This window comes from Zea mays, chromosome 5, assembly GCF_902167145.1.
Source record: "Zea mays cultivar B73 chromosome 5, Zm-B73-REFERENCE-NAM-5.0, whole genome shotgun sequence".
Taxonomy (NCBI): domain Eukaryota; kingdom Viridiplantae; phylum Streptophyta; class Magnoliopsida; order Poales; family Poaceae; genus Zea; species Zea mays.
In genome coordinates, this window is record NC_050100.1 from 214,041,514 (window position 1) to 214,112,445 (window position 70,932).

At 51.0% G+C, this 70,932-nt stretch overlaps 2 protein-coding genes across 4 annotated transcripts; both read right to left on the reverse strand.

Moving 5' to 3' along the window:
* Positions 1-10,231: 10,231 nt before the first annotated feature.
* Positions 10,232-17,722, reverse strand: LOC100216753 (katanin p60 ATPase-containing subunit A1). Of its 3 annotated transcripts, none has more exons than XR_002269402.1 (13): positions 17,246-17,722; positions 16,984-17,133; positions 16,425-16,555; positions 15,619-15,733; positions 15,260-15,534; positions 14,755-14,879; positions 14,402-14,445; positions 14,099-14,230; positions 13,923-14,000; positions 13,276-13,358; positions 11,824-11,911; positions 10,717-10,777; positions 10,232-10,640 (listed from the first exon to the last, which is right to left on the reverse strand). XR_002269402.1 is itself a non-coding variant. In XM_035967750.1 (13 exons), exons 1-13 carry the CDS (start codon positions 17,543-17,545, stop codon positions 10,491-10,493), a joined length of 1,761 nt encoding a protein of 586 aa, XP_035823643.1. In that variant the 5' UTR covers positions 17,546-17,722; the 3' UTR covers positions 10,232-10,490. The 3 variants fall into 3 exon arrangements, 2 of the variants coding, with proteins under 2 accessions (XP_035823643.1, NP_001296832.1); XM_035967750.1 differs by having other exon boundaries at positions 11,824-11,946; positions 14,402-14,439; NM_001309903.1 differs by having other exon boundaries at positions 10,286-10,640; positions 11,824-11,946; positions 17,246-17,716.
* Positions 17,723-17,936: 214 nt separating this feature from the next.
* Positions 17,937-19,769, reverse strand: LOC103627703 (GDSL esterase/lipase At5g55050). The gene is made up of 3 exons (XM_008648012.4): positions 19,199-19,769; positions 18,969-19,099; positions 17,937-18,888 (listed from the first exon to the last, which is right to left on the reverse strand). The coding sequence occupies exons 1-3, from the start codon at positions 19,476-19,478 to the stop codon at positions 18,172-18,174; spliced, it is 1,128 nt and encodes a 375-aa protein (XP_008646234.1). The 5' UTR covers positions 19,479-19,769; the 3' UTR covers positions 17,937-18,171.
* Positions 19,770-70,932: the final 51,163 nt, after the last annotated feature.

The following is a 70,932-nucleotide window of genomic DNA, read 5'->3' on the forward strand; positions in this document are numbered from 1 at the left end:
GCTGCTGATCCAGTTACAGGAATAGGACCAGCAAACATTACAACATGCATAGGACCTCAAACAAGTTTCTCTTCGCAAAAGATCATTTTGCTCATTAGAACACATATATGCAGTAATGTGCCGTTCTCTTCGTGTAGCTAATGTCTCTATACAGGTGTAGTGTCGCCGGTAGAAGAAACGACCCTCCTGATCCGGAATCCAAACAATGTTGCGCGTCCAGGTCCGCATCCATGGCCATCACACACAGCTGTGTGCATGCGATCGATCCGTGGGGCAATTGCCTGCGTTCTCTGCATCCGGATGGATAGATGGATGGATGAGATGTGCGGCGCGCGAGACCAGGACAAGGAGACGTTGCGCTGGTGACATGTGCCGTTGTTGCCGCTCCCGCTGCACACTCCCATGCGACGTGTGATGGCGCCGCGCGCACCTCGCAGAGCATGTGACCGAGACGGCATTTTTTTTGTTTTCCATTTTGCTTTTGCTTGTGGACTCTCGGGGATGTTCCATGAATGCGAGCATGCATGCATTGCATATTCTGCGTCAGTATCAGCCGGCACTGCTCACCACGACCTCGCATTGACATTTCGTGCATCAGTCAATTTCAGCGCGTTGCTATCAAAAAATATAAAAAAAACAGCGCGTTATTACATACAGTAAGATAGTCGATAGAAAGATATGCGTGCACACAAGGTGTGCTTTTTTTCCTTTTAAAAATAGCTGTTATTTATAGTTTCGTCAACTTCAAGGAGTTGGCGGTGTTCATGTTCCCAGAAAGGGATCGCCACAAAAGATCGACGATCATTGCCCAGTGCCATTTGGTTCGGTAGCAGCAACTGGCAAGCGCCAGGATCAGTGGATCGTATTGAATTGCGAGGGATCCACACCCACGCCGGCCTGTTTTTGATAGGTGAATCTAGACAGACGCCCCAAGTGGGATGTCACTTGGATGTTGGCCTCCAAAGAGACATCTTCGAGTGCGGCCAGGAGATCGATGAGTGAACGGTTTCTCAATTTAACACGCATTGCATCAAAATTTTAGGTGTCCATAGCTAGTAAGGGCATGTACAATGCAACACTGGTTCGATTTTCCAAGGTCAAGAGACACTTAAGAGACGACATGATACAACCTCAATACTCTAGATATTAAATACAGTTAATCGACAATATATATGAAGAGTCGTGTAGAGACGGTTTCTTCGCGAAGAATCTGTCTTTTATATTTTTTTAACTAACCCTAAAGACCCAAGACTCCATATATTTAATTAAATATGGTACATGACCTAAGCTAGCGTTAGTTTGGGTACAAAAAAAAAATACACCAGAAAACCCTTAAGATCTTTATGTTTCTTTTCCAAACCGCAGTATGGATGCGACACTTTAGTGAACAAACACTCAACTTATATAAACTCATAGGCTACAGGCTATACGTTTGAAAGTCTATGTGAGACTAAACCAGGAGCTTTTGAGATAGACGGTCATAGCATACATGGCATGGTCGACGTATTATCTTCCTAAATATTACTTAATACAATACTCTCTGTTCCAAAATATAATTGTTTCTAGTTTTTTTAATGTTCCAATGAATGATAATGAATATAGACATACATGCAAACTATGCATCCACAAGTTAATTAATGAAGGCATGTTTAGTCTAAAACAAATTATGGGACGGATGGAGTATCTTCTAAAATTCTAGTCGGTGCGAGAGCACGGATTGATGAACAAGTGATTCTCCAACATCAATGCATTAGCTACACGATTGGTTCAAAGATGCCGCTGCAGTACGTACGTCTCCGGTTGTTAGCACACCTCATTAAAAAAAGGCAGTGTTAGCACCGCAGGATAATAAAGAGGTTAAGTACTGTAAAGCGCATGGTACGTCACGTGAGAGGGTACTGAAAGGAACGAATGCCGCTTTATGTATCTTGGCATCAACACGTACGAGGACCACAATTCCTTGGCTTTAGATGCTCACAACCTACAGCTTTGTGGCTTGAATCGTTGCATGCGGAGGCGGCAAGCTCATGAATGAATAATCTTGGCGACAAGCTTCACCATATATATATATATATATATATATATATATATATATATATATATATATATATATATATATATATATATATATATATATATATATATATATATATGTTAGGATTTATGGGCTTGCCCAATTAAGAAATTCTGATAAATCCCAGGAAAATCTCAAAAGCCCATACAAGTGGATGACTAGGGAATTGGTGGAACCAATAGCACCATATTGCTAGTTCTAGTGGAGTAGAGCTAGCTTAAATATAGAAGCCACACTCACTCACCAAGTCATGGATGAGAGGAGAGAGTGTGGAGAGCCACACGCGCGCGCTCGCTCGCCGGGCCGGGGCGAAGGGCGCGAGCGCACGACATGTGCGTGAATGGTCCGCCGAAATCCGGCCCCCTCGCCTTGATTTTCGTGGGCGGATAAGCTCGGGGGTCGCGGACTCGGCCCTATAAAAGAGCCCGGCAGTCAGCCTCCATATCATCCCAGTTTAGCTTTCGCCTCTCTTCATAGCTGAGACGCCTTTTAGTTCTCTTCGTCCCGACCGCAGAGGTGCATCTGCGATTAGGAGAGCGGGTCTCCGGAACCCTTCGTCTTCTAGATCCTGCACCGGGAGAGGGCGAATAAGGTTTTTGGGAAGCGTCTTCACGCGACTGCTCGTGATCTGCTGACCTCGTCGACCCTGCTGATTTCGCTACTTCGACATCGTCGACCCTACTGATTCCGGCGCGCGCTATCTATCAGTAAGCATCATCTGATTTGACTTGTTATTTCAGTTCTTCTGATTTGGTTATGATTTATATTCGGAATTTAATTTGGAATTTGTCTAATTATTCAACTATATATATAATCTGGAAAAAGGAAGTGAAACGAAACAAAAGGAAGTGTAGGAGTAAAGGCTCGGTGCCTGAATTTAGTTAGGCACGGGAGACACGGCAGCGAGCGAAAGTGGTGCCGGGTCAGTGATCAGGTGATGGGTTCTGAGTTCTGACCGCGGACGCTTGTTTGGTGCCGATCGCTAGCATTCCCACAGTCTTCCTGCTCCTCGCGCGCAGAGTCTCTCTCTCAGCGCAGTGCAGCAGCCCCGAGGCAGGCCGGTGGCATGTTGGCCGGTGGCATGGTGTCCCCTGACATCGGAAGCGGAATGCCACGCCATGTCGCAGGCGAGTGAGGGGGGGGGGGGGGGGGGGGGGGGGGGGGGGGGGGCGTTGAGAGCGGAAGGACGCAGGGAGAAAAAGGCAGCGTTGCGTTGGCCATTGAGTACTTTACTTGGGCCCCTCCTCCCCGTTTTGTTACTAAGTAGCTAGCTACTAGTGTAGTTTCACCACATGGGCGGCACCGCGGCACTATCATTTGCCTGCTGCTTCCCGTCCGCCACGCCGGCGCGCCGGCCATGGCCATGTCCCCGCCTTCCTTTCTTGGACCCCGGGAAGAAAAGAAAAAAAAATCCCTAGCGATCATCACCCCCCCTGCCACAGCGTCCCCACCAATGCGCTACGCCTGCTACACGCCTACACGTACACCGAGGTTTGCTGGGGGCACTGCGATTGATGTGACGGCCTTTTTGTTTTTGCTGTACACTTCAAGAGAGAAAAAAACGCATCTCAAGAGATCATCGAATTTCTGCGGATGCTCGATCGGCGACGAGGCGCAGCAGGTTGGTCCGGGAATTAATAAATTCTCGTTTTGTCGCTGTTCTCGTGGACGGCGTCGATACTGCTACTGCTGCTAGCACTAGCATCCACAGTGCACGCTGGAGCGTTGGAAACATCCATTCACCGACGTCCGTGATCCCGTAGCACTGTGTGCTCAGCAGCTCAGGTGTTGTTGGCGTCATCTGTACACCAATCACTAGGGTTACTGACCTCTATTGCGGCGCGAACGGTCCATGATCTAGACGCAGGAGCGGCGTGTTTAATGTGTCGCACTAGACGTTCCACACTCGGTGTCGGACGATCCGCGATGGCGCAGGGTTATCTTCCACCTCGTTGGAATATAGATCTCGTGCCCTAGGGAGAGATCTTAGCGTGCTCCAGGTCGACAGGTCACCTAGGCCGTTCCCAAACGATGTGGAGTCGTCTGGAAATTAAGAGGCAATGTATCTTGAAGATAGACAACTAGATCTTGCTCCCCAAGAGGGGTAAGAGGGGTAAGATCTTAGGGTCGTATTGGGGTCGGCAGACCATCTAAGATGGATCTAGACGATGTAAAGTCGAATATGGATGGATGTGGATATGCGGAAAGATACAACTAATGATAGACTACATCTACTCCTAGAGCATGAATGATAAAGGAACGGTAAATAAAGTAACTGGTTCGACTGAAATATGTTCTGGAGTTTTCAATCGGTTATACACTTATACCCCTTCATATACAGGGGAGGTCTAGATCCGTTCCTAGGCGATAGCTAATAAATCTCACGTGATTAAATAGATAACCACGCACGTGATAAAGATAATCGTCCGAATTAATCTGATCGCCGGGGCGCGCTCCGTCACTTTTAGTGTTCAACATGTGTCCCTGCTATTAGATTTTTTTTTGTTAGTCAAAAGCAGCCATGTTAGTCATGGCTGTCGCGCTCGCGCATAGTACGAGTAGGGTTCTAAGTTGTAACCACCTTCCCTAGTCGACACGCTTAGGAAGCAAGCAACGCCTGTTTTGCTTTTTCTGCTTCATCGTCGCCGGCCGGCCGGCCGGCCGTAGTGTTAAAGGCTGAGCGATCCTGGCTAAGTGCTACCCTACACGACGATGCGTGCACATTCCTAAAGCTCTGGGCACTGGAAACATCGTACTCGTGACAGCCGGCCGTCTCCGAACCGAAGCTGCTGGACTGGGCTCATCACGTATCCATGTAGCTAGCGTTGATGAACAAATTAAGGCACATTTTTTTCGACAATGCAACGAGAGCCGTTAGTGACGACTGTTGTTGACCTCACCTTCGATCTTAGGTGAGCTAATGAGAGATTACAGAGAGGTCGACAGGTCCTTGGGTGCAGTAGGTGGGTTGATGCGTGCTGCTCACCTACGAATAGAGATAATTAAGGCCTGTTGTCTAATTTGTCCCACTTTATCTAATTTTTTATGACTAATATTAGTTTTTCAATTTAAACGATTAATCTTATATAAAGTATGGCACAGTTAGTCGTGAACCAAATAGGCCCGTCGAAATCTTTTTTGGTAGGACGAAATATGAGAGCGTTCCCTAAACGATCGATTACACTTGGCTTGCGTAGGAAAAGCTAATTGACTGCGTATCCCATAGTGCTGATTCAAGCGTGCGACCTTTGCTTGCTCTCTACTCATTAGAGTGGTACCTTTTTACTACTTCTTACTACGAGTACACGACTCGCACCGATATATTATTGTGTGTTTGGTTGGATGTATAAGAAATGAAAAAGGACAGCCACAATTTTTATAGTGTTTGGATAAGAGCCATGTATGAGCGAGATAAACACCGGAGTAATTTTTTGTGACCGCGTGATCCAAAAAATCGAGGGGTCGATGTCGCTCCTAGCTCATACTATTTTGACCTCAAACCAAACACATCATTAGTGAAGTACCTCGTCCTCTCTATCTTAAAATAAACCAACTCTAGGAATAATCACCTTATGTTGAAGTGTTGAACAATCTTAAGTTTGGCCAATTTTATAATGAAAATATTATGAAATACAATAACTTTATAAAATAATATGAAATACAATAACTTTTTAAGAAGTTAGATTTATTTTGCTATCGAAGGAGTACACACGAAACGTAATTACTTCTAGTATATTACACTAGTTTGTGTAGCACTGGCTCATGTGGATGATGTCTCTTTTTGTGCTTGTATGATTGTGCATTACACATCTAATTAAGGGCCTAGCAGGGCATAAAGTGTCCCAAGAAAAATCAAGCAAGGAAGTCCTTGGAAAGAGGCAAAAGTTTGTAGTTTAAAGCCTCTTGGGCACCTCGTGCCACGATGTAAACAATATCAATTGCTCTGTCATCATTCTACGCTATAGACATGATGGTGTTTTGAAGATGCTAGTTAATCCATATATATTAATTTATACCCCCCCCCCCCAAAAAAAAGTCTCGTGCAGACTTTTCTCCTCAATCGCCTCGTTGCCTTCGTGCAATTGCAAATAGACAAATAGTTATATTGATCATAAAACACCAAAAACTTTAATCAAATGAGTCTCACTCTATTTTCCTTACCATCTCTTTAATTTGATGATTAACGGCAACATAACCAAAGCAAGAAAAAAAAAACAAAAACGAGATGCACTCTACTTGATAGGATGCATATGCATAGATATAAATAAGATTGTTGGAAGAGAATGTTAGCACTGTTCCTCTTTCCACATCGTCACCCGCTGAAGACAATACTAGTACCCTACTAGTACCGACGCTGTGGCGCCAAGGGCCCAAGGCCCATTAACCAGCGCTGACCCAACTCATTCATGACAGAACTAAGAGTAGCTGTAACAGGAACAGGATAGTACTACTTGAGAGAGCTCACAAACGTTGCAAACGAATCGCTAGTTTTTATAATCCTGTTCCTGACAATTCGTTCTTGTCCTCCTCTATCTTCTTCTTCCCCGCGCGCCGAGCTACCAGCCTACCACCACCAGACGAGGAGTAAATTCGAATTGAATGCGTGCATGAACCAGGACAGGACAGGAAGCGCTTGAATGCATACGTGCGCTCGGCTCTTTCACCACGCCTCGCTCGCTCTGTTGTCACGGCTCTTTCACCAGGACAGGACAGGAAGCGCTTGAATGCATACTACGTGACAAAAGCACGGCGGATTGAAGGCTCTGTTGTCACGGCTGGCTCGTGACCCTTGGTCGCAAGCCATGAATGACGCGGGATCCATAGGGCTAGCCGGGCAGTCCCTCCCTCCCTCCTTGTCCGGCCAGCCGGGACGCGCCGGGCTCAGGCTCACACCTCGGCCGTGGGCGGAGGATGGGCTGTTCCTTTCGGTGGCGCGTGTCAGCGTGTGTGGCACTGGCAGGGACGGCACGGCGGTCTTTGGCCGATGGGGGTCGGTGGGCGCGAGTATCATTGGGACTTTGTCATGCCAGTGCCGCCGATCGTCATGCGTCGTCGGTGGGCGCGAGTATCATTGGGATTTGTCACGCTAGTGCCGCCGATCATGCGCCTGGCTGGGGGGGACCTGCGTCGGAGCCCGGAGGCTAGCTCCAGCGGACAGAGCCATCGCCGTCGCTGCTCATAGCGCGTAGCAGAAGGGCTGATGTCGTCTTCGTCTGTTCCGGCCGGTGGTCCCTCTGTCATTTCCAAACATATTGCTACCTAGCACTAGCAGTAGCGAGTACCGTGCGTACCAGCTGCCGGTGCAGGTAATAACACTTGCAACCATAGTTTGTAGGAGGATATTATATTAGACGGTTGCCGGGGAAGCAGTAACAATACTTCAAGATAGGGTCATACTTATATTAATTATGCCATGTTCTAAACCTCGCCCAAAACACTTCTTTTTAGCAGCTCTAACCCCAGCTAACTACTAATTTGCGGATCTGAAACATGACATTAGACGGTTGGGTAAAACGAGAAATGCATGATCATTCCGTTTGCATGTCGGTCGGCTACCTAATGTGGTGTTAAGTCACTGACCGGTAAGCAATTGCTTTCCCATGATTAGTGTGGGACACTCCATTCGTGTGTCTTGACTCATGGGCCATCCCCCCCCCCCCCCGGTCATCAAATCCATGCGATATATTTTGTTTGTCTTCTTTTATACACACAAGAAACGTTTCTGCCCTAAAATCTGTGATTGTAACGCCTCCGGTGTTAGTCACAAACCGAACAACGGGTTTAAACTTTTAAACACGAGTTGTCGAGTGATAATCAGAGCTTTGGTTCAAAAAAATTATTTCAAAATAGTGACAATCGGTTATCTGAAAAATAGGCCATAATTTAAACTTTTTAAAGATAAAAAACCACACTCTTTTGCTTACATATTGACCTTTTGAAAAAATGTGCATGAGTATTAATCATGTTTACTTCATATTGCATCACATAAGGGTGAGCACAACCTCAAGTTGATGTATTTGTTTGATCATAAGATGTTTGTTCTTCTGTGAGACGATCCTTGTGTTTGTAAGTACGTAGTAATGTAACCAAATGTTGTTTGATCATCCAAACAGCCTAGAACAACTTAGGATAAAAAATGAGATAGAGTTCACCCAATGTGGAGACACGGTATGTTCGTCATCCCCTTCACGACTCGTCTAGGGATAATGAATTTGTGGGGGGTGGGCTTGGAGTATATCAGGAGGAAATGCAACAGATTTAGGTAATTGGAGTTATGAAGGTGTGGTAGGTGCGTAAACTGCGTTGTCTTGTGTTTTTTGGTAGCTATCTGGCATTGGGTATATTGGGACCTAGAAAAAAAATGTGCTAAGTGATCAGCAAAATCTTCTTTGTTTTTGCCCATGATCTTTAAAAATCCATCTATTTCTTGCAGGGTTAGCTTGTTTTGGCTTTAGTGCATTTCATGTAACAGGTTTTATATGCCCCTAAGGTATGGGTGTCCGATCCTTAACGATTAACCGGAAAAGTACAAGGTGTAAATCTTGCATGGGATACAGATGATTTTGATTGCTTTGTTCCGAGAGGAATAACTTTACTTTACATGATATTGTTTTGGATACTTTTAGCATATTAGCAGACCTATTCCATCTAAGGGCTTGTTCGGTTAGCTCTCAATCCATGTGGATTGAGTATGATTGGATGAGTTTAAATCCCAAGCAAGTCAAAGTTCTTCTAAATTTTTTTCAATCTCATTCAATTCATGTATACTGAGAATAACCGAACAAGGCTTAAGTGTTCGTCCGCCTCAAGGTCTACACAAAGGGTTACTTGTGGGAAATAATAAAATTGTATTTTTCTTCAACAGGATGGCTGCTATTTTTCTGCTCTCATAGTTGCTGGAACTATGTGGTATGAATCAACAACTGTCTTAATTGAATTATTTGGGACTACTTGTTACCAGTGCGATCAAGAATACTTTCAGCAAGAAACATATCAAATAGTTAGCAACGTGTTGACAAAAAATCTTATCTTAGTTTGTTAGAAACTTGGTCTATAATTCCTGAAAACTGAACTAGCCTAAAACGCTTCTAAATGTTTGGTCAATAGTTAACACCTATTTTATTATGCTATTTTGATCAAAGCAAACTGTAGTTTATGTTCTAGATACGAACTTCAGCCTTTAATAGACATTGTAGCTTATTTTATGTGCTATAAACTTTATTTTTGTACCAAGTTCTAAATCAGCCTCTAACCTAGTCAACATGTGGCACTTGGTCTGAACTTTCTGAAACTTGCTTCAGTTTGTCTCGCCCAACATTAGAGACCTGGTTCACCCAAACCAAGCCGACCTGGACCTTAAACCTTTAAGCAATGTTGTTTTAGCCGTAAAGCTCTACCAACTTTCGTAAGGCACCTTGATCTTTTGATGTCTGTTTTAGCAAGTTTTGGAAACAGAACATAATTGGTTCCGGGCGTTTTTGTACAGTTACGTTTTTGTACGGAGTAACTGAGACCCTCGTCCCAAACAATATTGTTTTGCAATATTGTTTTGTACTAATAGATTATACTGTTCTTAGATTAGAGTTTAAAATTGAAGATTAAATATGAGATAGAATAGGTAAACTGCTGAAGATAGTCTAAGACTGACGATGCCTCTTCGTAAGAGGATGAGACCGGGACTAGTTTTTCATTATCCTATTCGATGAAAAAACAAGTTGTTTTCATAGTCATTGAATCCAGAATAGTCAGCATTTGAAACTATAATCACTAGTCCTCAACAAAGAAATTTGATGCCACAAGAAATAATGATAGATTTATCATTAAAGGGACACGTTGGGAGTTTCCCCTTTTTTTGTCAGTAAAGTATATATGCATTGCCCTATAACATTAATACCTTTTGCAACTCACAAGTCTCCAAATTAAGATGATCACCAGGAATTACTTCTCGAGACATGTCCATAGCTATCATCTTTATATCCAATCTAATATGTACAAAACTATAAATAAAGACATATGAGCGATGACTACAAAATTTGACCAGAAAAACACAGTATGTCAAAATTACTAGCTTCAGAGTTGCTTGGGCAATACAAATTTGTACCAAATGTTCATCTTAAGAGATGAAACTGGCACTCAAACATGATATTCACTTGTACGTTGATAATCTCTGTACGTTAGTTTAGAAAAAACAACACAAGAAATCCATGTATCTGTCACTTAAGCTTTCCTCTCCAAAAATTTTAGGTGTGCTGACGTCAAAATTTGGATAGATCATAGATGTCACATTTCCTAAGTATTAGCATATGTCGCATAACAAAAACTGTTTAGAACCGCCTACATACTTCCATCTGAACTACATTCGGTAATACTATATGTGATATATGAACATGTAAAGGTAAACTGGTAGGTACATTCCTCATGCTAACTTAAGGGCAGGGGACCTGGATGTCTGGCTCGTTCTACCAGGCAAGGACTTACGTCTCTGTTCAGCACAGGAAAGGTATTCGTCAATTGGAGGAAGACTCGGCTCCCCCTTCTCATCTTTTGGAACCTGCCCCCTTATTAACTACAATAAAAATATTTACAAAATGAAAAGGAGAAACGCTAAAAGAAAAGCAACTTTTGCGAACCAATTTCCAAACCTTTGACGCCCAGTGTCTTTCAGCTTGTTGGCACACATCCCTGATATCTCTTCCTGACATCCTGCAATCAATGTTCAGAACTAGTCACAACTCAACGACTGCATAATGCACACGGACCAGTTGTCTCAAATGATTATTAAACAGTTGGAGTAGCAGTCTGAATTCAGAAAAGTGCATCAATTCCCAATTTCCAATAAATAAAGTTGATATGCTAAATTTTGAAACAGGAGATATGCTAAATTGGCGATACTATATGCAATTAATTTATTAATTTAATGATGCATATGAGTCGTTTAAAATAATTCTTGCGCCAAGCTACGCGCCACGTAGGCGCTAATGTATCACTCGGTGCCCCACATTGGTCCATAAGTCACAGCACGAACCGTGTTACCCTGGTGCCGTGGGTTGTGGTGCCCAGAAAAGGGTCCAAAAATAAGATTATGTCGTCCAGGGGGGCTAAACATAAAATTTTTACGAAAAAGGGTAAAAATGAAAAAAAAATCACTTGAGTAGTCATGCATAATATAATTCCCATGGTTAAAATGCTAAATGACTAAGAACATAAAAGGTAAAAAATAATAATGAATCAAGACAACTACTACACTGAACCATCAAAAATTATACAAACATCTGAATCTTACATTCAAGTTGCCAACAAATCCCCATTTTATTTTGACTGTCGCTTAATTAGATCTTTCTAGTAACACATAATTTCACCAGTTAAACAAGACTAGGAAAGCTTCATAACCAGACGTACTGGAAATTTAGAAATTGACTAACTACCAGATGTGAAGGTTGAATTCAAGAGATTAGGCTCCGCATTCCATACTGGCTGATCACAAGCCAGAAGTAGCTGGAAACTAGTACTGGTTTTCTGCACATCTCTAGTCACAGGTTGCACCGGATATGGATTATGGATAGAGACGAATCTGTGAAACTAGAACTGTATCTATGCATCCTCACTGGCTAACCAAGAATATGGGTAGACCAATCTGTAAAAACTGTAATCAACCATCAAGACTTTTATGTGTCCATTCAATTTTATGGTATAGGCTTGCAAATGCAACATAAACATGTTTAATACTATGTTCAAATTGTAGTACTTACTCTTGAGTGGCCAATGAAAATTGAACCAATTCTGATCTAGTCAAATGCTTGGCATACTGTGCAGCTATTTCCACACGAGTTTGCTGATCTGGTAAGCCAAAACAGATGATTGAATCAAAACGGCTGCAATGGTGCACCAGAAAAAGAAATAAGTTAGTGGTACCTTTTACATGAATAATGTGTACAGGAAATATGAACAAATTGGTCGGAACTCAAATTGTAGAAATGCCACAAGGTTATAAGTAACCATCCTCTATGCAATACAAGAAGCCTTCCATTCTCTTACATGGTATCAAAGAGCTAGGTTTCCTACCCTCCCTCCCGCCTCCAGCCGCCGGCTTGTACCAGAACCGGCCGCTTTACACCTACTTCCGTGTGTCGTCCCCGGGAGGCTCATCCTTCCCTCCCGAGGGCGGCTCCCTTCCCAGCCGCCGGCCTTCTCCCTTCGATGGACACACAGGAGGTGGCGGCATAACCAGCGCCCGCATGCCAGCTTGCGGCGGCGGCGTGGCCTAGGCCCGCACGCTTGCTCTGTGCCCGCGAGCTCGTCGGCGGGCCCCACATGCTCGCATGCCTGCCAATGGCGGCGGCGGTGTGGCCCTTCTCCCCTTCGCCAGCGCAGCCGCCCCCTCCTTCCCGACGAGCCGCTCCTCTCCTCCGAGCAGTCGGCAGCGGGTCATCTCCCCGTGCCGCTCCCCTTCGTCGTCCATCCCCAGCCCGGCACGGCTGGCGAGGCGGCCCCTCCTCCGGCGGGCCACCTCCCCTCCGCCGACTACCCCCAGGCCCTCCTCCCCCACTCCATCTGTGGGTCTCCTCCACCCGCAACGCCCGTCGGACCTCCTCGCCACCTGCGCAACGCCCAGCTCCGGTGAGCAGCAGCCCCTGCCGGTGTGCTCTCCCCTTGCACGGGTGTCCTCAACCGCGGCGAACTCCCCTGCCGCGACCGACGCACCTCTACGCTCGTTGTGTTTCCTTTTCCAGCGTACAGGCCGCTGGCATCTCTCGCCTGAGCCGCCCTGCAACGCCTCTCTCTCCTTCAACCTTCTTCCGTTACCAGTGTCGTTCCCCCTGCCCGGCTGGAACTGCCCTGCCGCCCTCCCCCTTCTTTGTCGTGACGACTCCTACCTTCGGCTTCTGCTCCAGTTTCATCGTTTGCAGTACTCCCGTTGCGACTGCGGGGGGTGTTAGAGTGTGTGTTCCTATATATATGTGTAGGTGGGCTGGCGCCACTATTCGGCTGCCGGCCCATTAGGGTTAGGGTTTCCGTTCTCTTACACAATGTTGAATTATTGGCTTCCCAACAGCTTAAACATTTGAGATATATGCCTCCTAGGAAATAAGCAAACAGGAAAAAACGACAGAACTTTTGAAAGAGAACAATAATCAGCTGGCCATGCCAAAAACTATTTGGGAATGCTTGCAAGGAAAAAGCACACCAATAGAAAAGTGCACCTGATGAGAGCTGGATCAAGGTCCTCCTTTCTATTTGTTGCAGCAATGACTACCACCCGTCTATCCTGCTCAAACCCATCGATCTACAAAACGTACATTGATACATATTTATTATCATAGAAAGATGTTCTACGAACTAACAACAATAAGCATTATGTTAAGAGACCAAGTGCATGTATGCCCACAGCAGTAACCATCAATGTAGACCATGTTCAATTGTATGTTAGGAACCTGTGGGGTATCAAATTTAACAACACAGCACTATTTAGATTAAGGAATATGAAATATTCTGGCTTCCCACATTCACTAGTGAATGAGCATAGCCGTTGCAACACATTAGCAAAGAACAGTGATACTGATATTACTGTCCAGTAGAACGTGATACAGAAACACAATAAGGGCTGCTGATGAGCCACAGATGGAGGTGTCCCCTAAAATGGCATCGCATCACAGTTGGAGTTGGTCATTAATGAACAAAATGCCTTGCGGAGTGACAGCAACTGACAAACATTGTGACTTTATTGGATTGTTCTTCACAAAAACAACTAATTTTACTTTTTGGTTTCTTCTTGACCAATGACTACACAAAAGATGCAAATCAGGAGGTAGTTATTTTCCCCTACAAGGAAAATAAACAAGGACCCTACCTGTCGCAGAATTACTGACAAGATTCTTCGTGTAGCTTCATGAATTTCACTGTCTCGAGCAATAGCAAAAGAATCCACCTATAACAGCACGCATGCACGCACATACACACAGGAAGTATGTTCAATAAATTTTGCAATTGCTTGAGTGTGTATGCTACAAGGATCATCATATGTACCTCATCTAGGAATATAATACCTCCTTCAGGAAGATCATTTGCAAGTGAAAAAACAGATCCCAATAGACGCTCACTTTCGCCATAATATTTTGACATAACAACTTCAAGTGGCACATATAGTAGTGGAATTCCCTAATATAAGAAATGAGCAAATAACAAATTAATTCTACTAAAAAGTTAATTGGCATCAGCTACAAATTTGCAGAAAAGAAATCAAAGATTAACTGAATAAAATATTCATCATTTTCAAGAAATTCTTATCCAAACATTACTTTGGAACAATACAAAAAATATAATACTCACTGCTTGTTTGGCAATAACTCGAGCTGAAGATGTCTTGCCTGTCCCTAAAAATAATGAGTGGTAGCTGGTAAGTGTGTCAACACAGCAAACTGAGAGTATAAGCAATCAAGCTAGCGTGTGCATAAAAAGGAACATATGGATTTTCCAGCATCAGGTTTTGCTTGCAAGGTGCTCTAGTCGTTTCTTCGTATAAATATAAAATATCCAGTGGGTTATCAACAAAATTTGTAAGATTTATTTCGAAAATAAACTCAATGAAGCAATCTTCTACTGCAGCTCTCAGCACAGTAAACAAAAATAACTGCAACAACCTGCTTTTAGGCATTAATCAAGGTGAGATTCAGGCAACTCACCAGGTGGGCCCTCAAAAAGAACAGCGCGAGGTCTATTTGTCTCAAATTTGCAGCGCGTGCCGCGAGCAATATCATCATACACTTCAGGACTCTGTAAAGCTAAGAGTACAGTATCCTCTATTTCCCTATATTAGAAGAAAAACTTTTCAAGCTTAAAGACAATGATTTCAGAATAGAGTACACAAAATCATTTGTCTAGTAAGTAATAAGACTAACAGGAAGCCAAAATATAACAACAATGAATTTGAGGCTTCATCTCTAAAAATTAGCAAAAAAAACATAAATGTGTCAATAAATTGTTCCTTCTGATTAGACACAGATGTATATACACATTAAATTGGCAATTGGGTAATATTTGAACTTTACTGTTCTCAAAAATATGTTATATATTTTTTGTGTGTAAACCACAGCGGTTTTTGGTTATTGGAAATTTGTCAGTTATCCTAATGGTACATTAAACAACTGGTTAAGAAAAGGGAAGGAATAGCAAACTGGTGGCACGTGCCTTTTCTGAGGTTCATATCCTGCAAGGTTCTCCCAGATTACAGTGCCATCCATTGGAACACTTGATGTTTCATCAAATCCATAGACTCTAACACCCATAGCCTCTAAATCAGATACAACTTTCTCCAAAGAGGGCAAATGCTTGGATCTTTGACCATTTCCTTTTCTTGGTGTGTTTTTCCCTGATGACCCCTTTTCAGAGGCTATTTTTAAAGCACTTATCAAAGCCTCAAGTTCTTTCAAACTAAAACTCCCAGGCTTGATGAATTCAATTTCCTGAAAAAAGGATCATGATATAAAGGGAAATAACAGAATAAACTTCTTTTCAGAGTCATCAATGAAGGGTCGAAAATAACTAACAGAATAATCTGATCCAATAAGTGGTTCAAATATCAGAACACAGAGACCATCTTCATTGTGATCTCCAGTGCTAGTCTTCTTGGGAGGGTTCAGTGTGATTTGACGTGCAGCTGGACTGGAAAAGAAGCAGTGGAGTAAATAAAATATATTGGTATACCTTATACATCTATAAGACTTGGGACACCCTATATATATGCAATGGACCAAAATCGCAAAGGCCATTTGTGGGAAAAGATTCTGCTAAAGAAGCTTGACAATGATTTGCTATTCTATTAGCATGATCAAACATTATCAAGGGGGAAAGGAAACAGAAAAGTGCAGGGATTATGGATTCCTATGGATGGGAGAATTCATCACAGAAATGAATCACACCGTTTAATAGAACACTCCTCAGTCACCCAATTAACAATATGCTCATAATAACAGAAGGCCTAGAGATGTGATTTATCAGAAGCTGAAAACCAGTAAACATACATCCAAAGGACAGGAAAGAGAGAATTGTGGAGATAAGGATTTGTATGGGTGGGCGAATTCATCAACAAAAATGAATCACATCGTTTAATAGAACCCTCTGGAGCCACCCAATTAACAATATGCTCAGCTCATATAAACAGAAGGCATAGAGATGTGGTTTATCAGAAGCTAAAAACCAGTATACATAGAGCATATACACCCACAGGAGTACAGGATGATACACGAAGATTAAAGCTGAAATTGTTCTGTTGTGATTTATGCTTGCCATGAATGGCGAAAGGTAATTGCATATGCATAATGCATTTGTAATGAAATAGACTTTCTTTGCTAACCTGTCCCAAGCACGCACTAAAACCTCTGAGCCACCACCATGTTGTTCTGCCTCAAGTCCAATATGTGTTACAAGATCAACGATAAGGTGTGATACATTGCAATTAGATGGCATGTTGAATTTAACAACCACCTGTTTGAGAAACAAACCAATTCTGAGAAATATAGTCATTATCATTAAGTGCCGATGAAACATGGTTGCTACTGATAGTGGTAGCAGAAAAGATAAGATATGCTTCTAACTTGCTATGGTATTGATAGTCAGATTGCATATCATTTCTAGAGAACAGCACTGCTGTGTTCTGATAGTTTTAAAGCTTCCTACTCGGCTACTCCACAGCTTTCGTGTACTAATACTCACACTCAAATAAGGACACATGTTTCTATATTTGCAGCATAGTCATGCCCCACCGTCCTACAATTCGTCTTTCTACCATATAATGAATGCATACAGTGTGCTTAATTTCACGAAAACAGGAGCATGGGATAATTTTTTAATGCTAATAAACATGAGACAGTAAACACATGTATATCGCCAGAAAATTTGGGAGAAATAACAACCTTCTGGCCCTTCACTGCAACATCAAACTTCGGGTATGACCCGCGCTGCATCCCTCGGCTCTGGACAAGCTCCAATATCCTCTTCCTCTCCTTGCGGGCCAAATCCTCCCCAACCGCGGGATCGGCACTCGCTACTGTGTCGACCGCTCCCTGCAAACGCAAACGAAGCTCAAGTGCTCAACCCATGCAAACCTCACTCCCGGAATTACAAAAACAAAAACAAAAAAATTCGAGCAATGGTAGAAAAGCCAATTGACAAAACCTGCTCATTGCTGTCTGCGTAGGCCACCGGCAGTGACGCGAGGGCGGCGGCCGCGCCCATAGCGAGATAGGCGGCAGCGGGAGATGATTTCCCAGCCCCCCGCCCCGACTCAACGGGCGCGGCATTGGGGAACCGCAGGCGGCGTGATCTTGGCCCCACGAAGGCGGCGTGAGGTTTCTGAAGAGGAGGGGGAGGGGGAGGGGGAGGTGTGGAGGACGAAGAGATCGAAGCCATCGATCCAGTATGCAGCGGCCGGAGGAGGCGGAGCAGCGGGAGTCGGCGGCGGAGTAGCATGGCCATGCCGGGCTCACTGCGACGCCGCCGGAGAAGGGCGGCTCGTGGTCGCGTGGTGCTGGGCTTCGAGTTCGAGACCGTGGAACGTGGATGGCTCGAGGCCGGGACGGCGATGCCAGAGAGTTCGCGGCCAGAGTTTCGCAGCTGGGCTTTCCCCCCGCCCACGAAAGAACGAAGCGTCAAATGCTGATCTACGTCTTCGTGTGACGTTCACGTGTACTGAGTATTTCGTAGCCAGCATTGGGTTTTCTGGGCCGAGCGGAATATTTTTTTTAAGTTCGCGGGGATAGAATAGAAGGTAGCTTATCTTGAGCCGCATTTTTGTTAATGGGCCGAAAACTTTTTCCACTTTGAAATCAATGCAATTGCAGCGGACGGGAGTCGTTGAGTCAGCACAGCGTCCAAATAGTGCAACCTGCTAGTTTATTCGCGAGCGTACATGGCGAGAAATTTGTCTCGCTGGACTCAATCTGTGTACATGCTGCTCCCTCCCTCTATGGCTCTACATTACATGGTTTATTAGTTTGTATTCTCTACTGATTTGTGTAATAATCAAAAGCTGTTTTGGTAGTGCTAGGCTGCTAGGTGTAGTGATTTGTGTCACACCGGTGGAAAGCTCCGGATTCCAAGCATCAAGAAGACACCAGCTGCTTGAAGTTGATGGGCGCGGCGAAGCCCATCTGCGGCGGCGCGGAGAAGATGGCCAGGGCGCCCTTCTTGGACGTGGCCTGCGTGCCGTGCACCCCGTCCCAGAACAGGTACTCGCCGCGGTTGGAGCAGTAGGTGGCGTTGGGCGCGCACGGGGCCTGCGCGTTGAGCCGCCCCCCGCCGCAGCACGCGCTGGCCACATCCCTGAACCCGGCCGCTCCCGGGTGCGCCGTGAAGTAGGACACCACGCTGTAGGAGCTGCCGACGGAGTAGCGCGCCCCCGGGAGCGCGCCCGAGGCCGTGAGGTTGGCGAGCGCCGCCCTGAGCGCGTCGTTGAAGCCCCTCGCCAGCGCGTTGGCGCCGTCGACGCACCTGGACGCGCCGTCGGGGGAGGCGGCCCGCACCGACGGCACGCAGCCGAGGGGCGGCACGTCCACGATCCCGAACCGCCGCGCCCCGAGGCCGTGGAGCGCCCGCACGTGCCGCGTGTAGCTGGACAGCATGTCCGCGTACAGGGACGGCGCCTCGGTCGCCGTCCCGTTCCGCCGCAGGAACGCGAACACGTCGTTGCCGCCGTCGCTGATGAGGAAGAGGGACCTGGACAGCAGCTCGTCCACGGCCGACGTGCCGCTGTTCGCCACCATCTTGGACTTGGTGGCCGCGAAGTACTCGATTTGCTTCGTCAACGTGATCGTGTTCCCCTGGTCCGTCGACAGACACGTGTACGTACAAATGATCAAGAATGAGTCACGACCAAATCTGGTGTGCTAGTAGTGCTTACCGTGGTGTCGAGGATGCCGGACCCTCCGGACGCGTAGTTGACGCCGCGGAGGCCTCTCAAGATCTGACGGCTCGTTCTTGGCGTCAGGGACAGGTAAGCCGGCGGGCTCCTCTTGAAACCCAACAGTTTCGCTGAAATTTTCGTTTGCAAATCTAATCTGTCAGTCCCCTGCATGGTGTTGCGATGAAAACAGTGGCAGCCAGCGTGAGCTGAAACGCGCGTTCACTGACCGACGAAGTCGGCGACGTTGTAGCCGTTGCTGAAGCGCCCGGTGGGCCGAGAGTGCGGGAAATCGATGCCGTAGGGGAGCTGCGGCGCGGAGTTCCCCGGCAGGTACTGGTTGTTGCCCACGTCCACGGTGGAGTCGCCGAACACGTACAACGCGGGCACCAGGTGCGCCTCCTCCGCCCGGCCGGCCGCGGCCGTCGCCGGCGAGACAACGCAGACGAGGAGCACCAGCAGTAGCACCATGATCAGAGACTTATAACTGACAATGCGCACCCCAATCATGGCGCCTCTGCAGCTAAATGAGCATCTAGCTAGGTACTAATCTATATATATCTGTGCGTGCCGCGATAAGATGAATTGAAGTGCAAGGTAGTTGGTGAGCTGCCGGGCCGGGAATATGTGCTTGGAATGGAGGTGAGGCAAACTCCCTGTTGCTCCTGGGGCGAAGACCATGCGCCTAGCTTTTTATACAGAGGAAGCAATGCTGCGCACGCATATGAACCCGGTATGGACCTGCAAGGCTGCAACTAACTGCATACGCCGTGTGATTCAAAAAAAAACTGCATACGCCGTGTCCAACAAGCGGTCCATCGTTCAATAGATGCTAGCTAGCCAGAACCATGATCTTCTGTTTTGCACCTACTACTCTTCTCTGAATAGAGAATAGAGTTCTATCGCTACCGAAATGGTCGCACAAACTTAAAATGTTTTCTATGGATGCATGGGTGAACTTAAAAGCCACTTTGCATGACAGTACGTAGTCTGACCTATTCTTTTTGTATGGTTGTTGATCGATCCATGAAATATATGGGGCTGTTTAGTTCAAGAAGTGTAATGTAGATGACAACTGTAATAATTTACACCTGACTAACAGCGCTAATAAGTTTGAATAGGTCATCCTTAAACATAATTTAACATTATCTGTTCGAGCAACTCCAAAAGACTAGGTATATGGTTTTGTAAAGGTAAATTTAGCTAATATTAAAAGAAAATTGTATCCAATAGACTCTGTAAACGACTCTTCAAATTTAGTGGCTCTCTATTTCTCCATCTTAGCTCTCCAATTTTAGATAGCCTGCTTCACTCTCTATTCAGTCTGTAGGTTTAGCGAGTCTGTTGGATTAGCCAACATTTTTTCTCTAAAATCTATTTTAGAGAGTAGCTAAATCAGTAAATTTTGCTAGTCTTTTTAGCTAATCTCTTGGAGTTGCTCTTAGCCGTCACGCAGCGCCGGCCCTGGCGGGGGTCGAGCAGTGCCCCCGACCAGGGCCCCTAGATTAGTGGGGCCTCACCCCATGTATTAAATAACAGTATATATATATATATTGTATAGATTTGTCTGTTAGCTCTATAAATTTTTAAAGATCTAATTATAAGTCAACAACACGACAGCAATAAGCAAGAATAATTAGGCATAGCATATAAATCTTGATTTCTATATTCTAGTAGTAGTACTTCATAGTCTCAGGCCTAACCACTTAGGCTCTCAGCGTACAACGAGACAACGATGTTTGACGTTTCATCTCTATTTCTCGCACAGTTGTAGACAATATATACATATACTATATTTATGTGTAATAATTTATTATTATAAAGGGCCTTCTTTATAAGTCTTGCCTTGGGCCTCTAAAATGTCAGGACCGGCACTGCCGTCACGATACAATTGTGTGAACCAAACAGCGTCATACTGATTGGCATGCGCCCGTGCGCTCTTGACTGATCATGGTTATTCCAAGGCAGTGCATATATATTTTGTAGCTGCCCTGTCATCTAGATAGAATAATTAATACATGCCACGCCTCCTTTTTTTGACTTTGATAATCGCATTCGATTTCTTATCCGGTCAGAAGTCAGAGCTATGGATTATAATCCCCTATGGTCTTTAACTAATGCATACAATAATCCTCCCTTATCACGTACTCATTCGAATCAGCAGTTTAAAGTGCGATTTGTCATTCCAAACGTTTTTATACCAAACCAACCTCAACGAATATGTACTTTTGAATTGCTTATTGCTCCAACCACATGTGTGAGACACGTATAACTGATGGAACGCGATCGCACACAGCAATGATAGCGAGTAGTGCCATATGCCCACACAATTGCTATTGGCATAGCACTGGAAGGATCGAGGCAAACCAGCGCAACAGGGCAAAACGGCTGCCTGCCTTTTCGTTGCGTAGTGGCCGAGTGGGCGTCCCATGAGTTGTTGTTTGCCCATTCCCGTTGGTTTCAATTGGAGCACGTCACTGGAATGGTTGGCGATGTGGTGCTTCAGTTCTGGGTAAAAGTTGCCCGGCCGGCCACCCGGTCCGGCGCGGCCATAGCACCTGGCCAGCACTGACGATGGCCGCACTTGTCTCGTTGTCCAGGGCGCTCGTAAGACCTGTGCAGTCTGCTTATAGACGGAGAGTCATACTCTCCAACGACCCCACTCCACTACTCTAATTATTTTCTATTGACCAATTATCCTTCTACCAGGGGTGAAGCCAGCATTTGAGATTGAGAGGGACAAATTAGATTGAGGGGGGCTGTTAAGAGGTATTTTACATTATTTATATGGTGATTAGCTAAAAAAATTAGTAGCTTCTATGGAATTTGTAGAAGATTAGGGGGGACATTGCCCCCTGTGCCCCTCCCTAGAATCGCCCCTGCCTTCTACTTTATTTGTTTGGGTACTCTAGTATTCACTCTAATCCACGTGTCACTAAAAAAACAAGGCAAAGAGTGTCGGCCAACCGACACTGTCGGCGTTTCGGACCCGGGGTCGCTAGACCGACTAGTAAATTTGTCGCTGCGTGTCCCTGATCAGATGGGTTGGTGCGAGATGGAACACAAGGAGAAAATGAGCCTTGTATTATCCTGCACCAGGGTGCTCGTAGTAGGGGTTACAAGCGTTGCGAGAGAGCGAGTAGGAGAGAGCGAGAGAGAGAGGGTCTGGCCCTACCCGTCTTCTCCCGTCCCTTTGTTGTGCGTCTCCCCGTCTCCCCCTTCTTCCTCCCTCCTGGACATCCCCTTTTATAGACATAAGGAGATTGCCCAGCTGTACAATGAGGGTGTAGCTATGTGCTACGTGGCCAGCGGGGAAGTGCCTGGTCGCTATGCACGTGTTAACGTGTCCGTTGGAGAAGTGCATGAGCCCTATAGAAGCACAGTTGTTGGCGCTGCATGGATCCTGCTGACGTCTCCTTGCTTTCGTAGGGGGTTTGAGAACCACCGACGTCATGGACGCATGCGGAGAACCATCATTGCTTGTTACCGGGGTAAGCTAGATGGGACGCCGGTCTTGTTCCTTCGTAGCCTGAGCTAGCTAGGAGTAGGGTAATGATGTATCCCTTGTGGAGCGGTCGACCTAAGCCTGAGGTCGGGCGAGGCGGCGGCTCCTCCGAGGCCGAGCCCCGGGGTCGAACGAGGCGGAGATCTCCTCCCGAGGCCGAGGCCTAAGGTCGGGCGAGGCGGAGCTTCCTGTTGCGCTCGAGGCTGAACTTGGCTGTTGTCGGTTTCACCCGGGTGGTTGGCACAGCAGCTGGAGCGGGGCGGGCGGCGCTGTTTTCTTGTCAGATCGGTCAGTGAAAGGGCGAAGTGACTACGGTCACTTCGACCTTGTCGACTGAGGCACGCGTGTTAGGATAAGGTGTCAGACGATCCTAGCATTAAATGCGCATGCAATACGGTCGGCTTGTAAGGCGATTTGGCCAAGGTCGCTTGCACGACAAGGCTTGCCTTTGGCTGAGCCGAGGGTGTGCTCACTGCCTGAGGAGACCCTCGGGCGAGACGTGAATTCGTCCGAGACTACTGTTCCCGCTCGAGGCCGGGCTCGGCCGAGGTGAGATCGCGTCCCTTGATAGATGAAGCTTTGACTTAGACCCGAACTGTCAGTCTTTATGGTTTGTTCTAAAGGTGTTTATCAGCCGTGTTTAGGAGTGTTGGGGGTACCCCTAATTATGGTACCTGACAGTAGCCCCCGAGCCTCGAAGGGAGTGTAGGCACTCACTTGGAGGTTCTGCCGGATATTTGCGAGGAGATCAGCCTTTCTCGGTTATGTTTTGTTCCAGTGGGTGCGCGCGAGCGCACCCGTCGGGTGTAGCCCCCGAGGCCTCAGAGGAGTGGTTTGACTCCTCTGAGGTCTTAATTCTTGTTGTGATGCCTCGGTCAGTCTGGTTGTTCCCTCATGCGGCCTGGCCGCAGCCGGGTGCATGGTCAGGCTCCGAGTTTTTGAGCTGGTTTGTTGATGCTGTCAACAGTTTTGGTCGCAGCCGGGTGCGAGCGCAGCCCCTGAGCCTCTGCACGGAGCGAGAGGACCATCAAGGACTGTCTCGACTTTTATTATATGCCCCTTCGTCGCCTTTTCGCAAGGAGGAAGGGGGGGGGGAGTGCCACGTTACCCTCGGAGGGTACCGATCATGGTGTTTCCAGTGAGTTGCTAACGAGTGATCCGAGTGGACGCTCGTGCCCCGTTCGTTAAGGGTCGGCTAGTGGCCCAGAGGCGCGCTCCAAAAGTACCTGCAGGGGATTTGCTGGACCCGGACCCATTTCGATAGGGTCCGAGGGCTCGGTGCCTCCCTCTGGTGGGATTCCATTACAAATCGTTCCCGCTGGTCTCGGAAATGTCCTAGGGTATCTCGGGAGCGTAGCCCGAGCCTCGGCCATGTAACGGACGTACCCAGGGTCATCCCTCACTCTGCGTGCTCTGGGGCGGCTGTCGAACCCTTCCGAGGGGCCAGCCTTCGAACCCCTGATCAGTAATGGGCGCGGAGCTTGATTGCTCTGGGGCGGCTGTCGAGCCCTTCCGAGGGGCCAGCCTTCGAACCCCTGATCAGTAATGGGCGCGGAGCCCGAGTGCTCTAGGGCGGTTGCTGGACCCCGCAGGGCGCAACCTTCGAACTCCTGATCAGTAGGAGGGCTTAGGGCCCGAGTGCTCTGGGGCGGCTGCTGGACCCCGCAGGGCGCAGCCTTCGAACCCCTGATCAGTAGGAGGGCTCGGGGGCCTATGTGCTCTGGGGCGGCTGCTGGACCCCGGAGGACGCAGCCTTCGAACCCCTGATCAGTAGGAGGGCTCGGGGGCCCGAGTGCTCTAGGGCGGCTGCTGGACCCCACAGGGCGCAGCCTTCGAACCCCTGATCAGTAGGAGGGCTCGGGGGCCCATTTCCTTCGCGGAGAAGGATCCTTTTTGAAATATCCCCTTTCCCGGTCCCTGTGACAAGAGAGAGAGGGGAAACGGAAAAGGATATGAATTTAAATAACGTGGCACACCTTTTTTTGGCACGGTCATCATGACGGAGGTGAAACGTCGCCCGCTTCGCCTGCCAAAGGTGTCACTTGCTCTGCCAAGGAGTTAATGCGACGGGACAGGCGATTCGCGAGGCGTCTATTGCGCATGCGTGAGCCGTTCGAGGAACGGAGCACGGGTGCGTTGTCTTTACGCCGTGGGCGAGGGCTCTCCTGCCGCTTCAGGAAAGGACGCGAGCCTGGGGGTGATTTTACCGCTGCTCCCGCTCGTCTGTTGCAGCAGTTATTGTCGGTCCGCTTTTGGCCATATCAACTGCCGCGTCTACCCCCGCGGCTGACTGACCCGTGATCGCTGCACTTAATTGGCACTGTTGGGTCACATGCGGGGCTGCCTTGAGTCGTGGCACTGGTTCCACAGTCGAGAAGACGCAACATTGGCGCAGGTGGCGGTGCGGTTTCCTTGCACGTAGTGACCGTCGCGCCAGTTACATGATATGTGGGACCGGGCCTCCGTGCTGGTCCACCGGATGTGACGAAGCCGAAAGGGTGCATAACCGCGGTGCGGTTGCATGCTCCCTACGTGGCAGCTCGCCCTTTCGTCCGTTGGTTTCGGCGAGGATGAGGGAACGCTTATAACCGCAGGGCGGTTACATGCGTGTGGCAGTTTGCCTCCTTCGCGTTTTGGGTCAGCTTCTCATGACGTGTGGGACCTAGCCCCCGTGTCGCAAGGTGGGAACCCTGGAGCACGTCGGGTGAGACTTTGCCCGTGACGCTTGGGGGTGCGAGTAAGGAGATCTGCCTATAAAAGGGGATCGATCCCCCGGGCAGTAGCCATGCCCTCGCACTCCTCTCTTGTATCGTTCCCTTCCACCTTCCGAGCCCCCAAATGGGGCGTAGCTGTGTGGCTCTCTTCTTGCTACTGTTTGAGAAGCGCAACCTCATGGGGGTTGGCGCTCTCCAGTCGTCGCTCGGCTTCAAGGATTTTCATCATGCAGCCTGGCTGCAGTCCCTCACCAATGGTCATTCGTAGGGATGATCACCAGCCTTGTGGTGGGGACAAGCAAGCCGGGCTGCGGCCTCTGCCCCGTCCTCAGCTCCAAGGATGTTCATCATCCGGGATGAGGAGGAGGAGCGCGCCGAGCTGGGTTCTGCCTCTCGCGTGGGCCGGTGACCCGCTTCTCCCTCCAGCATTCGGGGGGAAGGGCATCCTCCAGCCCTGTGGAGGTGACGTCCTCCAGCCATGCGGGGGAAGGCGAACTGCTGCTACCTGGCCAGGGTGTAGCTGTCCGTCCTCCACCCGGGCGACAGTCGTGCCGCGCGCGGGCCGGCTACGTCCAGGTCTTCCTTGCGCCGTCGGCTGCACCAGGGGGTCGCACAACACGTTGTATGCCGCGAGGGCGGTACTCGTGTTCTGGGACAGCCTCGGTGAGGACGGGAGTGAGGACCTGCCGGTGCGCTTTGGGGCGACCGCCGTTCGCCGGCGTGGTGTTGGTGGGCAGGTGGCCGCTGTCGTCGGTGCTGAGGTGGTCATCGCCATAGGTGAGGCTTCCTCTTGCACAAGCGGTTGTCTCCACCGACGAGACCGTCGGCGCCACCTGCTCTCCAGACCTCCGGCTCTTTGGCTTTAATGACTAGTTCTCGTCCTCCGTGAGGGACATGAACGAAGGCCTTTCAACAGTAGCGTTTGCCCTGAGGCCATCACTGCTGCTGTCTAGCCGCCCGAGGCGGAGGTCGTTGTCGCGCTGTTGGTGTGGAGGTAGTTCATTCCCGTGGGAATGGAGCTGGAGTCCCGTTTGTAAGGGAATGTAAGAGCAAAATGTGATTGCTCCAAGTTCTGAGATATCTGTTGTAGGTCGGGAAAGCTGCCGACATCTACGTAGCGTAGTTATCCCGAGTACGTGTGTTTGATGTTTGTAGTTGCTAAGGCCTGAACATTTGGGTATTTGAACATAAAGCCATGCTTCTTCCTCGTCTCGAGCATTAAGACTTGCATGTCGGTAGCCGAACCACTTAACTGAGCACAAGTTACTTTTCGCAGAAGATGACGAGTGAGGTATCCGTATCCCGGAGGCGTAGGATTCCCTTGGCTCGATCGGCCTTGTCGTTCAAGGTCTCTCTCGCCCGGTTTTAGAACCTTCGACCGCTCTGCGATGAGCTGAAGCTGGAGGCAGCGGTGGCGTGGACAGAGGTGGTGTCGGCTCGGACAGAGGCTTTCTCGGCGCGGGAGCAGGTGGCTTCCCAGGCCGAGGAGATGTAGCAGTGGCAACTGGAGTTTGGCCGGATCATCCGTGAGCGGGACCAATACAGAGCCAGGCTGCCGAAGCCGTGAGCCAGGCTGAGATCCTCAGGGGACAGCTGGCTGAGGCTACGGAGCGGCTAGCCGAGGCGTCTGCTCGTGTTGCCGTCTGAGGCTGGGCCAGATTCTGCCGAGGGTGGAAACGACGCCGAGGGTGATGCTCCTCCCCCTGCCGATGTCTGAGCCTGCAGGAACAGTTCGTCTAAAGTATGCGTATGTTTTTTGCGGCCGCTGAGGCCTAAACATATTTAGCGTTTAGATTATCAAGCTGCGTTTTCTTTCCTCTCGTTTCGAGCATTAGGACTTGTTTGTTGGTAGCAGAATCGCTTTTATCCGAGCAAGAGTTACTTTTCGCGGAAGGTGATGAGTGAGGTATCCGTATCCCGGAGGCGTAGGAGTCCCTCGGCTCGGTCGACCTTGTCGTTTACCTGCTCTCTCGCTCATTTTAGGATCCTGTTATTGATATAGTCGAAAATGCATGAAAGTCGTTTTCTACCCGAGCGTTAGGACTTGTCCGGTAGCAGGATCGCTTATCCGAGCGTGAGTTACTTTTCGCGGAAGGTGACGAGTGAGGTATCCGTATCCCGGAGGCATAGGAGTCCCTCGGCTCGGTCGGCCTTGCCGTTTACGTGCTCTCTCACTCGTTTGTAGGATCCTGCTATCGATATAGTCGAAAGCACGGAAGTCGTTTTCTACTCGAGCATTAGGACTTGTTCGATAGCAGAACCACTTATCCGAGCGTGATTTACTTTTCGCGGAAGGTGACGAGTGAGGTATCCGTATCCCGGAGGCGTAGGAGTCCCTCGGCTCGGTCGGCCTTGCCGTTCAAGGTCTCTCCCACTCGTTTTCAGGGTTCCGTTATCGATGTAGTCGAAAAGCACGAGAGTTATTTTGGTAGAAAACTTTTCTTGGTAGAAAACTTTTCCGAAGAAAATTTTGACGTAGAGGGGGTTCCCCCCTTCTAGCCCCCGAGGGAGGGTCGAGCTTTGCTGAGGCAAGGCCGATCCTTCCTTGATGGTTAGACTTTATTTGTGTATGTAAAGAAAGCGAGATACATGAACGACTTGAAACATTTTAAGGGTAAAAGCGACGTAGCTGTTTGATGTTCCAAGCGTTGTTGTAGACCTTGCCTTGATCGTTGGCCAGCTTGTATGTCCCGGGCTTCAGAACTTTGGCGATGATGAACGGCCCCTCCCAGGGAGGAGTAAGCTTGTGGCGCCCTCGGGCGTCTTGTCGCAGCCAAAGTACCAAGTCCCCCACTTGGAAGTCTCGGGGCCGAACCCTTCGGGCGTGGTAGCGTCGCAGAGACTGCTGATACCGCGCTGAGTGTAGTAAGGCCACGTCCCGAGCCTCTTCCAGCTGGTCCAAGGAATCTTCTCGGCTGGTCTGGTTGCCTTGGTCGTCGTACGCCTTTGTCCTCGGGGAACCGTATTCTAAGTCCGTGGGCAGGACAGCCTCGGTCCCATAGACTAGAAAGAACGGTGACAATCCCGTGGCCCGACTCGGCGTTGTCCTCAAACTCCAGACCACCGAGGGTAGCTGTTTCATCCACCGCTTGCCAAACTTGTTGAGGTCGTTGTTGGGGCGAAGGCAAAGGCGCCACCCTTCGCTCGAAGTCTTCGCTGCAGCAGCTGAGCTAACAGAGACAAAACAAGCGGGGACACCCTTCGCATGTACCACACCAGACGAAGACTGGCGACGAAGGGCATCCCACAGCGCAGCCTCGTCCAGCTCAGAGGCCCACGTGTAATCCGGCCCATCGTTACGGGCCCCGCGTGGCCGCCATGCGTTACGGGCCTAATTTGTAAAGACATCCCTGTAATTACGGTCTGTAACCCCGCTTTATGGGAATATTCTGAGGATAATCTAGGTAGCTGAGGGCACATGCGTCCTTAGCTCAAGGCGCTGCACGCTCAGGTACCTATAAATACCCCTGTACAGTTCCCGTGAGAGGCCAGATGAACAGTGCTTTTGCCATCACGTGCTAAAACCCTGTTTGTGCTATCATACCTCCACTGTTGGATCGACTTGTGCCCGTGTGCAAGTTCCAACATTTGGCACCCACCGTTCGTGCTACGAGACAACCACCCGCGATGGCACCCAAGAGAACTAACCCGAAGGCTGACGAGGCTGCGAAGGCAGCACTACTCGCCGCAAGAAAGGGCAAGGCCCTCGCCCTCACCCACTCCACCCACCAAGAGGCCACTGAAGACAACGTCCCTCGCGCCTGCGAAGACGACACCCTCCGCACCTGCGACCCTGAAGGACCACCGCAACTGCCCTCAGGCTTCGCACCACCGGAGGGCGCAGACCTCACCGAGGACGGTGAAGTCCTCGGCGTCTCAGCAGAAGAACAGCTACAACTCCGCGCCCTGCGCCTCAAGAACCGCAATCTCCAGAGGCAGAAGGAGATACTGGAGGCCAAGCGCCAGCGTGTGTCCGCACTAGCCAAAGTGCGGCAAATGATACGCGACGAAGAGCAGAAGGCCCAAGAACTCGAGCGGGAGATTGCGCTGATGCAACGCGAAGGCCATTCCGGCCTGCAGCACCAGGCACCCCCCAGCAGCGCGCACAACTCGAAGACACGCGCGAAGGCCACTTCGGCCTGCAGCACGGACCCTCCCTGCAACACCACGCCCAACCGGAGGACCTGCGTTTCCCCCAGCGCGACTTCACCTTCCCGCACGCCGCGTCGTTCCAAGGGGTCAACTATCTCGATGAGCGAAGTCCCCTGGCGCCACACCTGCAAGTGACGCCTTGGCCAGCTAACTTCCGGGCAGGGACTTATCCCAAGTACAACGGCAGCACCGACCCGGCTCAATACATAATGAGTTATCAGGTCGCCGTTGCATCTTCTGGAGGAGATGACGCCACAATGGCGAAGTCTTTCATCATCGCCCTCGAGGGCCCGGCACTCACCTGGTTCACCAGGTTGCCTCCGCTGTCCATTGATTCCTGGAGGAGTCTCCGGGACAAGTTCCTGCTCAACTTCCAAGGGTACCGCCCAGACACCGACGCCCTGGCCGAACTCTCGCTATGCAAGCAGCTGGAAAAGGAGACTCTGAGGGAGTATTACCGCAAATTTTTAACACTCAAATCACAGCTGCCCTCAGTCGATGACCAGATTGCCATCCACTACGCTATCAGTGGCCTTCGCGCCGGTGTCCTATACAGCCACTGCATCAGAGATCCGCCAAAGAGCCTCCAGGAGTTATATCAGTTGTTTGAAAAGTACGCCAGATCCGAAGAACTCCACCAGCGCAAGATTGAGTCCCAAAGGAAGCCGAAAGATGCCCCACAGTCCAGCCGCACGTGGACACGGACTCCGCAGCCAGACTCCGGTCGAGACGGCCGCAACCAGCAGCAAGTGCACAACATCGCCAACCAGCATCCCACTGCTGACCCCCTCGCCGCCAGGAATATCCGCCCCAGGGCCGCGGAAATGGCACTCGTGGTAGGGGCCGAGGGCGTGCGCAGCCGCCGCGCCGATTCTACTGCCTCTTCCATGGCGAAGACTGCGCCCACCAAACCAAAGATTGCCCCGAAACGAAGGCTACCAGAGAGAGAATGGCACGGGCGCAGCCAGCCGACAACCCTAGAATTGTCGCGCACAATTACCAGCAACCTCCTCCACCATATATCCACGCTCCCGCCCCGCATCCACCGCACCACGCTTACCAACACCATCAGGAAGTACAAATCGTACCTCCTCCACCCCCACCACCACACCAGCATCATCAAAACATCCCCAATGCCCCAAAGCAGGAAGACTTCGCCGATCAACCATATCGCGGAGTCATCCACATGATAACTGGGGGGTCCAGCACTGACTTCGACACCAAGCGGCAGAAGCGGGACCATTACCGCAGCATCAACCATGTCGCCGTCACGGGTCCAGTCGTGCAGACAAAGTGGTCCCACATACCGCTAACCTTCGACGCACGGGACGTCGACCTGCGCAGTGCCCCCCACTGCGACGCCATGGTGATCAATTGCAGCGTGGCAGGCTGGGACCTGCACAAAGTCCTAGTTGACAACGGCAGTCAGGCGGACATCATCTTCCTCCACGCCTTCGATCGCATGGGCATAAGCCACAGCCTGCTTATGCCTTCGGACAACCCGCTGTATGGCTTCGGTGGCAAGGGCACCTTCCCCGTCGGCAAAATAGAGCTGCCCCTCTCCTTCGGTGTAGCACCCAATGCTCGAAGCGAGCAAATAACCTTCGACATTGTGGACATGGTATATCCTTACAATGCCATCATGGGCTGGGGCTCCATTAATAAGTTCGAAGCAGCCATTCACGGACTGTACCTATGCATGAAGATACCAGGTCCGTTAGGCGTCATTACAGTCTTCGGCAATCAACAGACTGCGCGCAACATAGAGCGGGACTTCGTGCCCGGTCAAAGAAACGTGCACTGCCTCACGGCCCAACGCGAGGTCTCCGCGCCTGCCAGCCCAACCAATAAGCAGCACGACAAGGCCCAGCTGCAGAGCAACGACGGGACCAAGATTGTCCCCCTCGACCAGGCCACGCCCAGGCAGACAGTCATTATCAGCGAAGACCTTACTTCGCACGAAGAAGAGAAGCTCCTCTGCTGCCTGGCCAAGAACAAAGATGTCTTCGCCTGGTCGGCCCTCGACCTGGTCGGGGTTAGCCGTTCAATAATTGAGCACAGTTTGGGAGTCGACCCTTCGGTACGGCCGAAAAAGCAGCGTCTTCGCAAGATGTCCGACGAGAAGACGGAGGCCGCCAAGGCAGAAGTGCACCGCCTCCTGGAAGCCAAATTCATCGAGCCGGTGGCTTACCCCACATGGCTCTCCAATGTCGTGATGGTGCAGAAAAAGAGCGGGAAGGGCGAATGTGTATCGACTTTACCAGTCTCAATAAAGCCTGCCCAAAGGACAATTTCCCGCTGCCGCGGATCGACAAAATAGTCGATAGCGCGGCCGGAAGCGAGGTCATGTCCCTCCTTGACTGTTTCTCCGGTTACCACCAGATATACATGAAGGAAGAAGACAAGGCTAGCACCAGCTTTATAACACCCTTCGGCACATATTGCTTCATCCGAATGCCAGAGGGACTCAAGAATGCCGGATCCACCTTCTCCCGGCTCACCAAAACTGTGCTCGAGGGGCAAATTGGCAGAAACATATTTACATATGTGGACGACATCGTCGTCGCCAGCAAGAGCAAAGAGGACCACCTCGCCGACCTCGCTGAAACATTCGCGAACATGCGAGACGCACAACTCCGCCTAAACCCGGAAAAGTGCGTCTTCGGCGTTCGCCAAGGCAAAATATTGGGCTACCTGGTATCACACCGCGGCATAGAGGCCAACCCAACCAAGATTCAGGCCATCTTAGACATGACGCCTCCGCATCCGTCAGGGACGTCCAGCGACTGACAGGCAGATTGGCCGCTCTCAACAGATTCATCTCCAGGTCCGCCGAGCGAAGTCTCCCCTTCCTCAAGACACTCCGTGGTGCAAAGGACTTCGCCTGGGGACCAGAGCAGGCGGCGGCCTTCGCCTCATTGAAACAGTACCTGACAGAGTTGGCCGTCCTCTCCAGCCCCGACCCCTCGCTCCCCCTGCTGCTCTACGTCGCGGCTTCGCCACATGCGGTCAGCGCGGCACTGGTGCAGGAGCAAACTGTCGAGGGCGTGGTCCGGCAATGCCCCGTATACTATGTCTCCGAAGTGCTGACACCGTCCAAGTGTAACATGACAGAGCTGGAGAAGATTGCCTACGCAGTCGTCATGTCGTCGCGCAAACTGCGCCATTACTTCGAAGCATTCAAGGTCCGAGTCACCTCAAACAGGGGACTCGGCGAGTTATTCAGAAACCCGGAGGCGTCGGTGAGGATTGCCAAGTGGGCGGCCGAACTCTCCGGCTACCACATCTGCTTCGAGCCCAGGACAACTATCAAGTCTCAAGTCCTGGCAGACTTCGTCGTCGACTGGACTGGGCCAACAACACAGCCAGACCCATCCGCAGAGAAGGTTTGGACGATCCATTGCGACGGCGCATGGTGCCATGCGGGGGTAGGCGTCGCTGCAGTCATCACCTCCCCAGTCGGGGTCAAGCACAGATATGCAGCACGACTCAGCTTCAATCTGGAATCCGACAGATGCACAAACAATATAGCAGAATACGAAGCAGTCATCCTCGGCCTCCGCAAGCTGAGGGCCCTCGGAGTCACCACCTGCATCATTAAAACAGACTCCAAGGTAGTTGCCGGCCAAGTCGAGAAAGACTATGCGGCAAAGGACCCCGCGCTCATGCAGTACCTCGCGGCCATCCGAAGTCTCGAGAGGCAATTCAAGGGGTTCACCTTACAGCATGTGGATCGGTCCAAGAATGAAGAGGCCGACGCATTGGCCAAGGCTGCCGCCAGGGGCGAAACTCTGCCCTCCGACGTGTTCTTTCACAACATCGGCACGCCAGCCGTCCGGAGCCCCGAAGGGCTCCAAATAACCAACGACAGCGAGGGCCACCGCATAGTCAACCTTATCATGACCGAGGACTGGCGGGCACCAATAACCCTGTTCCTACAGGGGTATTATCATCCAGCCGACATCAGTGAGGCCAAGCGCCTCAAACATCGAAGCCGAGACTTCGCACTGATCGAAGGCCAACTCTACAAAAAAGGGGTCAGTCAGCCAATGCTTAAGTGCGTCACCGAAGCCGAAGGCATGCAGATCCTACGCGAAGTCCACAGTGGCACGTGCGGCTCTCACGCAGGGCCAAGGGCCCTAGCTGCTAAGGTGATCCGCCAGGGTTTTTACTGGCCCGCAATGATCTGCGCCGCAAATCGGGTCACCCGGTCCTGCGAAGCCTGCCAGAAGTTTTCTCCTCGGTCGGGCAGCCCCTCGCAGTATACAAAGCTGATTGCCCATACATGGCCTCTCTAGCGCTGGGGCCTGGACATCGTCGGGCCCCTGCCCACCGCTCAAGGGAACCTTAAGTTCGCCTTCGTCGCTGTCGAGTACTTCACCAAATGGATCGAGGCGCGGGCTGTCTCTACAATAACATCAAAGACTGCCCAAAAATTCTTCTGGCAGAACATTGTTTGCCGCTTCGAAGTACCATCCGAACTGACAGTTGACAACGGCAAGCAGTTTGATAACCAAGACTTCAAAGATTTTTGCTTCTCCATTGGCACCAAGCTTGCCTTCGCTTCAGTCTATCATCCACAGTCCAACGGGGTCATGGAACGCGCCAACGGGAAAATCTTCACAGCCGTCAAGAAAATGCTCCTTAATGAAAAGAAGGGCAGATGGACCGATTTGCTACCTGAGGCAGTATGGGCACTAAACACGACTGAGTGCAGGGCAACCGGGTTTACTCCCTTCCGCCTTCTATACGAATCGGAGGCCATGACCCCGCAAGAAATAAAGCATGGGTCCCCGCGAACAGTCCCGTCAGCCGTCCCCGACGTGGACGAGCCAACTTCAAAGGATCTCATTGACGGAGACCGAGTCTTCGCCCTACAGGCCCTGAACAAGTACCAAGCCCAGACCAAAGCATGGCGCGACCACTCAGTCATCCCGAGGGAGTTCAGCGAGGGGGATCTCGTACTCATCCGGACAGCTCGGACGGAGTCCAAGGGCAAGCTGGAGCCCAGGTGGGAGGGCCCCTTTATAGTCAAGACAAAAGCTTCCCCCAGTGCTTACAGGCTCACAACGCCAAGCGGCGAGGACCTGGAGCACTCCTGGAACATCGACAACCTCCGTAAATTTTTTGTTTGACTCCTCAGGACTGATTTCGCCCTTGTAATTCGCAAAAACAATCTTGTATCGGTCCGCGCTCTTTTCCTCCCGGGGGGTGAGGTTTTTAACGAGGCGGAGCCATGTAATATATGTGTGAAAAAGCCCCCGCAAAAACATGCGTCGAAAAAGACCGCGACGACGGTCTTCGTCATTCGACCAACACGAGGTCACCGCGAGGCTAAGCGCTAGCAACCCTCGCGTGCGACAAATCCGCGCTGAAGTCGCCTAAGGGTGCAGCCGGACTAGCACAACAAGTGCGAAAAAACCAAAGTCTATCGCGAAGACTATCCGCGCAGAAGTCGCCTAAGGGTGCAGCCGGACTAGCACAACAAGTGCGAAAAAACCAAAGTCTATCGCGAAGACTATCCGCGCAGAAGTCGCCTAAGGGTGCAGCCGGACTAGCACAACAAGTGCGAAAAAACCAAAGTCTATCGTGAAGACTATCCGCGCGGAAGTCGCCTAAGGGTGCAGCCGGACTAGCAAAATAGATGCGCAAAAACCGAAGTCTGTCGCGAAGACTATCCGCGCAGAAGTCGCCTAAGGGTGCAGCCGGACTAGCACAACAAATTTGCAAAAACCAAAGTCTGCCGCGAAGACTATCCGCTCGGAAGTCGCCTAACAAAGGCAAAAACGGCAACATCAAACTGTCCGCGCCAAGACCAACTATAATCACGTCAGCACAACAGAACAAACCAGACAAAGTACACAACGCCTTCGCACACGCATACAAGCGAGGGCACACAACTTCATCATACAAGCCTCTACATATACAAGCGAGGGCACCACACTCTACATCGGCTCAACCTTAGGAATAATTCCCATCTCCCTATAGTTAAATAACATTATCCTAAGCTCCTCACCCGCAAAAAGACTTCGCAGTTCCCCTTCACCTGTATTCACGGCGGCCGGCAAAGACAACAGTTCCTGCCGGCCGGCCCCACTCACACGAAGCCGAGCCCCCTCCGCCCCACTAACTCTACGTTTCGCAATCGCCCTTCGTCGCCGTCGCCCGGTACTAGGACCTGGCGCATCTCCTGCGTCCACAACGTGCGGCGAAGCCTCCGCCGCGGCCACATCCAAGGCCGCAAAGTAGTCCAAGTCCTCCTCCTCCGACTCCTCAGTCCACTCAACCGAGCTCCCAGGGTCAGCACAATCAAAAAACTCAGATGCAGACCCACCACATTCATTACCATCTTCCGCGGTCGAAGCCGCCAAAATTTTAGTAGTAGCGGTTGTGTGCGCAGGCCCAAAATCTTGAACCTGCGCAGCAACCAAAATTCAGTAACATGTACAAATTTCCCCAACCCTCTACACCCATTACGCCACCTGCGATGGCCCTGACGTTGCGGGAGCCTCCGCCGTTGGCTCCGCCGTCGCTTCCGCTGTTATCTCCGCCGCCACCGCTGCGGGATCTTCAGCACTCGGCGCAGCAGCTGCGGAGGCATCAGGTGCGCCTTCGGCGACTTCTGGGGGCAGGCCTTCGCCGGCCGCAGCGGATGTGGGGGCACCCGGCGCGTCTCCCGCAGTCCCCGGGGTCGGTTCCAGGACGGGCCCGGGCACGGCCTCCGCCGGGGTTGGCTCCGGGTCGGACTGCATGCTGTTCAGCGCCCCGAAGTCGTCGACCCTCTCGCCACACGCCGCCTAAGAACACACACAACTCATCAAACACACACACAGCCTACATCCAACAAACACCAAACATACGAAAACATTACCTGAGCCCTCGCTGTCTCGGCCCGTTCCCTGATCACCTCGCGACCGTGTTCGCCCCACAGCCGGTCGAAGATAGCTCCGACGGATTCCTTCACTACGGGGTCCTCAACCTTAAAGATATCTCGCTCAAAATCTTCTTCGACTTGGTCGAAGACCTCGAAGTGCCGGCACCCTTCCCGGGAGAGCGCGTTCATCGCCCCTTCGCAGGTGACCAGGGAGGCGTACGCCATAAACCCCTCCACGATAGTGGGGAGAGCCTGCAACTCCTCCTGCACCCACTCCAGGCAGCGAAGTCCGGGCTCTCGGTCCGGCACTTCGAAATCACCGGTCCCCGCGCCCAGCCCGCGATATGTATCTACAAGCAGTTGGCGCGTCCGCTCCGCCTCCGCGCGTGACGCGGCCTCGGCCCTCTCCACACGGCTCTCCCGGGCGGTGAGCCGCTCCTGCAGCTGCTCGGCTCGCTCCCTAGCAAGATTGCCCTCCGCCCGTGCCAGGTTGGCCTCCGTCTGCGCGGCCTGCGCCTTGGCAAGGGCCTCGTTGGTCTCCCTCCTTTCCCCCGCCAGCTGGCGCTGGAGGGCAGCCTTCTCTCCCTCCAGGGTGGCCACCTTGTCCGCCAGCTTGCGACACTTGCTGTCGGCGGCCGATTTCTCACGGACGGCGTCAGCGTGTTGTGTCCGAAGTCTCTCGACTTCGGCAGCCACAGCTGCCGTGAGGGCCCCCGACGCAGTGCGGCTGGCGAAGTCAGCCACCTGCAGAGCAATCGTAAGACCGCGGCCCCAACAAGCCGATATGAAAAAAGAAAGGACGAAGTCCAGCTCAGCGGACCTGACTTAGCGCCTCCGTCACCTCCCTCAACCGGCGGGACGCAGCACCCGCCTCATCCATAACAACCGCGAGGGCAGACACCTCGCCTCCGGCGTCAAGAGCCCCGCCCTTCGCCTTCGGCACTGCGACAGCCGTCGTGGTCGCCGCGGCGGGCACAACCATAGCCAGTTGGCCTTCGCCCGACCCTGCGACGTACCAACGAGCAATTAATTATATATATATATATATAGAGCCAACGACTTACCACCGAGATAGTCCTCCACACTAATGTCGGTGGCGAAGTCGGCAACACGTTTGCCCGACAACGGCAACGCTCGGGCCGCCTTCGCCACCTCTGCCACTCCGCTGGGCGGCGGCGCCGCCTTCGCCGATTTCGACCCTCCGGCGCCTGCCGTTGCCTCCGGCGCCTTGCTAGATGCAGGGACGCCCGACTTCGCCGCTGGCGGCGGCCGGTCTCCGCCGGGGGCCGTAGCCTTTGCAGCCCCCCGCTGCCTCTTCGGCCTGGCTTCAACGAGCCTGACAGCCGCCTGGCGCTTCTGAGCCGCTCCCTGGCGATCCTTGTCCATCACTGCTGACACAACAGCAGCAATATTCCGCCCGTAAGGAAAAACCCTCCATTGACGAACCATGCGAGATGTAAAAAGGTCCCTGCCAGCCGCGCGGGGGACAGGAACATTCCTAGGCCAACAACCCCCGGTAACCCTCAGCATCCGAGCCGAAGACTCCCGGAGCTCGGGCGAAGACATCCTTTCCCCCGGGGCCGCACACGTCCTCATCAACTCTCTAGCAAAACCATCAGAAACCCCAAGTCCTTCCATAGCAGTACCTAATTTTCTCTTTTTAGAGGATGGGGCGGCCGCCGGCGCAGGGTCGTCTCCACTCTCCACCGCCGGTTTCTTCCCACGGCGGTTCGCATCGTCTTGACCAGGGTAGCCGTCATATGGCAATTGATTTAATTCAAAAACCCTGTTCAAACGGTCATTCGACTCGCGGATATCCCAGCTGCGCTGGCCCTCCGTCCTCGGCACGTAGCGTCCAACAAGCCGCACCGCCCCATCCTCCGCCTCACGCACAAAGGCGGCCGGATCGCGGTTCTGCAGATTCAGGGCGAACGCGGGACTCCGCACCACCCTACCGCCATGGAAAGGCATCTAGCGAGGGCACACTACGCCCAACGCCCAGCCATGCGCCAAGGGCCACACCCCGTACGCCACGAATTCTTCAACCAAGTCGCGCCCACTGCTCAGACCAGCGGCGCACCGAAGGGCCCCTTCGTCCACATCGTCCTCCGCCACTTCAAAGGGCGGGTACGCTGAGTAAAAATGAGAGCACATCTCGGACACGGGGAGTCCTTCATGGCCTTCGACGGTGCCCTCAGCAACGTAAAACCAAAATTCATTCCAATTGCCCCACTTGTTGCGGGCGCAAGGAACCAACTCCACTACTTGCATAGTGGTCTTGTCGGTCTTCGGCGTGAATGTGCAGGACCCAAACTGAGCGACTTCGTCTCCAATCATTCTCTTCTGCTAGTGCAAACAATAATACTTCGCAAAGACCTCGACTGATGGCTGTCCGCCGTACGAAGTCGTCGCCCAGACGTACTTCGACAGAGCCACTATGGCATTCGGTGTCAGCTGATGTATTTGAACGTTGAACTTGCGCAGGACTTCGCCAACAAATCGGTGCGCAGGCAAACGGAGTCCGGCGGCGAAGAACGCCTCGAAAACAACCAACTCGCCCTCCGGTTCGGGGACTTCCTCCGTCCCCGGGACTCGAGCAACTCCGCCGCCGAAGTAACCCAACCGCTGCATATCTTGCACGCGGACCGACGACATCCGCGATACGCCAAAGTCAACAGAATCGCCGGTGCGCAACTCCTCCGGCAATAAACTACTCAGCGTCTCAGACGAGGCGGCGGACGGCGGCGAGGGAACGGCCGGCGGTGTAGCGGCAGCGGAAGAAGATGAGGACGGCATCGCTACGTACCGTCGGCGGCGGCGGGCGGTCTGCTTCACTCGAGCCAGATCTCCGGCGAACAAGAGCGCGACGGACAGACGAGCAGCAAAATGGCGGAAAGGGCGGCTAGGGTTTTCGCGGGGCGTGGAAGGTGAAGTTCAAAAAGCGCCGACCCCCGCCCCCTTTTATAGGCCGGGCGCGGCGCTTCGGGAAACCCGCAATCCAACAGTACGCCGTCAATCAACGGTCATATCAAAAACCCCCGCGGAACCACTTCGAGCGAGGGCAGCGTCTCCGCCATCTAGCGACGTCTTCGGCACCAGGTGACTTTGTCGAACTGGTCCCTCGGAGGGCAAATGTTGGGGCGAAGGCAAAGGCGCCACCCTTCGCTCGAAGTCTTCGCTGCAGCAGCTGAGCTAATAGAGACAAAACAGGCGGGGACACCCTTCGCATGTACCACACCAGACGAAGACTGGCGACGAAGGGCATCCCACAGCGCAGCCTCGTCCAGCTCAGAGGCCCACGTGTAATCCGGCCCATCGTTACGGGCCCCGCGTGGCCGCCGTGCGTTACGGGCCTAATTTGTAAAGACATCCCTGTAATTACGGTCTGTAACCCCGCTTTATGGGAATATTCTGGGGATAATCTAGGTAGCTGAGGGCACATGCGTCCTTAGCTCAAGGCGTTGCGCGCTCAGGTACCTATAAATACCCCTGTACAGTGCCCGTGAGAGGCCAGATGAACAGTGCTTTTGCCATCACGTGCTAAAACCCTGTTTGTGCTATCATACCTCCACTGTTGGATCGACTTGTGCCCGTGTGCAAGTTCCAACAGTCGTTGTAGATCCTCGGCTTTAGTCCCTGCAAAATCATACCATTGGCGCGCTCCACCTGCCCATTTGTCATCGGGTGAGCTACGGCGGCCCAATCCACACAGATGTGGTGGTCCTCGCAGAAGTCCAGGAACTTTTTCCCTATGAACTGCGTGCCATTGTTGGTGATGATGGAATTTGGGACTCCAAAGCGATGGATGATATTTGTGAAGAATGCCACTGCCTGCTCGGACTTGATGCTAGTTAAGGGTCGGACCTCGATCCACTTGGAGAATTTGTCGATGGCAACCAGCAGGTGCGTGAAGCCTTTGGGTGCCTTCTGCAAGGGACCGACGAGGTCCAGACCCCACACGGCAAACAGCCAAGTGATAGGTATTGTCTGCAGTGCCTGAGCGGGCAGTGCATCTGTCGCGCGTAGAATTGACACCCCCCGGCAGGAGCGTACAATCCTAGTGGTGTCGGCCACTGCGGTTGGCCAGTAGAAACCTTGTCGGAAAGCGTTTCCCACGAGGGCTCTAGGTGTTGTATGGTGACCACAAGCCCCTGAGTGTATTTCTTGTAGCAGCTCTTGCCCTTGGGCAATGGATATGCATCGCTGGAGAATGCCCGAGGGGCTGCGGTGGTACAGCTCCTTTTCATCACCCAGCAAAACAAACGACTTGGCACGCCGAGCCAGTCGCCGAGCTTCGGCCTTGTCGAGGGGCAGCTCTCCTCAGAGGAGATATTCCAGGTATGGGGTCTGCTAGTTCAGGACCGGTGTGACCCCATTCCGCTCCCCCTCAACGCGCAGGGCCTCACCCTCGGCGACCGAGGGTACCTCGGGCTAGGCCAAGGCCTCCTCGGGCTCGGGCACGTCGTCGACTTTGACGGATGGCTGATATATATCCTTGGAGAAGACGTCCGGAGGAACTGTCATTCGCCCCGAGGCTATTTTCGCCAGCTCATCTGCGGTTTCGTTGTACCGTCGAGCAACATGGTTGAGTTCCAGCCCGTATAACTTATCTTCCAAGCGCCGAACTTCATCGCAGTAGGCCTCCATTTTTCGATCGCGGCAGTGGGAGTTCTTCATGACCTGGTCAATGACGAGCTGCGAGTCGCCACGAGCGTCGAGGCGCTGAACCCCTAGTTCGACGGCAATGCGCAGGCCATTAACCAAGGCTTCGTACTTGGCCACGTTGTTTGACGCTGGGAAATGGAGGCGCAGTACGTAACGAACATGTTCTCCGAGGGGTGAGATGAAGAGCAAGCCCGCGCCTGCTCCGGTTTTCATCAGCGACCCGTCGAAGTACATGGTCCAAAGTTCGGGCTGTATTGGGGCCGTCGGTAACTGGGTGTCAGTCCATTCAGCCAAGAAGTCGACCAAGACTTGGGATTTTATGGCCTTCCGAGGGGCGAATGAGAGTGTTTCGCCCATGAGTTCCACTGCCCATTTTGCTATCCTACCCAAGGCCTCTCTAGACTGGATGATCTCTCCCAGGGGGAAGGATGATACCACAGTCACCGGATGGGACTCGAAGTAGTGTCGCAACTTTCGCCGTGTCAGAATCACTGCGTAGAGCAGCTTCTGGATCTGCGGGTAGCGGACTTTGGTCTCGGATAGCACTTCGCTGGTGAAGTAGACTGGCCTCTGGACGAGTAGCGCATGCCCTTCTTCTCGTCTCTCGACTATGATCGCGGCGCTGACCACCTGAGTGGTTGCGGCTACGTAGATCAAGAGGGCTTCTCCCACAGCAGGGGGAACAAAGATGGGCGCATTGGTAAGGAGTGCCTTTAAGTTTCCGAGGGCTTCCTCGGCCTCGGGGGTCCAAGTGAAGCGCTCAGCCTTCCTTAAGAGGCAGTACAGGGGCAATCCTTTTTCGCCAAGGCGTGAGATGAAGCGGCTCAGAGCCGCAAGGCATCCCATGACCCTCTGTACTCCCTTTAAATCTTTGATTGGTCCCATGTTGGTGATGGCCGTGATTTTCTCCGGGTTGGTCTCTATGCCCCGCTCGGAGACGATGAATCCTAGGAGCATGCCTCGGGGGACTCCAAAGACACACTTCTCGGGATTGAGCTTCACACCTTTCGCTCTTAGACACTTGAATGTCGTCTCAAGGTCAGAGAGGAGGTTGGAGGCTTTCTTTGTCTTGACAACGATGTCATCGATATAAGCCTCGACCGTCCTGTCGATGTGTTCTCCGAACACATGGTTCATGCACCTTTGGTAGGTGGCACCTGCATTCCTCAAGCCAAATGGCATTGTAGTATAACAATACATGCCAAAAGGTGTGATAAAAGAAGTCGTGAGCTGGTCGGACTCTTTCATCTTGATTTGGTGATAGCCTGAGTAGGCATCGAGGAAAGACAGGGTTTCGCACCTAGCAGTGGAGTCCACAATTTGATCGATGTGGGGCAGAGGGTAGGGAACCTTCGGACATGCTTTGTTTAGATTAGTGTAGTCTACGCACATCCTCCATTTCCCGCCCTTTTTCTTTACAAGAACAAGGTTAGCTAACCATTCAGAATGGAATACCTCTTTGATGAACCCTGCATGCCTGGCATGTCCCTTGGTATGCCTGGCATGTCCGAGGGACTCCACGCAAAAACTTCGACGTTTGCGCGGAGAAAGTCGATGATCACTGCTTCCTATTTGGGGTCGAGCTCAGAGCCGATCCGGACTTCCTTGCTGGCGTCGTTGCTGGGGTCAAGAGGGACGGACTTAACTGCCTCAGCTGGTTTGAAGTTGCTGGCGTGGCGCTTCGCATCGGGCGCCTCCTTGAAGAGGCGTTCCAGGTCGGCGATGAGGGCCTCAGACTCGGCGAGGGCCTCAGCGTACTCCACACATTCCACGTCGCATTCGTACGCGTGGCGGTACGTGGATCCGACCATGATGATCCCGTTGGGGCCTGGCATCTTGAGCTTGAGGTAGGTGTAGTTGGGGACGACCATGAACTTGGTGTAGCACGGTCTTCCCAACACCGCATGGTATGTCCCTCGGAACCCAACTACCTCGAAGGTGAGGGTTTCCTTTCGGAAGTTGGAGGGAGTTCCGAAGCAGATGGGCAAGTCAATCTGCCCGAGGGACAGGATACGCTTTTCGGGTGCTATCCCGTGGAAGGGTGCCGCACCGGCCCGGACCTCGGACCGATCAACCCCCAAGAGTTTCAGGGTCTCGGCGTAGATGATGTTGAGGCTGCTGGCTCCATCCATGAGGACCTTAGAGAGCCTAACGTTGCCGATGATCGGATCGACGACGAGCGGGTACTTCCCTGGGCTTGGCACGAAGTCGGGGTGGTCGCCTCGGTCGAAGGTGATAGGCTTGTCAGACCAGTCTAGGTAGACTGGCGCTGCCACCTTCACCGAGCAGACCTCCTGGAGCTCTTGCTTGCGGTGCCGAGCGGAGGCATTCGCCACCTGCCCGTCGTAGATCATGAAGCAATTGTGGACCTCCGGGAACTCCTCTTCCTTGTCGCCCTCCTTCTTGTTGTTGCCTTGGCCCTTGCCATCTTCCACTGGGGGCCCGGCCTTATGGAAGTAGCACCGGAGCATGACACATTCTTCAAGGGTGTGCTTGACGGGACCCTGGTGATAGGGGCACGGCTCCTTGAGCATCTTGTCGAACGCGCCGTCCCCTCTAGGAGGCTTCCGAGGGTTCCTATGCTCGGTAGCAGCGACGAGATTCGCGTCAGCAGTGTCGTGCTTTGCTTGCGCCTTCTTCCTGGTCTTCTTCTTCGCGCCACGCTGGGCGGACGCCTCGGGGGCGTCTTCCTTCGGCTCTCCCTGAGGCTACTTGTCTTTCCGGAAGATGGCTTCGACCGCCTTCTGACCCGAGGCAAACTTGGTGGCGACGTCCATCAATTCGCTCGCCTTGGTGGGTGTCTTGCGCCCCTGTTTGCTCACCAGGTCTCGGCAAGTGGTGCCGGCGAGGAAAGCCCCGATGACATTCGAGTCAGTAATGTTGGGCAGCTCAGTGCGCTGCTTCGAAAACCGCCGGATGTACTCTCAGAGGGATTCCCCTGGCTATTGGCGGTAGCTTCGGAGATCCCATGAGTTCCCAAGGCGCACATACGTGCCTTGGAAATTTCCCGCGAAAGCCTTGACCAGGTCGTCCCAGTCGGAGATCTGCGCAGGAGGCAGATGCTCCTGCCAGGCCCGGGCAGCGTCAGAGAGGAAAATGGGGAGGTTGCGGATGATGAGGTTGTCATCGTCCGCCCCTCCCAACTGGCATGCCAGCCGATAATCCGCGAGCCACAACTCCGGCCTCATCTCCCCCGAGTACTTGGTGATGGTAGTCGGGGCTCGGAACCGAGCGAGGAACGGCGCTCGTCGTATGGCCCGGAGGAAGACTCGCGGACCGGGTGGCTCGGGCGAGGGACTCCGATCCTCCTCACTATCGCAGCGTCCCCCGCGCCTAGGGTGGTAGCCTCAGCGCACCTTCTCCTCGAGGCGGGCTCGATGGTCGCGACGGTGTTGCTCGTCGCCGAGGCGATCCCGGGCGGCAGGTGTCTCGTCTCGCGTGTGCTCGGGATGGACCGAGGCCTCCCGCATGTGTCGGGAGGACGCCGCGTGATGCTCCGAGGGGTCAGCTCGCCTTCGGGAGGCAGAGCTCTCGGCTCGTCAAACTGCGGCACCTTCCAGGAGATCCTTGAGTTCGCCCTGGATACGCCGTCCCTCGATGGTGGATGGATCCGGCATGGTTCGAAGTAGCATCGCCGCTGTGGCTAGGTCCTGGCCGGACCCGTTGACGGCCGGGGGCAGCGCTGCCCTGGCATTGTCAACGATACAGCGCTGGACGTCCCGGGCCTAATGACGGGCTCCTCCGGCGAGTGTTCGGCCTGCCCACTCCTGCTCGATGTTCTGTCGGAGCTGTACAAGTCGCCCTGCTTCCTCGTCGACCTTGGCCTGCATCTCACGGATTTGCTCGAGCTGTGTGTCCTGACCCCCCGCAGGGACTGGGACCACAGCTAGCTCCCGCGGGATGCCAACGCGAGATCCGGGCCCAAGGGGATCGCCAACCTCTGGCATGCCGAGGTGGTTGCCTTCGTCGTTATCTCCCTGATCGATGTGGAAACATTCGCGACTCGGGCCATAACCCTCATCGTCAAGGCCATGACCATCGTCAGAGCAACCGGAGAGGCAGTGGTCACATGCGGACATGATGTCCCGCATGGCACCGGGATCACCGAGGCCAGAGAAATCCCAACCAAAATCGAGGTCGTCCTCTTCCTCGGAACCCGCCGGTCCGGAGGTTGAGACGGCTGTCAGTCGGTCCCAGGTTGACCACATATGGTACCCCGGAAGGTCTGGATACGCCCTTGCGAAAGCGCTCACCGAAGCGGGGTCGCTAGGTGGATCGAAGCTGAATCGAAAGGGAACAGGATGGAATACAGACGGTACCTCTTGGTCGATGGATGGTGGTGAAGTCGCGTCGGGGACGGAACGCACCATCATCTCAGGTACGAGGCTAACGCCTAGCAGGTCCTTTGCGAGGGTGCTGGCGTCATCAGCCCGCTTGGGGCTGGCACGTTGCAGGGAAGTGACACTCGTCGTTGTCTCAGGCGCGAGGACAACACCCGACATATCCCCCGGAGGAGTGCCGGTGTCGTCGACTCGCTCCGGTTGGACAGCCGATAAGGTGCCGCCTCCTACGTGGCCACGGTTGCCCCATCTCCGTCTCCTCTAGCGAGGAGGGTGGCGGGGACGACCCGAGCGTTCCTCCTCTGCCGCGGAGGGATGCCATCGTCGAGTTCGCCGCCGCCGGGCGAGCCGAATGTCGTTGTTGTCGTACTGCGAGGGGAGGAGTACCATGTCGTAGCTGCCGTCGAGGGACATGAACTCGAGACTCCCGAAGCGGAGCACCGTCCCGGGCTGAAGAGGTTGCTGAAGTCTACCCATCTGGAACTCAACGGGAAAGTGTTCGTTAACACGCAACAGGCCCCTACCTGGCGCGCCAACTGTCGGCGTTTCGGACCCGGGGGGTCCCTAGACCGACTAGTAAATTTGTCGCTGCGTGTCCCTGCCCAGATGGGTTGGTGCGAGATGGAACACAAGGGGAAAATGAGCCTTGTATTGTCCTGCACCAGGGTGCTCATAGTAGGGGTTACAAGCGTTGCGAGAGAGCGAGAGCGGGAGAGCGAGTAGGAGAGAGCGAGAGAGAGAGAGGGTCTGGCCCTGTCCGTCTTCTCCCGTCCCTTTGTCGTGCGTCTCCCCGTCTCCCCCTTCTTCCTCCCTCCTGGACATCCCCTTTTATAGACATAAGGAGATGGCCCAGCTGTACAATGGGGGTGTAGCTATGTGCTACGTGGCCAGCGGGGAAGTGCCTGGTCGCTATGCACGTGTTAACGTGTCCGTTGGAGAAGTGCATGAGCCCTGTAGAAGCACAGCTGTTGGCGCTGCATGGATCCTGATGACGTCTCCTTGCTTTCGTAGGGGGCTTGAGAACCACCGACGTCATGGACGCATGCGGGGAACCATCATTGCTTGTTACCGGGGTAAGCTAGATGGGACGCCGGTCTTGTTCCTTCGTAGCCTGAGCTAGCTAGGAGTAGGGTAATGATGTATCCCTTGTGGCGCGGTCGACCTGAGCCTGAGGTCGGGCGAGGCGGCGGCTCCTTCGAGGCCGAGGCCTAGGGTCGGGCGAGGACGTGACTCTTCCCGAGGCCGAGGCTGAGGCCGAGCCCCGGGGTTAGGCGAGGCGGAGATCTCCTCCCGAGGCCGAGGCCGAGGCCTAAGGTCGGGCGAGACGGAGCTTCCTGTTGCGCCCGAGGCTGAATTTGGCTGTTGTCGGTTTCACCTGGGTGGTTGGCACAACAGCCGGAGCGGGGCGGGCGACGCTATTTTTCTGTCAGATCGGTCAGTGAAAGGGCGAAGTGACTGTGGTCACTTCGACCTTGTCGACTGAGGCACACGTGTTAGGATAAGGTGTCAGGCGATCCCAGCATTAAATGCGCATGCAATACGGTCGGCTGGTAAGGCGATTTGGCAAGGTTGCTTGCACGACAAGGCTTGCCTTTGGCTGAGCCGAGGGTGTGCTCACTGCCTGAGGAGACCCTCAGGCGAGACGTGAATTCGTCCGGGACTACTGTTCCCGCCTGAGGCCAGGATCGACCGAGGCGAGATCGCGTCCCTTGGTAGACGAAGCTTTGACTTTATGGTTTGTTCTGAAGGTGTTTATCAGTCGTGTTTAGGAGTGTTGGGGGTACCCCTAATTATGGTACCCGATAGACACTCTTAGCTGACACTCTGAAATGGACGCTCTTATTCGTATAAAAGTGTGGGGACCGACACTCTTACGTTAAGAGTATCGGTTCAGCACGCAACCGACATTCTTATGTCAAGAGTGTTGGCCAGTAACGTGGTGGACACTTTTACTGTGCGCGCGGTCCCTAGCCTAGCTATGCCATATAAGAATGTGGGGGTCGACACTCTTACCGAATAAATTTTTTTAATACCTAGTTTTATTTTTCTCCCTCCCCGGATGGCAAGCCTCCATAACAGTTCATTAACAACACAATACAAGCACAATATTCAATATATCACAACACAAGCACCATATTCAATATATCATAACACAAGCACCATATTCGATATTCATACAAGTTCAAGTCCATAAGAAAGAAGTTCAAATCCATTTGAAACAAGTTCAATTCCATACAAAACACAATGCTAGTAAGTTCCACACAAGCCTCCATATTAATTCATTTCGTCGGTGGGTCATTGAAGCCGCCGCCACTTGTGTTCATCAATAAGTCCATAAACGTGCTCTGATCCGGAGGCGGACTAGCATGATGTGAGCCCGAACCCTTTAAAAGAAACAAATATTTGTTAGTTTATCGAGTAACTAATTAAACATATACATAGGTTGCAACATCGAATAACCTAATAAACATTTGTATAGCGGCACCTCATTTTCAATCTCTATGTGCCAAATTAAATAAGTTTGACATCTATCCTTTATAGCAATTGTTCGCATGTAGTAATCAAATTGCAATGGATGCAATTGGTTACAAGAATGAATAGTCACAAGGTCACATGCATGTTTTCTAGTAACTACTTAAACAACGAAGCAAATAGAGACGCAAAGGATATCAACTTAACATACTGATCCTGGTGAGTGTGAGGGCAATCCTGGTGAGTGTGACTACCCACGAGGAGGAAATCCCCACGGCATCGGCGGTGGCATCTGTGTTTGCGTCGGTGGCCAAATGCCTGGCTGGCGAGGTGCCCACGGCATCATTTGCCCGCCTATTAGACCCGATGGCATCAATTGGTCTTGGATATCAGTTGCAGAACCCTGAAAAAGAAGAGACACTCTTGTTTATGATTAAGTTGCGGTGATCAACAATAAAAGTAACTATAGATCATGCGAATGACAAAAGTTTAAAATAGGTCATGTACAAGCAAACATGCAGAAACATAGAGAGCAAGCAACCAATGATTATCAGACAAATGATGTTTAGTAGACGATTGTACCTATGATCTATCCGTCGCTACAGGGGAGCGATCCGATGATTGTCCAGACACCGGATGTGTGATGATAGGGGGTTGTTGAAAAGGCAGCATGCCGAACTGTAAGGAAAATGGACCCCTGGCCATTTGGCTAATTGAGTTTTGGTGTTTGATGAACAACACAATCCGTGAACTAATAAGTTTTCTAGTGTTTGTGTTTGTAGTTCACAGGATGCAAGATTTACTTGGACTAAGGAATTGAGGAAAGCAACACCTCAAAAGAAGACATTAAGAAGATCCAAGAAAAGTCCAAGTGTGCTGCTGCGGACTGTCTGTGCGAAAGCGCACCGGACTGTCCGGTGCCCACACGCCGGACTGTCCGGTGCACCAGGGAACTCCAGCCCAACGGCTAGTTCCAGGTGGCACTCGGAGACAAGACCACCGGACTGTCCAGTGTGAGCACCAGACTGTCCGGTGTGGAAAAGCCTGCGGCACCAACGGTCACCTGCTCTGACAGAGCAACGGCTAGGCGCACCGGACAGGCTACAGTGCGCTGTCCGGTGCACCACCAGACTGTTCGGTGTGCCACAGAGAACTGCAGCTTTTCTCCAACGGCTAGAATTGAGTTGAGATCTATATATACTTCACCCAACCGGCCATTTGAAGGTGTGGGAGCCCAAGCAACATACCAAGGTATATAGTGCACATTTCCAAGAGCTCAAACACCCAAGTGCTTAATAGAATCACTCGGTGATTAGCGTAGGTGCTTTGCGAAGTGCTTAGGTTAGTTAGACCGCTTTAGCGCTTGCTCTAGGTGAACCCTAGTTAGTTGAGTGAGTTTAGACAAACCACACAACCCCTCGGCTCTTGCGTGAGTCGTTGTAATTGTACTAAGTGGGGTGAGAGTCTTGCGAGACCATGACAACCGCGTTTGTGTCACGACCGCCACCGTATATCGGAGGGAACGAGGCCCGCCGTGTTTTGGCCGGAAGCTCGATAATGGAGACGACGGGGAGCGTCCGAGAGGATCCGAAAGCGGAGCACCACTTGCGCGTGGAGAAGGCCCGTGGCTCTCTATGGAGTTACTCGACCGTGGTGCTTGGCCCTCGCGTGGGTTTCCCTTTGCGTAGGGGCACCAACGAGGATTAGTCGGGACTTTGCGTGGTTCCGGATACCTCGGTAAAAATACTAGCGTCATCCACGAGAGTTTGCATCTCTACTTTGCTCTTTAAGTTTCCGCATTTATATTAAGCATTTAAGTTTCAATCTTGTAACCATACTTATTTAGTGTAGATTGAAACTTAGCCATTGCGGTAGAGATAGCAACACTTAGACAAAACCTAGTTTGCTCATTCTAGTTTGATTATTTGCATAGGTTTTGCTCTAGAGATTTAATTGTGGTCTAGTTTAGTAAAAGTTTTAGAAGTCCTAATTCACCCCCCTCTTAGGCGTCACCCGTTTCCTACAAGTGGTATCGGAGCTCGGTTTGGCTTAGTTGAAACGCTTTAGCTTCACCGCTAAAAGAGCCGATGCTTTTTAGAGGAAGGGATGGATACCCGTAGGCCACCACACTTTGACGGCACTAACTTCCCATATTATAGTGCTAGAATGGCTTGTTATCTAGAGGTCGTTGATCTAGGTGTTTGGAGAGTCACTCGTGACGGGATGAAACCCCTCAAGAATCCCGAGAAACCCACCACGAGTGAGGAAAAAGAAATTCATTTAAATGCTAGAGCCAAAAATTGCTTGTATGAATCTCTTAGCATGGATATTTTTAATCAAGTATTTACCTTGAAAACTGCTAATGAGATTTGGCTAAAATTGCATGAGCTCCATGACGGCACATCCAATGTAAGTGAGCAAAAACATTGCCTAGTCTTAAATGAGTATAATTCTTTTGCTATGAAAGATGATGAGCTTGTTAGAGACATGTATTCTTGATTGAATCTAATTATCAATGAGCTCAATTCTATTGGCATTAATAAGCTAGGTGATGCGGACATTGTGAGGAAGATTATCTCCTTGCTACCACAACAAAGATATGGGAGCATCATCACCATTCTTTACAACATGGAGGACTTGAGCAACATGACCCCGACTATTGTGATTGGGAAAATCGCGGCTTTTGAGATGTCGCGAAAAATGTGTCGGGGAGAGGAGCCAACTTCCTCAAGACCATATGCTTTTGCATGCGATGAAAAGAAGGGCAAAAAGAAGGCTCCCACTCCAAGTTCCTCAAGTGAAGAAGAGGAAGAAGAAGAAAGTGATGATGATGAAAATAATAAACCATGCACTTCATCCTCCGAGGATGAAGAAACAATCCGACGCGTCGGAAAGGTAATGAGGATGATCCACAAGATTAATCTAATGGGTGTGCCCCTGCAGGTCGAAGATCTTCTCTTTAACATTGACAGGAAAAAGCAAAGGAAGAGAGGATGCTTCGCATGTGGGGAGAAGGGCCACTTCAGGGACAACAGTCCAAATATGGCCAAACCCAAAAAGGAGAGGAGCAAAGGCAAGGCGCTAACAAGTGTTAGAACTTGGGATGATTCTTCAAGTGAAGATGAACCTCCAAGGACGCGCAGCCACCGGTCCTCATCACGCTCATCACGGTCATCACACAAATGCCTTATGGCAAGAGGTAACAAAAGCATTCCATCCTCTAGTGATGAAAGTAGTAGTGATGATGAAGGTGAGGGAAAACCCTCTATAGATGAGCTTGCGGAAGCCGTAGAATTTTTTCAGGATGTTTGCACTAAACAAAAAGCTCAACCTAGAACCTTGAAAAATAAGTTGGTTAGCTCTCAAAATGATTACAAAGGTTTGCTAGAAAAATTTGAAACTTTTGCAAACTTAAATAGTGAGCTATCAACTAAAATTGAGCTATTAGAATCTAGTGCTCCATCCACTGCTACCAATGATAGTCTTATTAAAAAGAATGAAAAACTTAAGGCTAAGTTAGCTAGCTCCCAAGAAGCCATTGAAAATTTGCTAGAGAAAATGGAAATTCTTAGCATACACAATAATGAGCTAACTACTAAGCTAGAAAGCATTGGTAGCACCCCAGTAGCATCTTTAGTTGACATTCCTGAAATAATTAAAAAGGATGCATCTACTTCCTGCTTTGATTTAATTGATGATTCTAACCCCTGCAACCAAGTTCTTGTTGAGAATATTATTGTAGAAACATGTTCGGATGAGGTTGCAAAGGAAAATGAACAATTAAAGCAAGAAGTGGCTCGCCTTGGAAAGACTTTATATGACAAAAAAGGCAAAGCCAAACAAATCCGACCTCCACAGGATAACACCACTGCGGGAGTGAACAAGCCTATGGAGGGAGAAACTGTGATTTGTAGGCTATGCCACATGGAAGGCCACAAGTCTTTCCAATGCAAGGCGATGACCGGGGATAAGCAAAGGCAAAAGCTCAAGCAAAAGCCATCAAGCAAAATCTCCAACACCTACATCAAAAAGGTGAATAAGAAGGATGTTACACCATACTTGATCAAGAAGAAAAGGAATGGAAAGGTGATAGCAATCAAGGCCAACAAGCAAGCCAACAAAGGAAAAGGGGCCAAACGCATCTGGGTGCCAAAGGAAATCATTTCAACCATGAAAAGGACCAAGAAGGTTTGGATCCCGAAAGGGAAGTGAGTGGACCGAAGGTCTTCGGGAAATTTGGAGACTTGGCAAAGTTGGGATGTATATCATGGGATACATCATATTGGATCAAGTTTACTTGCCAAGTGGGTTAGTGAAAAGTTTGGACCCAAATTTCCCACCCATGACTAAGGTAACTAGATTTATTGTATTTTTTGTTTTTAGATATGCGTATCTATTTACCTTGTATCTAGTTCACCTTTCTTGCATAGTATTACATTTGTTATGTACTTTTGTTTAAAATCATGCATACTAGGTAAATCATATGGTAGGATTGCTTGTTTTCAATTCAAATACTTAAGCAAACCTACATGGCTTAAAATGTTTAGTTAAGCACGGCACATAGCTTCTATATCACTCCATAGTAAATGATGCATCAATTGAAAATTGTGATTTCTACAAGTTGTATCATTTAACTTATATGTGCCAAAGTTGGGATTATAGATAATTTACCCCTCTTGATATCAAATCAAAGTGCATGTCTCCTACAAGTATTCAAAACTTGTATGCACACCTTCAGGGGGAGGTTACTCTATAATCTAATACTTTGAGAATAACACCTTTTCAAGTCTATTTCATGTGATAGTCTCATTGTAAGGAAAATGAAGTCCCTGGAGAAAGACAACAATCTTCCACTGCAAAATCTCCAAGAACTCTCATGTCTCTCAAGCTTGCCACTGACCCTCAATTGGTATCTTTTGAGACTACATCTAGTATCATTTACATGTCTTCTCCAAAATTTGATTAGACTATATTTCATATCATATACTTCCATGTTGCTAAAAATGCATAAGTACTTAACTCATATTATGTTACCTATGCATAAGGGAAGTTAGTCTTTTTAAATCATGTCTTGCACCTCTAATTTTCACATGCTTTTTCCTAAGTAGAGGATCTCTGTCAGGGGAGTATTTCTTCATCTCTAAAAAGGGGGAGAAAATTCTTTCTAAAGAGAACACTCGTTTAGGGGGAGTAATCCTTTCATCTGATATCATTCATGTGGTTTAATTTAGTATCCTTCAAGTGGTATCATCTGACAAAATTCTTGATGAGGGCAAGCTTTTATTTACTTCCTACATGCGTTTAATGTCTTCCTTTTCGGTGGTTGATGCCAAAGGGGGAGAAGTTTAGGGACCAAAGCAATGAAAACTATATCAAACACCAAACACCACAAATTTTAAAATTTTATATCTGCAAATGGGTTTTCAAGTGGTTTTGGTTATTTGGTCCTAAAATAGGAAGTAAGTGAATTATGGAGTTAGGGGGAGGCTTAAGTCCATATTTTCACATTATGGGGACAAACATGCATCCTAGCAAGTAGATTGCATATTTTTATTCAAATACTTGTATTATTTGCTTGCTTTGGTTGTGTTGTCATCAATCACCAAAAAGGGGGAGATTGTAAGGAAAATGGACCCCAGGCCATTTGGCTAATTGAGTTTTGGTGTTTGATGAACAACACAATCCGTGAACTAATAAGTTTTCTAGTGTTTGTGTTTGTAGTTCACAGGATGCAAGATTTACTTGGACTAAGGAATTGAGGAAAGCAACACCTCAAAAGAAGACATTAAGAAGATCCAAGAAAAGTCCAAGTGTGCTGCTGCGGACTGTCTGTGCGAAGGCGCACCGGACTGTCCGGTGCCCACACGCCGGACTGTCCGGTGCACCAGGGAACTCCAGCCCAATGGCTAGTTCTAGGTGGCACTCGGAGAGAAGACCACCGGACTGTCCGGTGTGAGCACCAGACTGTCCGGTGTGGAAAAGCCTGCGGCGCCAACGGTCACCTGCTCTGACAGAGCAACGGCTAGGCGCACCGGACAGGCTACAGTGCGCTGTCCGGTGCACCACCGGACTGTCCGGTGTGCCACAGAGAACTGCAGCTTTTCTCCAATGGCTAGAATTGAGTTGGGGTCTATATATACTTCACCCAACCGGCCATTTGAAGGTGTGGGAGCCCAAGCAACATACCAAGGCATATAGTGCACATTTCCAAGAGCTCAAACACCCAAGTGCTTAATAGAATCACTCGGTGATTAGCGTAGGTGCTTTGCGAAGTGCTTAGGTTAGTTAGACCGCTTTAGCGCTTGCTCTAGGTGAACCCTAGTTAGTTGAGTGAGTTTAGACAAACCACACAACCCCTCGGCTCTTGCGTGAGTCGTTGTAATTGTACCGAGTGGGGCGAGAGTCTTGCGAGACGGTGACAACCGCGTTTGTGTCACGGCCGCCACCGTGTACCGGAGGGAACGAGGCCCGCGGCGTTTCGGACGGAAGCTCGATAGTGGAGATGGCGGGGAGCGTCCGAGAGGAGCCGGAAGCGGAGCACCACTTGCACGTGGAGAAGGCCCGTGGCTCTCTACGGAGTTACTCGACCGTGGTGCTTGGCCCTCGCGTGGGCTTCCCTTTGCGTAGGGACACCAACGAGGATTAGTCAGGACCTTGCGTGGTTCCGGATACCTCGGTAAAAATACCGGCGTCATCCACGAGAGTTTGCATCTCTACTTTGCTCTTTAAGTTTCCGCATTTATATTAAGCATTTAAGTTTCAATCTTGTAATCATACTTATTTAGTGTAGATTGAAACTTAGCCATTGCGGTAGAGATAGCAACACTTAGACAAAACCTAGTTTGCACATTCTAGTTTGATTATTTGCATAGGTTTTGCTCTAGGGATTTAATTGTGGTCTAGTTTAGTAAAAGTTTTAGAAGTCCTAATTCACCCCCCTCTTAGGCGTCACCCGTTCCCTACACGAACTGAGTTCTGGCACCTCCGTTCATCTGCAAATAGATTATTCATTAGTTTTCTTGTAGTGTGTGTTTAATTTACAGCCCAATCCACCTCAACTCATGTGGATTAGGGTGAATACTAGAGTACCCAAACATAGCCTTAAGGGTAAGCTGTTCCAAATTCACTATCAAAAAAATAATGAGATTATTTAACATGCGTGTGTTTTGATTTCATCTTGGGCAGGTCTCAGCAAAAAGGATCTTCTTCAATAGGGAGCTAAACTTCTGGTACGGGCTGCAAGTGGGAGGCAAATCCTAGGGCCCAATGATGAAGTTAACGATGCAGTGTAATGTTGGCTTCAGATGTGATATGTTCAACGCTTGCAACAACGATCTCATCCCCCTTATTCTGGTGGGTCATCTGATGTTTTGTGGTCTAGGCGTTAGCTCCTCCGTGATGAAGACTATGGTCTTCTATGTCCCGTATGTGTGGGTTGTTTGAAATACGTTAGGTTTCACTCTCTGTGGTCTTTTGGTAGTGATGCTTGAATCGGGTACTCCACCAAGTGTAATAAAAAGGGTTCTCAATGTGTTCACCATGTGTTGACGTATGCTGGTGAAAAACTTATCGTAAGCGTGTTGTATTTTTGTTATGCAAGTAATAGAAATGGGGGTATCCTCTTGTAAAAGAATCCAAATCAAAATCAAAAGGGTATAGAAGTTAAATAGATTCCTAAAAATCTACAGACTTCTCTAGTTCAATCTAGAATCTCCTATTCTAAAATTTTCAGATTCCTATCATTTAGGGTTTCAAAAATATTATTCAATTTTCATTTTTATATGATCGAATTGTTTTATTTTCTATTCAAAGGCCTCCACCTGATTTGTCGCTCGACTCTCTCAACGCCATCTCCCAGCGACAACTAGAGTTGCCACCGCCTCCTTGTACCACGACTTGAGAGGTTGGCGACATAACTTAATCGTTCCTAAACCATCATCGCCTAACATCCATGTTGTCCACTCATATCTAATGTTGCCCCATTTAGTGTCTCTCTAGGCCACCCGTTTAAATGTTTAGTGACTGTGATGCTCTATCCCCATGAAAGACGATGACACAACATCTATCGCTTTAGCTCCTATCACCGTCATACATGCTACTCATTTAGGACACTATGTATGTATTGGACTGGACATGACCACAACCACAACACTTGGGCCTAGTGCTACGGGTGTGGGACCTCTGTAGCATGGTGTATCGCACCCTTCGCAATAGTATGTTGTCAAATTGGCGTGTTCGAGAGGCTAGAATGATGCCTCTCCTGTTGTGATATCCTGGTCTGGAAGGATTGTGTGATATCCTGCTCCAAAGCTTAATAGGATTGAGTGTGCTTAGCTCAAAGCAATTTTAGGATGGGTGACCAAACGGAAAGTTTCTCCAATGTGCATGAGTGAGGACAAAGTGTCACCATGCTTAGGTGTCGTGTTCCGGTATTTAGTTCTAAACAGAAAGATCTAAATGTCATGTTCTGGTATTTAGTTCTAGGTGTCACCATGCTTAGGGCATATAGGACCCTGAGACCATGAATCGATTTTTGTAAGATCCTTAATCATAAATGCAAGTAAAACACAATATGTATGAAGATCGTGTAGATGGACTCTATACAAAGAGCTTGTCTCTTATATTTTTTCAATTAATTCTTTAGAGGTCCCTCAAAAACACCATATTAAATGGTGTTCTACATGCACTTATGCCCCTCGCTCATCCCAAACAGGCGGGACACCAAATCTATGTATCATTACTGATTTAACAATTTCTTGACGCTGGGGTTGATCCTAAAGAGATACCACTTCCTCATGAATTCATCTTGAGACGCGACCTTTTGGCTCAACTTTATCCTAGTTTTGTCGAAGGAGCAATCCCTTTTTCACCTTGAATTGGTCCAAATGTGCGGAATTTCTTAGTTTTCGCGGAGGACTAGATCCAATAACATTGGTTTGGTTAACATATGCCAAATTCCGCCAAATATACAAATGGAACCCAACCATACATGTCCCCCAATTATATCTTCTAAATCATCCACACCAACAATCCGTCCTTCTCCCCCAAAAGGGAGATTTTAGTTGTCGGGGACCGTAATTAGGGGTACGCCCAATGCACCTTAATCCGGCTGGAAAACATCTTTAGAACAAAGCATAAACGACCGATAAAGCGCGGGCTTCGTCTATTAAGGGACGCGACCTCATCCGAGCCCAGCCTCGGGCAAGGGCAGTAGTCCCGGACGAATTCTCACCTCGCCTGAGGGTCCCCTCAGCCAGCAGGCACACCCTCGGCTCGCCCGAAACACAGTTCGGGCAGCCTTTGTCGTGAAGCGACCTCGTCCGAATCGCCTTACCAACCGACCGTATGTGCATTTAATGCGGGGATCGCCTGACACCTTATCCTGACACGCGTGCCTCATTCGGCAAGGTCGAAGTGACCACAGTCACTTCGCCCCTTTTACTGATCGTTCTGACAAGAAAATAGCGTTGTTCACCCCGCCCCGGCAACTGCGCCAGTCACCAGGGGAAGGCTAACAACGGCAAGTCACGACCTCCCTCGAGTTTGGCCTCAGGCACAACAGAGAGCTCCGCCTCGCCCTACCCTGGCCTCGGCCTCAACCTCGGCCTCGGGAGAAGGTCTCCGCCTTGCCCAACCCTAGGCCTCGGCCTCGGAAAAGTCGCCGCCTCGCCCGACCTTGGCCTCGTATCAGCCACGCTACTGGGGATCCATCATTGCCCTACCCCTAGCTAGCCGCCTCAGGCTACAAGGGAACAAGACCGGTGTCCTGTCTAAGTTACTCCGGTAACAGGTAATGATGGTTCCTCGCGTGCGCCCATGACGTCGGGTGCTCTCAAACCCCCTACGGAAGCAAGGAGACGTCAGTAGGATCCATGCCGCACCGCCAGATATGCATCTACAGGGCTCAAGACACTTCTCCGACGGCCACGATATTACCTCTACAGGGCTCAAGGCACTCCTCCGACGGCCATGTCGGTACATCTACAGGGCTCAAGGCGCTTTCCCGACGACCATGTTATTACCTATACAGGGCTTAGGGCACTTCCCTGCCAGCCACGTTAGCTCTAGGCTACACCCCCATTGTACAGCTGGGCATCTCCTTGTGTCTATAAAAGGGGGTGTCCAGGGCCCCACGGGGAGGAGGGGGGAAAAAGGGGGAGACGGACGGGAGAAAGAGAGACGAACGTGCAGCGTACGAACACACGGACGCACGACGCTGACGAGCAGAGGCAGCCAGAGTAGGAGAGACGCGGTATAGGCAGCCTCAGACGGCCCGCCTCAAGGCCGAACCCTCTCCTTCTCTCTCTCTCTCTCGCTCTCGCTCTCCCGCAGCGCTTGTAACCCCTACTGCAAGCTCCCCCTGGTGCAGGATAATATAAGCCTCATCCCATCGCTTGTGTTCCATCTTGCATCGACCCATCTGGACAGGGGCACGCGACACTAAAATTCACTAGTCGGTCCAGCTGAGGGCCCCCCGGGTCTGAAACACTGACAGTTGGTGCTCCAGGTAGGGGCTCGCTGCGTGCTAACGAATACTTTCTCGTTGAGTTCCAGATGGGTAGCTTTCAGCAGCCTCTTCAGCCCGGGACGGTGCTCTGCTTCAGAAGTCTCGAGTTCATGTCCCTCGACGGCAGCTACGACACGGTACTGCTCCCTCTGTAGCATGACAACAACGACGATCGACAGCTCGCCCGGCGAAGGCGAACTCGACGACGGCATCTCCCCGCGGTAGAAGAGGAACACCCGGGTTTACCCCGCCACCCTCCTCACCAGAGGAGACGGAGACGGGGCAACCATGGCCAGGCAGGAGGCGACACCTCATCGGTTGTCAAACTAGAGCGAGTCGACGACACCGGCACCCCTGCAGGGGACATGTCGGGTGTTGTCCTCGCACCTAAGGCAACGACGGGTGTCGCTTCCCCGCAACGGGCCAACCTCAAGCAGACTGATGACGCCAGCACCCTCGCGAAGGACTTACTGGGCATTAGCCTCGTACCTGCGATAACGGTGCAGTCCATCCCCGACGCGACTTCGCCACCGTCCATCAACCAAAAGGTATCGTCCGTTTTCCACCCTGTTTCCTTTAGATTCAGTTTTGATCCACCAAGCGACCCTGCTTTGGTGAGCGCTTTCGCTAGGGCATATCCTGACCTTCCGGGGTACCATATGTGGTCCTCTTGGGACTGACTGACGGCTGTCTCTACCTCCGGACCCGCGGGTTCCGAGGAAGAGGACGACCCCGACGTCAGTTGGGATTTCTCCGGACTCCGTGATCCCGATGCCATGCATGACTTCATGTCCACCTGCGACCACTGCCTCTCCGGCTGCTTTGATGATGGTCATAGCCTTGACGACGAGGGTTGCGACCCAACTCGCGAGTGCTACCACATCGATCAGGAGGATCACGACGGAGAAAACCACCTCGGTATGCCAGGAAGTGACGGTGCCCTTGCACCTGCGTCTCGCGTTGAGATCCCGCGGGAGCTAGCTGTGGTCCAAGTCCCTGTGGGGGGTCAGGACACACAGCTCGAGCAACTCCGCGAGATGCAGGCCAAGCTCGACGAAGAAGCGGGGCGACTTGTGCAGCTCCGACAAAACATCGAGCAGGAGTGGGCAGGCTAGGCACTCGCTGGAGGAGCGCGTCTTCGGGCCCAGGACGTCCAGCGCCGCATTGCTGACAACGACAGGGCGATGCCGCCCCCGGCCTTCAATGGGGCTGGCCAGAGCCTAGCTGCAGCAGCAATGTTGCTTCGGACGATGCCGGAGCCATCCACCACCGAAGGGCGACGTATCCAGGGCGAGCTCAAGGGCCTCCTGGAAGACGCCGCTGTCCGACAAGCCGAGAGCTCTGTCTCCCGGAGGCGAGGAGACCCCTCGGAGCATCGCACAGCGTCCTCCCGACGCATGCGGGAGGCCTCAGTCCACACCGAGCGCACACGGGACGGGGCGCCCGCAGCCCCGGATCGCCTCGGCGCCGAGCAACACCGCTGCCACCATCGAGCCTGCCTCGAGGAGAAGGTGCGCCGAGGCTACCATCCCAGGTGTGGGGGACGCTACGACAGTGAGGAGGATCGAAGCCCCTCACCCGAGCCACCGGGTCCGCGAGTCTTCAGCCGGGCCATACGACGAGCACCGTTCCCGGCCCGTTTCCGAGCCCCAACCACGATCACCAAGTACTCGGGGGAGACAAGGCCAGAGTTGTGGCTTGCGGACTACTGGCTGGCATGCCAGTTGGGAGGGGCGGACGATGACAACCTCATCATCCGCAACCTCCCCCTTTTCCTCTCCAACGCTGCTCGGGCCTGGCTGGAGCATCTGCCTCCTGCGCAGATCTTCGACTAGGACGACCTGGTCAAGGCTTTCGCTGGAAATTTCCAGGGTACGTACGTGTGCCCTGGGAACTCATGGGATCTCCGAAGCTGCCGCCAGCAGCCAGGGGAATCCATGCGAGAGTACATCCGTAGGTTTTCGAAGCAGCGCACCGAGCTGCCCAACATCACTGACTCAGACGTCATCAGGGCATTCCTCGCTGGCACCACATGCCGAGACATGGTGAGCAAACTGGGGCACAAGACTCCTACCAAGGCGAGCGAATTGATGGACATCGCCACCAAGTTTGCCTCTGGTCAGGAGGCGGTCGAAGCCATCTTCCGAAAAGACAAGTAGCCTCAGGGAGAGCAGAAGGAAGACGCCCTCGAGGCATCCGCCCAGCGTGGTGCGAAGAAGAAGGCCAAGAAGAAGGCACAAGCGAAGCGCAACGCCGTCAACACGGATCTCGTCGCCGCTGCCGAGCACAGGAACCCTCGGACCTCCTGGAGGGGCTGCCGCGTTTGACAAGATGCTCAAGGAATCGTGCCCCTATCACTGGGGTCCCGTCAAGCACACCCTTGAGGAGTGCGACATGCTCCGGCGCTACTTCAACAAGGCTGGACCTTCGGCAGAAGCTGGCAAAGACCAAGGCAACAACAAGGGGGGCGACAAGGAAGAGGAGTTCCCAGAGGTCCACAACTACTTCATGATCTACGGCGGACAGGTGGCGAACACCTCGGCTTGGCACCGCAAGCAAGAGCGTCGGGAGGTCTGCTCGGTGAGGGTGGCAGCGCCAGTCTACGTAGACTGGTCCGACAATCCTATCACCTTCGACCAAGGCGGCCACCCCGACTTCGTGTCGAGCCCAGGAAGGTACCCGCTCGTCATCGACCCGATCATCGGCAACGTTAGGCTCTCCAAGGTCCTCATGGACGGAGGCAGCAGCCTCAACATCATCTATGCCGAGACCCTGGAGCTCTTGGGGGTTGATCGGTCCGAGATCCAAGCTGGTGCATCACCCTTCCACGGGATCGCACCCGGAAAGCGTATCCTGCCCCTCGGACAGATTGACTTGCCCGTCTGCTTCGGAACTCCCTCCAACTTCTGAAAGGAAACCCTCACCTTCGAGGTAGTAGGGTTCCGAGGGACCTATCACACAGTGCTGGGAAGACCATGCTACGCCAAGTTCATGGCCATACCCAACTACACCTACCTCAAGCTCAAGATGCCTGGCCCGAAGGGAGTCATCACCGTCGGGCCCACGTACCGCCACGCTTACGAGTGCGATGTGGAATGCGTGGAGTACGCCGAGGCCCTCGCCGAGTCCGAAGCTCTCATCGCCGACATGGATTGCCTCTCTAAGGAGGCGCCCAACGTGAAGCGGCACGCCGGCAACTTCGAGCTGGCCGAGGCAGTTAAGTCTGTCTCTCTCGACCCCAGCAATGACACTAGCAGGAAAGTCAGGATCGGCTCCGAGCTCGACCCCAAATAGGAAGCAGTGCTCGTCAACTTTCTCTGCGCAAACGCCAAAGTTTTTGCGTGGAGTCCATCGGACATGCCGGGCATACCGAGGGATGTTGCCGAGCACTCACTGGATATCCGAGCTAGAGGCCGACCCGTGAAGCAGTCCCTGCGCCATTTTGATGAAGAAAAGCGCAGAGCCATAGGCGAGGAGGTCCACAAGCTGATGGCTGCAGGGTTCATCAAAGAGGTATTCCATCCCGAATGGTTAGCTAACCCTGTGCTTGTGAAGAAAAAGGGGGGGGGATGGAGGATGTGTGTAGACTACACCGGTCTAAACAAAGCATGTCCGAAGGTTCCCTACCCTCTGCCTCGCATCGATCAAATTGTGGACTCCACTGCTGGGTGTGAAACCCTATCATTCCTCGATGCCTACTCAGGCTATCACCAAATCAAGATGAAAGAGTCCGACCAGCTCGCGACTTCTTTCATCACGCCTTTTGGCATGTATTGTTATACTACAATGCCATTTGGCTTGAGGAATGCAGGTGCCACCTACTAGAGGTGCATGAACCATGTGTTCGGAGAACACATCGGCAGAATGGTCGAGGCTTACGTCGATGACATCGTCGTCAAAACAAGGAAAGCCTCCGACCTCCTCTCCGACCTTGAGGTAACATTCAGTTGCCTAAAAGCGAAGAGCGTAAAACTCAATCCTGAGAAGTGTGTCTTTGGAGTCTCTCGAGGCATGCTCTTAGGGTTCATTGTCTTCGAACAAGGCATCGAAGCCAACCCAGAGAAAATCGCAGCCATCACCAACATGGGGCCAATCAAGGATTTGAAAGGAGTACAAAGGGTCATGGGATGCCTTGCGGCTCTGAGCCGCTTCATCTCGCGCCTCGGTGAGAAAGGGTTGCCCCTGTACTGCCTCTTAAGGAAGGCCGAGCACTTCACTTGGACCCTCGAGGCCGAGGAAGCCCTCGGAAACTTAAAGGCGCTCCTTACAAATGCGCCCATCTTGGTGCCTCCTGCTGCGGGAGAAGCCCTCTTGATCTACATAGCCGCAACCACTCAGGTGGTCAGCGCCACGATCGTGGTTGAGAGACGGGAAGAAGGGCATGCACTGCCCGTCCAGAGGCCAGTCTACTTCATCAGCGAAGTGCAATCCGAGACCAAAGTTCGCTACCCGCAAATCCAGAAGCTGCTCTACGCAGTGATTCTGACACGGCGGAAGCTGCAACACTACTTCGAGTCTCATTCGGTTACTGTGGTGTCATCTTCCCCCTAGGAGAGATCATCCAGAGCCGAGAGGCCTCGGGGAGGATAGCAAAATGGGCAGTGGAACTTATGGGCGAAACACTTTCGTTTGCCCCCCGGAAGGCCATAAAATCTCAAGTCTTGACCGACTTCCTGGCTAAATGGACCGACACCCAGCTGCAGATGGCCCCAATCTATCCCGAACTTTGGACCATGTACTTCGACGGGTCGCTGATGAAGACCGGAGCAGGCGCGAGCTTGCTCTTCATCTCGCCCCTCGGGAAACATCTGCGCTACGTACTGCGCCTCCATTTTCCGGCGTCAAACAACGTGGCTGAGTACGAGGCCCTGGTTAATGGCCTGCGCATCGCCGTCGAGCTAGGGGTTCGACGCCTCGACGCTCGTGGCGACTCGCAGCTCGTCATTGACCAGGTCATGAAGAACTCCCACTGCCGCGACCAAAAAATGGAGGCCTACTGTGACAAAGTTCGGCGCTTTGAAGACAAGTTCTATGGGCTGGAACTCAACCATGTTGCTCGACGTTGAAAGGGAAATGTGCCCTTGGGCCATTTCTAAGTATTTTGGTGATTGAGTGTCAACACAAGTGCTTAAATGTGAATCAATGCCCATGGATGAACAAAGTGCAAATCTAGAGCAAAGGTATGTTTCTAAGTCTTAGTACATTGGTTTTGTGTACTAATATACTTGTCTAAGTATTAGAAACAGGAAGAAGAAGAAAAGAAGAGAGTTGGCTGTGTACAGCCAAGAGGCTGTTTCGGTCTGGTGCACCGGACAGTGTCCGGTGGTGCACCGGACAATGTCCGGTGCGCCAGGCTGCCTCGGCCGAAGAGGCCGCTCTTGGGAATTTGCTGACGGCGTACGGCTAAAATTCACCGGACTGTCCGGTGTGCACCGGACTGTCCGGTGAGCCAACGGTCGGCCGGGCCAACGGTCGGCCGCGCGATCTGCGCGGGGACACGTGGCCGAGCCAACGGTCGGAAGGGGGCACCGGACTGTCCGGTGTGCACCGGACATGTCCGGTGCGCCAATGGCTCCCGCATCTGCAACGGTCGACTGCGCTGTTTAAGGAAGGAAATCGGGCACCGGACAGTGTCCGGTGTGCACCGGACTGTCCGGTGCGCCCGACGACAGAAGGCAAAGATGGCCTTCCAGATTTGTTCTCAACGGCTCCTAGCTGCCTTGGGGCTATAAAAGGGACCCCTAGGCGCATGGAGGGAGACACCAAGCAACCTTAGAGCATTCTTGATCATCCACACTCAGTCTTTGCGCATCCGTTTGTCATTCTAAGTGATTCGAGCTCCGTTCTTGTGAGAACTTTGAGATAGTCTTTGAGCTCGATTCTTGGCAGTGTGTGTGCGCATTTCGCTGTGGATTTGTGTGTGTTGCTTCCCTCCCTTACTCCGTGCTTCTTTGTGAACTTTAAGTGTAAGGGCGAGAGACTCCAATTTGTGGAGATTCCTCGCAAGTGGGATAAAGATAAGCAAGGCAAAACACCGTGGTATTCAAGTGGGTCTTTGGATCACTTGAGAGGGGTTGATTGCAACCCTCGTCCGTTGGGACGCCACAACGTGGAGTAGGCAAGTTTTGTACTTGGCCGAACCACGGGATAAATCACCGTGTCTTCTCTGTGTTGAATTCTTTGTGATTGTCGTATTGTGCAAGATCTCCTCTTTAGCCACTTGGCAATTATTGTGCTAACCCTTAACAAGTTTTGTGGCTATAAGTTTAAGTTTTACAGGATCACCTATTCACCCCCCCCCTCTAGGTGCTCTCAATTGGTATCGGAGCCGTTCTCTTCAAGAAAGGGACTAACCGCCCGAAGAGATGGATCCTAAGGGGAAGGGAATCGTGATCAACGACAAGGAAAAGGAGTCCTTCGTCAACGAGCCAAAAGATGACAAATCCAACGACTCTGGCTCGGGCCACAGACGTAAAGATGGGAAGAAGAAAAAGACAAGACGTATCAAGGAGATCGTCTACTACGACAGCGACGAGTCTACTTCTTCCCACAAGGACGACGACTATGACAAACAAAAGACGGTTAACTCAAACTTCTCTTTTGATTATTCGCGCATTCCGCACAGCTCAAATGCTCATTTGCTCCCCATTCCACTTGGCAAGCCTCCTCACTTTGATGGAGAGGACTACGGATTTTGGAGTCACAAAATGCGTACACACCTATTTTCTCTCCATCCAAGCATTTGGGAGATTGTGGAAAGTGGAATGAAATTTGATAGCTCGGATAGTCCTTCATTTATTAATGAACAGATCCATAAAAATGCACAAGCTACTACTATGTTGCTAGCCTCTTTGTGCAGGGACGAGTATCACAAGGTGAGCGGCTTGGACAATGCCAAGCAGATTTGGGACACCCTCAAGATCTCTCATGAGGGGAATGATGTCACCTTACTCACCAAGATGGAGTTGGTGGAGGGCGAGCTCGGGCGATTCGCGATGATAAGGGGCAAGGAGCCGACGCAAACATACAACCGGCTCAAGATCCTTATCAACAAAATAAGGAGCTACGGAAGCACGCGATGGACGGATCACGACGTCGTCCGCCTAATGCTAAGGTCATTTACCGTTCTTGATCCTCATCTCGTGAACAATATTAGTGAGAGTCCCAGGTACACGAAGATGACGCCCGAGGAGGTACTCGGAAAATTCGTAAGCGGGAGGATGATGATCAAGGAGGCAAGATACGTGGACGACACCTTGAATGGACCAATCAACGAGCCTCAACCCCTTGCTCTCAAGGCAACAAGAAGCAAGGAGGCGCTACCTAGCAGGGTGGCACAAATAGAGGCAGCCGGACTTAATGATGAAGAGATGGCCCTCATCATCAAAAGATTCAAGACGGCGCTTAAAGGTCGCAAGGGACAGCCAAGCAAGACCAAAGCCAAGGGGAAGCGTTCGTGCTTCAAATGCGGTAAGCTTGGTCATTTTATTGCTAACTGTCCCGACAATGATAGTGATCAGGACCAAGGGAACAAGAGGGAGAAGAAGAAGAATTATAAGAAGGCAAAGGGCGAGGCTCATCTTGGCAAGGAGTGGGATTCGGACTGCTCCTCGTCTGACTCCGACAATGAGGGACTCGCCGCCACTGCATTCAACAAGTCATCCCTCTTCCCCAACGAGAGTCACACTTGCCTCATGGCAAGAGAGAAGAAGGTAATCGCTCGTAATGATGTTACTTATGATTCTTCTAGTGACGATGAGTCTAGTGAGGATGAAATAGATTACTCTAGTTTGTTCAAGGGATTGGATAGAAATAAAATTGATAAAATCAATGAATTGATTGATGCCTTGAATGAAAAGGATAGGCTTTTAGAAAAGCAAGAGGATTTGTTGTATGATGAGCATGATAAGTTTGTAGAGGCACAAAAATCCTATGCTTTAGAAGTTAAAAGAAATGAAGTACTTTCTAGTGAATTATCTTCTTGTCATGAAAACATTGCTACTTTAAAGAGTGTTAATAATGACTTAAATGCTAAACTAGAAGTAGCTAGTAAATCAACATCTTGTGTAGAACATGTTGTGATTTGCACTAGGTGTAAAGGTTTTGACATTGATGCGTGTAGTGAACACCTAGCTTCAATTTCTAAATTGAATGATGAAGTGTCTAGTCTTAATGCCCAACTTAAGACTAGCAAAAGCGAATTTGATAAATTGAAATTTGCAAGGGATGCCTATACGATTGGTAGACATCCCTCAATTAAGGATGGACTTGGCTACAAAAGGGAAGCCAAGAACTTGACAAGCCATAAGGCTCCCATCTTCATCAAGGAGAAAGGGAAGGCCCCTATGGCTACTAGTACTAAAAAGAACCATGCCTTTTTGTATCATGATAGGAAAAATTCTAGAAATGCTTTTAGAAGTTATGATGCTTATGATTCTTATGCTATGACTGCTTCTAGTTCTCATGTCGTGCATGATAGAAAGGTTGGTAGAAGAAATGTTATTCACAATATGCCTAGGAGAAATGTTGTTAATGCTCATAGGAAATTAAATGAACCTTCTACAATATATCATGCTTTGAATGCTTCCTTTGCAATTTGTAGAAAGGATAGAAAGGTGATTGCTAGGAAATTAGGGGCAAAATGCAAGGGTGATAAAACTTGCATTTGGGTCCCTAAGACAATTGTGACTAACCTTGTAGGACCCAACAAGAGTTGGGTACCTAAGTCCCAAGCCTAAATTTGCCTTGCAGGTTTATGCATCCGGGGGTTCAAGCTGGATTATCGACAGCGGATGCACAAACCATATGATGGGGGAGAAGAAGATGTTCACCTCCTACGTCAAGAATAAGGATTCCCAAGATTCAATTATATTCGGTGATGGGAATCAAGGCAAGGTAAAAGGGTTAGGTAAAATTGCAATTTCTAATGAGCATTCTATCTCTAATGTATTTTTAGTGGAGAGTCTTGGATATAATTTGCTATCTGTTAGTCAATTATGTCATATGGGATATAACTGTCTATTTACAAATGTAGATGTGTCTGTCTTTAGAAGAAGTGATGGTTCACTAGCTTTTAAGGGTGTATTAGACGGCAAACTTTATTTAGTTGATTTTGCAAAAGAAGAGGCCGGTCTAGATGCATGCTTAATAGCTAAGACTAGCATGGGCTGGCTGTGGCATCGCCGCTTAGCACATGTAGGGATGAAGAACCTTCACAAGCTTCTAAAGGGAGAACATGTGATAGGTTTAACTAACGTGCAATTCGAAAAAGATAGACCTTGTGCAGCTTGTCAAGCAGGTAAACAAGTGGGAGGAGCGCATCACGGCAAGAATGTGATGACCACTTCAAGACCCCTGGAGCTGCTGCATATGGACCTCTTCGGACCTGTCGCCTATCTGAGCATAGGAGGGAGTAAGTATGGTTTAGTTATTGTTGATGACTTTTCCCGCTTCACTTGGGTGTTCTTTTTGCAGGATAAGTCTGAAACCCAAGGGACCCTCAAGCGCTTCCTCAGGAGAGCTCAAAATGAGTTTGAGCTCAAGGTGAAGAAGATAAGGAGCGACAATGGGCCCGAGTTCAAGAACCTTCAAGTGGAGGAGTTCCTTGAGGAGGAAGGGATCAAGCACGAGTTCTCCGCTCCCTACACACCCCAGCAAAATGGTGTGGTAGAGAGGAAGAACAGGACGCTAATCGATATGGCAAGGACGATGCTTGGAGAGTTCAAGACCCCCGAGTGTTTCTGGTCGGAAGCTGTGAACACGGCTTGCCACGCCATCAACAGGGTCTACCTTCATCGCCTCCTCAAGAAGACTTCGTATGAGCTACTAACCGGTAACAAACCCAATGTATCTTACTTTCGTGTATTTGGGAGCAAGTGCTACATTCTAGTGAAGAAGGGTAGAAATTCTAAGTTTGCTCCCAAAGCTGTAGAAGGGTTTTTGTTAGGTTATGACTCAAATACAAAGGCGTATAGAGTCTTCAACAAATCATCGGGTTTGGTTGAAGTCTCTAGCGATGTTGTATTTGATGAGACTAATGGCTCTCCAAGAGAGCAAGTTGTTGATTATGATGATGTAGATGAAGAAGATGTTTCGACGGCCGCTATACGAACCATGGCGATTGGAGAAGTGCGGCCACAGGAACAAGATGAACGAGATCAACCTTCTTCCTCAACTATGGTGCATCCCCCAACCGAAGATGACGAACAGGTACCTCAAGTGGAGGCACTTGATCAAGGGGGAGCACAAGATGATCAAGTGATGGAGGAAGAAGCGCAACCGGCACCTCCAACCCAAGTTCGAGCGATGATTCAAAGGGATCATCCCGTCGACCAAATTCTGGGTGATATTAGCAAGGGAGTAACTACTCGATCTCGATTAGTTAATTTTTGTGAGCATTACTCCTTTGTCTCTTCTATTGAGCCTTTCAGGGTAGAGGAGGCCTTGCAAGATCCGGATTGGGTATTGGCCATGCAGGAGGAACTCAACAACTTCAAGCGCAATGAAGTTTGGACACTGGTGCCTCGTCCCAAGCAAAATGTTGTGGGAACCAAGTGGGTGTTCCGCAACAAACAAGACGAGCACGGGGTGGTGACGAGGAACAAGGCTCGACTTGTGGCAAAAGGTTATGCCCAAGTCGCAGGTTTGGACTTTGAGGAGACCTTTGCTCCTGTGGCTAGGCTAGAATCAATTCGTATCTTGCTAGCATATGCCGCTCACCATTCTTTCAGGTTGTACCAAATGGATGTGAAGAGCGCTTTCCTCAATGGGCCGATCAAGGAGGAGGTGTACGTGGAGCAACCCCTTGGCTTCGAGGATGAACGGTACCCCGACCACGTGTGTAAGCTCTCTAAGGCGCTCTATGGACTTAAGCAAGCCCCAAGAGCATGGTATGAATGCCTTAGAGACTTTTTAATTGCTAATGCTTTCAAGGTTGGGAAAGTCGATCCAACTCTTTTTACAAAGACATGTGATGGTGATTTGTTTGTGTGCCAAATTTATGTCGATGACATAATATTTGGTTCTACTAACCAAAAGTCTTGTGAAGAGTTTAGCAGGGTGATGACGCAGAAATTCGAGATGTCGATGATGGGCGAGTTGAACTACTTCCTTGGGTTCCAAGTGAAGCAACTCAAGGACGGCACCTTCATCTCCCAAACAAAGTACACGCAAGATCTGCTAAAGCGGTTTGGGATGAAGGACGCCAAGCCCGCAAAGACTCCGATGGGGACCGACGGACACACCGACCTCAACAAAGGAGGTAAGTCCGTTGATCAAAAAGCATACCGGTCAATGATAGGTTCTTTGCTTTACTTATGTGCTAGTAGACCGGATATGTAGGGGATAGATATCCCCTGGGTCCACTAAAGAAGTAAAAGGCCTCACGAAAGGCCCAAGGGCCCAATAATTCGTAAGGTCATTCTTTCGTGGGCCTAGGGAAAGACAGCCGACAAAAAAGAGAAGATGTGAGACTAGATTGGTGCAAACCTGAACGGCCCACAGCGTTGAACGAATAAATTGCAACAGAGACCCGACTTTCCCGCGCTGAAGCTCCCATGCAACGGAGCGATGCGAGGATAAGTCGGCGAGGGTCACGTAGGGATAAACTCAGGAAGTTCACTATCTCTTAGCTACTTGTTGTTATCATATCCACGTGTACTGCCCCACGGTCGAGTATATAAGGCCTAGGGGGCACCCCTTCAGATCATTCGACCCTATCTTACTTAGCCACCCACGTAAACTCTCTGTGCCCTCAATCCAGAGAGTCCCCTTGTAACCACGCTCATATACTCACCAGGACGTAGGGTGTTACGCACTTCTAAGCGGCCCGAACCTGCAAATCTTGTCCATTGTCCCTCGTGCGATCGGCACGAACCATTTTGCTACAGTTGTCGGCACCGTCCTACTCCTAAAAGCATCCTGAGGGGCAACCCCGGGTGTGCGGTCGGACCCAAAGCACCGACAGCTGGCGCGCCAGGTAGGGGGTGTGTCGACAATCCAAGCTAGCTCAATGGCCGTCACCTTCCACAGCAAGATCGCCGTGCGTCTCGGATCTATATTCCGCTTCGGGACAATTTCATCCATAGCGGATGAAGAGGGAATTCTACACCGCCTCGCAGATCTGTCGGAGCAGAAATCCCCTCCAACAAACTCCGACAATGCTGGAAGGACGCTACCTCCGGCTCTTCGGAAAAAGGTCATCTCCGGGAAGGCTGGAGCAAGAAGCTCGCTGACCCGGAAGAGTCCGTTGTCTACTTCCCCGACGAAAGAATGGACACTGATCGCGAGAAAGAAGGAGACCAAGAAGAAGCAAGTCGTTCTTCCCGTTCCTCCGGCCTCAAAGGAGAACGGAAAGAAGGTCGCCACGACAGCGGAACCGTTCTACCCCGACGTCCTCTTCATTGGGAGAGTGGAGTCGCCCGCCGTCTCCGACGATGAACCGACTGTGCCTGGAGAAGAACCACCTCAACGAGAATCCCGCCGACGGAGGAATCGACGCAGGAACGTTCGACGACATCACGCAGCCGGGGAGCGGGATCCGGAGCAACCTGTCTCGCGAGACGAGGTCTCGGAGGTAGGAGAAACTCCGGAAGAACGCGTCTTCAGGGAACGAAGGAACTCTCGACGACGTGATCGCCGACGGATTCAGGAGCAAGCCGAACAAGATGCAAGGCAACGCCGGGAGAATCCGCTCTTCGGGCGCAACCTGAACCCCGACTTCGCCCGAGCTATGAA

Bases quoted from the DNA above. Each gene is read 5' to 3' on its own strand.
- LOC100216753 (NM_001309903.1), bottom strand. From the start codon at position 17,545: ATGGCCATGCTACTCCGCCGCCGACTCCCGCTGCTCCGCCTCCTCCGG. The intron at 15,734-16,424 runs GTTAGCAAAGAA...CTTCTTTTCCAG, and splicing joins TTAGTGCGTGCTTGGGACAG to TCCAGCTGCACGTCAAATCA. The intron at 10,641-10,716 runs GTTTGGAAATTG...TTTTTATTGTAG, and splicing joins AAAGACACTGGGCGTCAAAG to TTAATAAGGGGGCAGGTTCC.
- LOC103627703 (XM_008648012.4), bottom strand. From the start codon at position 19,478: ATGATTGGGGTGCGCATTGTCAGTTATAAGTCTCTGATCATGGTGCTA. The intron at 19,100-19,198 runs GTCAGTGAACGC...CGAAAATTTCAG, and splicing joins CAACGTCGCCGACTTCGTCG to CGAAACTGTTGGGTTTCAAG. The intron at 18,889-18,968 runs GTAAGCACTACT...TCGACGGACCAG, and splicing joins CCGGCATCCTCGACACCACG to GGGAACACGATCACGTTGAC.